This window comes from Onychostoma macrolepis, chromosome 14 (genome assembly GCF_012432095.1).
Source record: "Onychostoma macrolepis isolate SWU-2019 chromosome 14, ASM1243209v1, whole genome shotgun sequence".
NCBI classification, from domain to species: Eukaryota; Metazoa; Chordata; class Actinopteri; order Cypriniformes; family Cyprinidae; genus Onychostoma; species Onychostoma macrolepis.
The window spans coordinates 26,212,091-26,284,179 of NC_081168.1; the positions used below are offsets into that span (position 1 = coordinate 26,212,091).

Genomic DNA, 72,089 nt, shown 5'->3' on the forward strand with positions numbered 1-72,089 from the left:
GTGTTCAGTTTTTCTGTTTAGAAGATAACTGAGCCTATAAATCTCCATTGTAAATGCTTTAAATAGTCCTCACTTTAGATGAGGTCACAAAAATAGATGACTGACAACTACTAAATGTTTTATAAGTACCTGACCTAATCATGAATTACAGCAGGAATATGTGTTAATAAAGCATTTATTAACACACTGTGCAACTATTATGTGTCTAAATAATATGATTTATAAATGTACATTTAAGTAGTTTATTAATCATTTACTTACACTTTCTAAATGATCTTATGAACCACTGACAACTGCTAAATAACTGGTTTGTAAATAACATAATACTTAATTTAGAAATGATAAATGGATCATTAATAAAGTATGAAAATACAATTATTAAACATTATAGATATGCTCAAGAACAAAACATTTATAGTTGTATTTATAAACTGCTTACTAATGCCTATTAATGTTGGCACAACGCTTTATAAAGGATGAATTGACAATTTACTAATGCTTAACTAATGATTCATAGTATGCAGCTATTATAAAGTGATACCAAAAAATGTTTAATATCGTTTGCTTTAGTGTGCTAAAGTTAACCAGGCTGTTAATTCATGAAGTTCATACACTGCTGAGCATGTGATTTTTACATTTTCTCCAGTCAATATGAACAAAAATCTGCCTCGTGACCATTAAGTTACACGGTTACAACCCCAATTCCAGGAAAAGTTGGGACTGTATATAAATGTTGTAAAATGCAATAAAATCAAGGATCTTTGGTTTGTCAAATGGCTTTAACCTTCATTTAATTGGCAAAGGTACAATTAAAAGATTTCTAATGTATTTGTATTCTGCAAATATAAACAAAATAATTTAATTTTGTTGGCTGCAACACACTCCACAAAAGTTGGGACAGAGGCATAATAAAAGTGAAAAGGTTATAGAATATCCAGTCATTGGCTCTCCATTTTGTGCCAAATTTAATGAGAGAAGTGTCAATCAAATCAAAAATCACATTTCTCAATGCACAGTTGCAAAGCATTTAAGTCTTTCACCAACTATCATACATAATTTTGTGAAAAGATTCAGGGAATCCAGAGAACTCTCAATACATGTAGGACAAGGCAGGAATCCTCAGTTGAATGTGTGTGACCTCTGAGCCCTCAGATGGCATTGCATGAGAAACTGTCATGCTGCGGTGTTAAAAATACCCACATGCTCGGGAGTACTATGGAAAACTGTTGTCACTTAACACAGTTTGCAGCTTCATCAAGAAATGCAACTTGAATCTCTGTTACACAAGGAGAAATGTATACATCAATTCTAGGCAGAGACACCAGCGAGTTAACTGGGCCAGATCTCATCTCAGATAGTCAAAAAGACAGTAGAAAAGTGTGCTCTGGTCAGATGAGTCCACATTTCAGCTTGTTTTGAGGGAAAATGGACATCAAATTGTCAGTCCCAAAGAAAGGGACCATCCAGACTTAAATCAGTGACAGGTGCAAAATAAAACGTCATGGTATGGGGGTGCATCAGTGTAAACATCAAGGGGGACTTGAATATGTATAAAGCAGAGGTGTATGTTACGGGTTCGTGGATATACACTGAATAAAATTAATATAAATGAAAGCCAGGAGAACGAAACTGCATCAACTCACTTTTCCCACTTTATTAACTTAAGAACGGACAAACACAGGGGGGAAACTGAGGACTTATAAAGGGCAGAGAACAAAAGAGCAAACAAGATAATGAAACTCAGGTGGGGACAATGAATAATAATTAACCAATGAGGAACGGAACCAAACCAAACAAGGACAGACGGGAACTCAGACAGGCAGACACGTGACAGTACCTCCCCCTCCCGGAAGGCGCATCCCGCGCCATAACAGTACCAACTGGGAGGGGGTGTGGGCGCCCTGGACGCCGGTGCAGGACAGGGATACTGAGGAGGCATCCAGGGCGGAACAGGAGACCCTTAGAGACCATGGCGGATCTGGGGATTCCGGCGGCCATGGCGGGTCAGGAGGCTTGGAAGGCCATGGCGGATCCAGGATCTCGGGAGGCCATGGCGGAGCAGTGAGCTTGGGAGGCCATGGCGGAGCAGGGAACTCGGGAGGCCAGGGTGGAGCAGAGAGCTTGGGCGACCATGGTGGATCCGGGAGAACCACTGGGGGGCGCTCTTGAAGCGCGGACTCTTGGATGCACTCGGGCAGCGCGGAGCTAGGGAGGCGCCTTCGTGGCGCAGACACAGTGGGGCGCTCTTGAAGCGCGGACTCTTGGATGCGCTCTGGCAGCGCGGAGACAGGGAGGCGCCTTCGTGGCGCAGGCACAGGGGGGCGCTCTTGAAGCGCGGACTCTTGGATACGCTCTGGCAGCGCGGAGCTAGGGAGGCGCCTTCGTGGCGCAGGCACAGGGGGGCGCTCTTGAAGCACGGAGCTAGACGGAACCAGCGGAGGCACAGACGAGCTGGACGGGACCAGCGGAGGTACAGGAGAGCTGGACGGGACCAGCGGAGGCACTGGAGAGCTGGACAGGACCAGCGGAGGCACTGGAGAGCTGGACAGGACCAGCGGAGGCACTGGAGAGCTGACCATACTCTCAGTCGGCGGCAGGTTTGCCATATTCCGTTTTGGCGGCGGGCCTGCAGCACTCTCTGTCGGCGGGAGTTCGTGGGGCGCGGACGGTGGCTGAGGAGGAGGAGTCGGGGATTATGGCTGACGAGGGGGAGCCGCGGCTGACGGGTTGGTTCCGGCTCGGGCCCGGACGCTTCCCAGACACCGAAGAATAGGCTCTCTCCAACACAATCCCGTGGTGTCTGGGAGGTCCACGGGACGGTGGGAAGTGGCCCCGAGCCGGAGCATCTCTACGATGGTGGCATCATTTAACGTTGTAGCCGCGGCAAGCTCGCAGAACTCCCAGGTGAACTTATAAAAGGGGAGATCCAGGAAGGCTAGGGCGGCGACAGCTTCCACGAACTCCATGTTTGTGGTGGGTCCGTTCTTCTGTTACGGGTTCGTGGTTGTAGACTGAATAAAATGAATATAAATGAAAGCCAGGAGAACGAAACTGCATCAACTCACTTTTACCACTTTATTAACTTAAGAACGGACAAACACAGGGGGAAAACTGAGGACTTATAAAGGGCAGAGAACAAAAGAGCAAACAAGATAATGAAATTCAGGTGGGGACAATGAATAATAATTAACCAATGAGGAACGGAACCAAACCAAACAAGGACAGACGGGAACTCAGACAGGCAGACACATGACAGTGTAAAATACTTGAGTAATTTTGCCTGATTACTTTACTTAAGTATTATTTTGGGGGATTTGTACTTTATTCAAGTACAATTTAAACGGACTACTTGTACTTTTACTTGATTACATTTCTGAAGAAAAAACAATACTTTTTACAATTTTATTTCATCTCGAAAAGTACATTACATTTTTATTTTATCTTATGTATCTCTAATTTCTAGCAATTATCGCCGATTTGATTGCACAGATACTATTTAAACTAAACTGAGCTAGACAATGACATCTCTGAATTCAATAATGAAATGCCTTTAACTGAAAATTTAGTGTTTAATCTTATCATTATACATTACTGACACTCTATCCTCCAATTTGATACTGTTAAGTGCTTTGACACAATCTGTATTGTAAAAGCGCTATATAAATAAAGGTGACTTATGCACATTAAATATGGTAAACGGAAGCTCAAACGTGCGTGCCTGATGTGAGAACCAATGATCATTGTTTCATGCATCAAGCACACATATTTCTACTTCATTTATGACTTTCATCAGGTAAACGTCTGGCTTCAAAAGTTCACCATCAAATCCGAGGAAGCATATTGAGGTAGCAAAGTTGCATTTTCCCAAAAATTTTTATTCATTCTTTGTTCTGTTTTGATAGAGCCATTAGCTGAGTAATATATTAGCTGAATGCACAAGATTAAGTGCAAATAAAATCAGTGATGAGAATTTAAATACCATTAATATTTTTGTGGAAATATTTTCTTAATTAATTAAAAATCTCCAAAAGTGTTTAAATGAGCATTGTTTGTTAAATTAATTGTAAATCATGTTTAGTGATGTTCTCACCAGGTAGTGGATAAGTTGTATTTATAATGTCATTATATGACACATTGAGTAGGAATCAGGACTGTCAATGTTTTTTTTTTGTTGTTTTTTTAAATCTTAATAATTACATTTTATTAAGATTTTATTTTATTTAGATTTGCTCATTAATTAATCTAAATAGTAACAAATAATTATGTATCAATATTTTCTGAGAAAAAAAACAAACAAAAAAAAAACAACAACTCTAAAAGCCCCAAATAAATAATTAAAAGATTAACAACACACAAAAAAGTGGCCTTTCAAAACGTTAATGTTGTATGTTTTAATTCTATGACTCTCCTCATTAATTCAACACATTCTACTATTCTGTGTGGAATATGTTTCTAGCCTCTGCATCACATCTTGCTCTTTAAAGGGATAGTTCAACCAAAAATGAAAATTCTCTCATTATTTACTGACCCTCATGTCATCCCAGATGTTTATGACTTTCTTTCTTAAGATGAACACAAGCAAAGATTTTTAGTCCAGATAATGCAAAACAGAACCACTTCAGAACCCACACAAAGTGAACACGACGGTCAAATTTAAAATATTAGTAGGCCTATTTGTATCCTTCTTACATAAGCCTATCATTTCACTTAAGAAGACACTGATTCATTAAAAGGGGTTGCATGCGTTACTGTCATATTCACTTTGTGTAGTTTTTGAAGTGTCATTTTTGGATGTCCCATACACATGATTTTTTTTTCTCTAAAACTCTTAGTTTGTATTCATCTGATAAATGAAAGTCACATGGGATGGCATGAGGGTGGAAAGAATGGAGTTTCCTTTTAATCCCTTTCCCTGTATTTTTTTCCCGGTGTTTTGCTGTGCTGCATTTTAATTGTTGTTGTTGCACTAGATATACGTGTTTGACCTGCACCATTGCATTTTGTTTCGTTTTCTCCCTTTAACCAAACTTCTGAATGTCTGTCAGAAAAGAAAGTACTTCTACTTTTTAAATACTTGAGTACAATTTAAAGTTGTACTTTTTTACTTTTACTCAAGTTTGTTTTTGGCCAGATACTTGTTCTTTTTAATTGAGTAAAATTTTCACTGAGTATTTGTATTTTCACTTGAGTAAAAGTTTTGAGTACTTTTTACACCTCTGGTATGAAGGCACCATTGACGTGGAGGCATTGGGATTGTACAGAGACATATACTGCCATCAAGATGATGTCTTTCATGGGAAGTCCATGGTCCAGGTCTCATTATGCATGTGCTACAACAGCGTGGTTTCATAGACACTTGTGGATGTCCAGCAGATCTGTCTCCTATTGAAAATGTATGGAATCAGACAACAAATTATTGGCTGTTGAGCAGCTGAAGTCTTGTATCAAGTGAGACTGGGCAAACATTTTGCTTGCAAAACTTAAAAAAAATAGTATCCTTAATTCCCAGATGATTAAAATATGTAATTGAAAGGAAAGTTGATGTGCCAAAGTGTTAAACAAGCCTCGGTCCCAACGTTTTGGAGTGTGTTGCAGCCATCAAAATCAAAATTTGCTTATATTTACAAAATAAATTTAAGATGGCCAGGTAAAACAGTGAACATCTTTTCTTTGTACTTTAGGCAATTAAATAAAGTCTAAAGAGAACAAACAAATAACATATTCTTGATTTTATGACATTTCACACAATGTCCCAACTTTTCTGGAACTGGGTTTGTAAATATGCTTTAAAATAAAGGAGTGCAAGGTTTTTCAACCCAATCTCATCCAGAAATGTAACTATTTTACAAGGTGGTGATTTCGTATGCGTTCATTCAATGTGCATTGTGCGATTTTTAGAAAAAAGTAAGCAAGAAGGTCCACTCATAACCCCACCTCTAAACATGATCATCACATGGGTGTAAGCAAAAATTTACAAATGAGGTACGAATGAGGTATGACTACATAAGAATTAGCCACCAATTCACCAAAATGTAGAATACTTCTGAGATTCTGTTGGGGTTTCATAAATACTTGAAGAATTTAAAGAGAAATAATACTTTTCTGCATCTGCCCAAACGCACAGAAACATATGTTTTTTACACATGTATTCCATTCAAATGCCTACATATTATCAATGAGACCAGGCTGCACAAGTTTTATTCTTCTTCTGTTTGGAGTATGAATGAGCAGCTCAAACATTCTGCTTGATAACACATCTTGTGTTCCACAAAAGAAAGTAATTTGTCATGATGGGTAAATAATGACAGAATTGTATTTCTTGTGTGTGTGAGCTATACCTATACATCACTAGTTTTTCACAGAGCACATTTCACAGCATCGCAATTCAATGGCCACATGAAGGTAGCATTCATAAAAGGCAATCCAGCAGTAAGTGGAGGCCCTGGCTCATCTTGTGTTGTTGTATCGATAATAATGTAACCTCTTGAAAAGGTACCCATCCTGGGCCTTAGCACATATTGATTTTCATCTCTGAGACCTTGTATCCTGCAAACTCTTGTGGTGAAACTAACGTAGTCCTGCAAGGAAACAGTATGAGGTTTGTTTTGCTTGTTTTCGGGACCCGAGAGAGTGTGAAACCAATTCATTATACCGCAAGACAACAAGCTGGTCAGTGAAACGTTTATTTGCAGAGTTATTGATGCACTGCGCATCTCTTTAGATGAGCAAACTTCTGCAAAACGTCCACATGATCTGTGATATCTTAATTACAAATCTTAAATTCTTCAAATATGGAGCACATTAATGCGAAGGTTCAAAGATTAGACTCCTTACTGATTTAAACGGTACAAATGAAATGTCATTGGCGATGCAGATAAGAGCAGTAAAGCAGGGAAGGAGGTAGAAATAAAATTCTTGTTTGGATATTTTGTCATACTTAAGCCAAATCCCAATATAACAGTACAACAGAGAATTTATATCACACTATAGTGCTACAATGAAAAATGCTATTAAATTAAGGAGAATTTACACAATTTAGGTGGTATGTAGACATAGTTTCAAGGTGAGGACAATATATGTTCTCTGCTTTACTACCTTAGGGCTTTTTGTTATACACTGCAGTGTTTTTTATTTTTTTATTTATTTTATTTTTTTTGCTGTTACCTTTGGTGTCTGTTGAGGGAGGGTTGTGATGTGAGCTGGGATCTTCACACAGCAGCCTGGGATGCTGTGGTTTGCTTTAATTGACCACAGTGGCACTGGGCTATAGTCCCGACTGGAGCTACTACTTATACCTCAATACCTTCCCCGCTCTCTCCACGCTGCCCTAACAGCTCAGGGACTGGATTATTTCATTTGGATTACAGCAGAAAACACTTCACAATGAATAGGAGAAGCCTTAGTGCTGATTTGTTTGGGACTGTTGACACGACCTCTTTTATAAGTTTTACTCAAAGGCTTCTATTGATTTGTGGAGCTAAAGTAAACTCAAAGCAAAAGAAAACTCCAGTCACAGAAAACCTGACTGTTGAAGAAGAAAGAAGATGAAAAAAAAAAAAAAAGGAGGGTGGGGACATTTTTTTAATTGGTTACTGATTAGATTTTGAGATGTGGGCAGTGGGCATCTCAAAAAAAAAAAAATGCAGTTGATTGCAAGGTTTAAGTGGATTAAATGATTGGAAACGTCCGTGAGAAGTCTGTTGTGTCCCATGGAAGATCGAGTTATGACATTTTAATTTCATGCTGACTTTAAACTGTGTGCAAAGTCAAAAAAAAGAGTAAAAATAACAATTATAATAATAACTAATTTATTCATTATAGTTGGACTATTTTGATTATTTTATGAAAGTTATCATTTTCTCATCCATACTGTATGATGCATGCATTGCATATTCTTTCTATTGTGGAATATATATATATACAGTATATATATATATATATATATATATATATATATATATATATATATATATATATATATATATATATATATTATTATATATTTTTTAATATATATTGGCACATTGACACCAGCAATTTTACTGAGGACTTACTTACTTGTGCCATTTAAATTGTCTGATTACTTTGTCCACTGAGGACAGTCCATCTTACAGGCCACTGATATAATCTAGCAGACAGAATACATTTTCCTTTCAGATGAGGCAACACTTCTTCCATTTCTCAGGTAACGAAGGGGATAAAGGACAGCATCATTTATAGACTGTGAGAATTCACACAGAAATTGTCAGCTGAGAGATTTCAAGCCAGGAAGAGAGAGAGTCTCGTTTCCAACACCGCCCAAGAGTGAATCAATCCATCAAGCTGACAAGGTCTGCATTTCAGATTGTTCTTGGTACACAAGGGATCCAGAGAGATAGTTGAATACAATTACAAAAAGCCGTTAAAGGAACAGACTTTATTGCTGTGACGAAAAAAAAAGACAATTTGTAAGACCATCGGTCTGAAATTACATGCCAAAATCTTTACATGACGAGCAACTGGATGTGCATGATGTATTAAAGAGATGCATGCACTTGTCGGTGAGTAAATCATGACAACATTTTTGGGTGATCTATCCCTTTAAATAATGTTAAAATTACAGATTCTACCAATTACAGATACTTTAATCACAACCAATCTTCAACTAAAAGGCCATTAAGTTTGAAATAGTAGTATTATCACTCCTGACAGTCACTAGTCCAGTGGGAGAGGATGTGGTGCTTTTTCCAGCAAGGAGATTGTTGGGTAGCTATGAAATCCAAATATCATTGCATAGCTGTAACTGAAAACCCCCTGCCATTGGTAAACAAACACTAAAGCCATCTCTGAGTCCCAGTGAAACACGTATGTTGGAATCCAAGACCATACTAATTCACAGCCTTTGAGAGCGTCTCGGGAGTTTTTGGTGGGATAAAGAACAAATTATGTGAATCTAGTTTGAAAATTGAGCTTCTTTTGTGAACAGATAAAAATACTTTTCACACTCGATGAAAACTTAAACACTGTTATATAAAAGTGATCATTTCTCAAAAGACTGCTCACTAAAATTGTAAAACACATTTCAAAGTTGCGAAGAAGTTTTTGATATCAGTATGTAGTATAACATCCTTTGTAAATCTTAATTGTAATTGTACATCTTAAAACAGTAACACTTTATTTTTAAGGACCAATTATCACTATTAACTAGCAGTTATGCATATTACGAGCATATTTCCTGTTTAGTTGTACTTATTATTAAAGAACATTTTAATGCCTTATTCTGCATTTTAGATCACTTAATCCTACCCAACACCTAAATTTAACAACTGTCTTACTAGCTATTAATAAGCAGAAAAATTAGGTGTTTCTTGAGGCAAAAGTTGTAGTTAATGCTTAGTTAATAGTAAGAATGTTAGTCAGCATTTCAAAAGCATAGTCATGAAAGCGTGCTGTCTTGAACTACACTTGCGGCCTTTTATTTTAACTGCAAGTAGAGTTACAAGTACAGTTTTTAAAATACCTTAAACTGCAGTGTTATTATTACATTTAGTTCATAGATTTTAAATATACTGAAATGCAAGTTCATTATTATCAATGTATAATTACAAGCAAATTTCAATATGTGACATGCAAGTTTTAATAGAAATAACATTAAAGTATATTTTACTTTACCATAAATTCCGGTTCAGTACATTTGACAGTACATTTTAATTATATCTCAAAGACAGAAGTCATTTTGTACATTTGATTGCACTGAAAATGTACTCAAGGCCTACGTAAGAGGGTCATAAAAACACAATAAATATTAACTGTATTTAATATAAATTTTAAGTATTTTATTTCCGTAATTTTTAAAAGCACGATAAAGTGTTTGAACATAGTAGTGCTAATTTTTTCCCATTCAGATACAAGGCCACTTAGTTAGGTCTGGTTCACAGCTGCCTTTCCAATTCATCCAAATGTGTCCATTGGGGTTCAGGTCTGGATTTTCTGCAGGTCAAGTTCTTCCACACAGACAAACCAATTTGTTGATGACAATGCATGTTAATTGTCACTGAGCTCTCTGGTGCCTCAATTCTAGTGAAATGTTTGTCTAAGGTCAAACACACACAATAAGACTGAAGATCGTTGCATTAGCATTCAGTTTCTTGGTGACGGACATGTGCTTCAAGTTCAATGCGATCTGGGGCTTCTTGTTTCAGACTTTAAATATGAAAAGACAACGATCTTCAATCTTGTAATATGTGCTCGGTTAGAAATCGGAAGGGTGAATGCTTGAGCTTCTAGTAACGGTATAGCTGAAATAAGGGCCGTAACCACCATAGACATCGAGGGGGACAAGTCCCCCGCAATATTTGAAATTATTGCACTGATCTGCTGTCTTCCATTACGCAGCGCTCTTGTTAGGATGACAAAAAAGCTTTAAAAGTAACATTTTCAGTCTGCTCTGCCTCAGCGTGCTAACAGTGCTCGTCAATGTCAAAATAATTGAACTGGCCAATCAAATCAACGTAGGTGGGGTTTAGCGTTCACAGACGCTGAGAGCACCACGAAGATTGAAAACATTGAAAGAGAGGTAAGATGGAATCTGCAAATCATTTAATGTTAGTCATCTGTTTTACGATAGAAATGTTAAACGGCCGACAGCTATATTCAGTGAAGCAAACTACTCGACTTTTTTTCCTCAAATATGCCCATTTTGAGAGAGAGAGAGAGAGAGAGAGAGAGAGAGAGAGATCGATCAAATGTGCGTGTGTTATCTGCATCTGTTTGTCTGTCCCTACAAACAATGAAACTGTGAATTTAGTTCTACTTATAGGAAACTATTTTACCGGTAATTATTATAAAAGTTGCAGGGTAGTGTTGACAAGGTTCTGTGTGCGAGTAATGTGTGTGCGTGCATCAGTTAAAGCATATATATTTATAACCCCCATGCTCAGGACATGGTTACGGCCTTGACTGAAATAGCCAAATCCATTAATTAGAATGGGATATCCACATGATTCTGGCCATGTAGTGTATTTTTTTTTCTCGTTGACTTTATAAAATATACAAAAGCAATTTTTTTTTTAGATACATGCATTCTGTCATTGTTGTGAATTAGTGCAGGCTTCTATCAGTCATGAGTAGTGCTTAGAACAGAGGGTGAATGGCCACCTAAGTACCCAGCGGTTGAATTTTCCAATGCTATTTTATCTAGCTGACTAATCCAATATTCACTCTGAAGTAAAGGTACTGAGTTTCTATGGAAAGGAAAGCAATCTGATTATATGGTAAGTGACTCCCCTATGTCTGAAGGGGTCTGTCACTTTCCAAGAAACATGGAGCCATTTCGGCTCTTTTGAACCCACTAGTGTTTGCCACTGTCTTGGGAGAATCCCTCAGAGAGCCAGGCATCATACAAACTATGAACTAGTGCGGTTATTGAGTCTGCAGCCCTCTGATTCAATGCTCTGGGAGGCAAATGATATTCTGCTTTTTGCCATTTCATTACCTTTTCAATATATTTCAAAAAAGGAAGTATGTCTGCTATATGAATGCCAACTTCATTGCATCAATTTTCACTGCAAACGCAACAAAACAATGCTCGATATTTAATTCCCGTGGAGGATTCTTCATATAGAACCGCAGAAAGTGAAGTAAGGGCTAAATGTGATGCATTTAAGCTGGCTCCTCCGGTGTTGTGCAGCAATATCTTGTCTTGTGGTGCCAGAGGGCACCGGGGACTTACTGCAGGGTGAACTTGAGGTTCTTTGAGCTTTAATGGAACAAGTCAGGAGGATCCAGCACCTAGCGTGATGACCTCTGATGATGTGCATTAGACCGTGCTGTTGTCATAAGCTGATCTTCAGAGATCCCACAGTGCTCATCACGCTGACCTCTCCTGTCCCCACACGCTGGAGGGGGTTGTCAGTCTGTCTGAGCGAGCACAAATGTACTGATGAATAGTTTCACTGATAACTGTGAAAAGTAAAGGTGAAACTTATTAGAACTTTATTACTGCTATATGGTATAGTAACTACTAATGACTTCTAGATCCTGAACTGCTTAAATGATAACACTTTAATTTGATAGTCCGATACTAGACATTCTGCTGAGTATATGAAACTTTGCAACTACATGTCAAATACCAGTCATTACAGTAGACTGTATGCTTAATATTTGCTAACACTTCATTTTGATGGTTGCCCAACAAATATTCTGCTGACTACAAGTAACTATGCAAGTACGTTAGCTTATTCTACTAACCCTAACCAAAGTCTCTTTAAGACAAGTCATGTCACTCGGTGGCCATCTTTGAAACGCCTCTCATGCATCCAAGTGCAGCTCTCTTTGAATGGGGAAACATCAAATTCTCCAAAACTGTTCACTAAGCTTACAATTAAATTTCATATTTGAAATCACCAAAGAAATCTGACGACAACTGTATCATAAATGTTGTTTCTTTTGCTCAAATAGCGTTATAAAAAGCTTATTTTTCAGGCTAGATCAGCCAGTGCGCATGCACAGTCCTAAGTGCACGTCTCAAAACGCTGACTGTTTCTATAGCAACCGGGACTTCTAACGGCAGCTGCAGTAATGCGTTGACTTTACCGATTAGTGATTGGCTCTTTCATTCAGAAGGCGGGGCTTCCTGCGATTGAGCGGCCATATTGAGCGTTGCATTTTTCCCCATTCAAAACTATACCAGTGACATGTCTTGGGTATTCTATAGTCTTTGCCCTGACCTAACACTCTTTAATTTAAAAAAAGTGATTAAATTAAAGACTTTCAGAATTTATTTATTTTTCTTTCTTTTTTTGTAGATAATGTCAACTATGGCTGTGCTATTTACTTCAAGCTAGTGCTCTTATATGACATAAGTTACCACACATTCAGGAAAATGTGCAAAAAAATATGTATCTTTAGGAGTACAACAGTACCCCCACAGAGATGCATTTGTATCTTCTTTACCCTAAATGGTTCATAAAAGTACCATACGAGTACATATTATACCTTAAAGGTACACTGTTAGACATTTCTGTAATTTCCACAGTTATTTACTGTATATCACCCAGTGTAATACTGCAAATTCCCTTTGCAGTAAATAACTGTAATACCCTTTGCATCATGGGAATTTTCTGTGACATCAGATCCCACATACAGAGACTTGCTGTATTTTTTAAAATTGCTGTATACATACTACTGTAACCATCTCTTTGGTGCCATTATACTGAGGTCGTTTTATTTTCCTAATTTCTTACATTTGGATTGACACAATTTGCCCTGCACCGTGTCTACAACGCCGCAACAGCTTGGGACTGACTACTGGATGTGTTACATCGCTTCTAATGGAATTGGAAAATCCATTTGTGATTCGTGTCAGAAATAGCGCGAGCGCTTGGAGTACATCTGCACGTCAGAAATTATACCGGGGCATCCGTTTACTGTCCGCATTCACTGTAGATAGTATATATAATGGGTTCTATATGGCCTTTTTCATCGAATCGCGCCTCGCCGCGCCACTCGCGTCCGATGAAGACACGGATCCATCAGGGCGGCGCCGCGGGATTTTCCCGGAGATGAACCCGCCAGAGTGGGAGAGCTCCGGAGAACATCTGCACTGTGTGTCGATGCACTTTACGAGAGAATAAGACGAGCAAGCAAGGTAAAAATATATGTACATTTGTCTGTGTGTTTGTGTCAGATTTTTGCACACCAGTTTAACCCACAGTAACATTTACTCATCAACATGGCGGTTACAGAACTTTACTATGGTAAACTGCGCTGTCGTTTTAAACGACTTTTGTCAGCTTGTTGAATTAAGTTACCGAATTAAACTTGTTTTTAACGAGTAACGCTTATCTTATATTAACATTAGGTTAACTAATGTGAAATTTAGTTCAGGTGTTAGTAGTTAATGTTGGCCAGTAGCCTGAGAAAAGGCTTCTGTCAAAGTGGATGGTGATCAAAGATGGTGGCCATGTTTTGGAGCAGCACCTGGGTTTTGCAGATAGCTATGTATTCTTTGGCTGCTTGTCTTTTTTCCCCCATTATGTTTCTGTTGCCTAAAGATTCTTTGTGAGGATGAATCCAGAGGACACAACATAATGCACTGCAAAACGTCCTAAGACAGGAGAAATGGTGAAGATGCACTGTTCCAGCATTGGAAGACTGTATTTTTAAGTGTTATACATGCATTGTTTTAAATAAAGAATTTGATATTTTGTAATTATTGTGTCTGTTTTAATTGAATGCCAGTAGTACCTATGTAGAGTAAAAATAAAATGAATTCTATATAAAAATTATAAAATCTAATGAAATCTATATTAAAATGAATGAATTACAGTAGTATACTGATAAATCAAATACAGTTTGCTACTGTAAATCTTAATTACAGTAACTAGTTACTGTAAAAACCCTTTGCAATGTCTTAACAGTGTACATATTGCTCTTAAGGTGCTAATATGCAATCTAAAGAAGGAACACACACACAATAAATAAATAAATAAATAAATAAATTTAAATAAAACTTTTTTTTTTTTAATAAAAATTGTTCAACGTTGTTATTGCTATACAGGAAGAATGAATAAAATAACATAAAATAAAGTAAAATAAGATAAGATAAAATAAAATAAACATCTAGATTTCTGCACATGGAATGCACATTAGTTTTAGTGTTCTTTGACACTTGAACCTTTCTTTCTTTTCTTTTTTATGCATTTAAGCATTTATTTTAGTCAACATTCTGTTTGTGTTTATACTGGTTTGAATCCTGCTTGGAGTGGGTTAAATTGGACAAGTAACATATTGATATATCCTTATTCCTTATGCTTTTTGCGGTGCCCTTTAAACTGAACATTTGTGCTGTCTTTGATTGAAGTCCACTTTGCATGGCACTTAAGGTTGAATGGTACACACTTTTTGTCTTAAAAAACTCAATATGTTCAATTATAACATCAATACCAAACATTTGTTCTTGGTAATATTTAGCAATAATATGCAACCTAAGAAAGTCAGTGACCTTCTTTCCTTCTAACAATGGATTTCTGTTCGTAAAGATTGAACATGTTGATTAATGATGTTGTCTGCCAGAAGTCATAACCGGGCATTGCCTTCAAGGACATGTTTGCTGCTTTGATCAAAGAAGTACTAAGTAGCAGGTAGAAACTTTTAAACACACTCATGCTGGACCAACAGACACAACAAACAGTTTCATTTATCTCTCTCTCTCTCCCTCTCTCCAGTGGTTGCAGTGGGAAGATTCACTTTAGCAGACACCCTTTTGTTCACAATGTTGTGTACAGATGGACTAGTTGATGGAATTATAACAATGTATACTTGTTTATGAACAGGTTTTGAAAACCAAAATGAGATGAAATCACCGGCTTTATGCAGAGAAGCCAGAAAGCTTTCTGTATTGTTGGCAGCAACATTATTTTCTGCTTTTTATTATCACTTATGTTGTTTTGATGTGGCAGCCAGGAGGCAGACCTTTGATGAATACCCTTTGTTTTGATATGAGAAGATAGACTCCCATGAGAGAGACATGAGAACTCGGGAACACAAAGCTGTTTGTGTGAGTAAGAGACAAAGAGATGCACACACTGTTGTTTTGTTGCCTTCAGCTGTCAGTATGGACACTCATAGATGTAAGAGCAGAGAGACCACAAAGAGAGAAAATGCATCTGCAGTTTGTTTCATGAGGGGGTTTTGTCAAAGCGTAGTTGCAGTCATATAGTTTTTGACTTAGATTTGTGGGGCCTGAAGACAGCAGAGTCAAGGGAAATCAGGGAACCTGAAGGAATAGTTCACCTAAAATGAAAACTCTGCTATCATTTACTCGGACTCATGCCGTTTCAAATCCATATGCTTTTTTTTTTCTCATTGAAACAAAAAGAGAATTGTCACATTGTTTTCTGTATGACAGTTCTTAGTGACCACATATGTCAAAAAAGAAAACTAAAAATAAGAAAACTAACAATGATTGGCATTCCTATTATGTTATATATAATGTATTACATACAAATTTATAAAACTGTATTGTATTCACTCTGCTTGTCTTGGTTTGTTCCAGACAGACTGTGAGTCTGTGTATAAGTAGTGGAGAGTTTTCAGATATTCTTTTTTTCACATTTACCAATGTTCAGCAAATTTTCCACAGGGAAAAACCAAGTCATTTCAATAGGAATCATGTAATGCGATAGCAATGAAGTAGAGTTATAGAGCAGTTTTATTTTCAATAATACAAAATGCTAAAATAAACCGAAGCAAAGGATGACTAAACCTGACTAAGAACCATAATACAAGGCTCACCAACAAGGTTTACACAGAACAAAACTCAACGAGAGACAAGGGAAACACAAGGGCTATAAATACACAAACTAATTGTTGGCAAGTGGAAACAATTTGACTAACAAGGGGAAAATACAACAGGAACTAAACATAACTACAAACTAAAATACAAAACAACAGACTTGCTGACTCATTTCAGAAATACAACAAGTCACTATCAATATTAATGAGTCGTTGAATTATTTACTCCACTGCTTTGTTCAAAAACACAGAATCATTCAGGAAAAAAACACCACTAGTGTCTGTTGCAATGGTTCTGTTGTGGCTTTGTGTGGAACAAATATGGATGAAGTAACTGGCAATAAAGTGTATGCTACTTAAAAATGAACTTCGTATTTATTGAACTATGTTTAAAAAACAATATCACACAAGCAAACTGCCTTACTCCAGTAACTTCTCAGAAACTGTCAAAGTTATCATTGCTCCTTCTAACATGACATTTTCAAGTTAAGTGATTCTCACCTGAGAGACAAAGGGCCACCCCCCTAATGGCCCATCACTGTGAATGTGACTTTGAGGCAGGTAAGACAGAATGTGAGAAGACTGAAAAAAATGTTTTTTATTTTTTTTTAATGAGAGCTTGGACACATTTTCAAACTAGCAAGGCAGATTGGCAGATGTAAATGAATGTGATATTTCTCTTAGGACTCAATAAGCAAGGCATGCATTTTTTTGAATTTGCTAACTATAATCATACATTGAAACCAATGTCACATTATTGTGCATGCATATAATGAACATTTTTACAAAATTCTCAGCAGCCATTCATGGAGGAAACAGCATGTTCAGAGGTCGTTAAAGTGAAATGCAATTTATTGGTCACTTCTGTGACGGCGCATCTCATTGCAGTGAAACAATCTGTCTCACGCTTGATCCCTGTATAATAGATGAAGTGAAATACTGGCCATGGTATATGTGTGTGCGCTTTGTGTTTGCCAATAAAGGACACTCGATTCTACTCTAAACTCTCTTATCATTCCACACACCCAACCCGCTTTTATCTAGCAAGGGATTTTTCAAAGTTTCCACTGAAAAGGGCAAACTTGGTAATGAGACAGCAAGCATTTTAATATTTATGAAGGAATGAAGGCATATAGCCTTATTGGTGATGCCAATATAACTGAACTTTCATTTTGAGCTCTTTTGCCCTCAATAGTCTTTGCAACTTTACTGGCTTCGTATTGTACAGTTACAGATAAAATGCTTGTTTAGCATAACAAAACTTTTTGCACTGCATAGCAACTAGCTCTATTTTAACACTGGCACAAACTATCTATTAAGCACTTTTTTAATGAAATCACACCTCAGATGAGATTACACACATCAAAGACTTAAAAGAGATGTAGAGACATGTAAACCCATTGGACCTGCAGAAACAATGCATTTATAATGTGTTATTCTGATAATCACTAAAAGTGTAAAGCAAGAATTGAAAGGATTACTACTAACCTCATGTAGCATTCATTAGCTGTGTTCTAAAACCTAGTGAGCTGCATCACTGCCTACAGGCAACTGTTCTCTAAGACAACATTCTAACCATCATGGAATCTCATAAGAGACTGATTTGGAACACTCTACAACTCCACGCCTAAGTAAGAAACTCGGCTTGTGTTACAGTTATGGACTTCTAGTTGTGTTTTTCCCTGTTCCTGATCTCCTGTCTTTTGTTCCTTTGACCTTAGCTGCCTGATCATGTCATTCAGTTCACCTGTTGTCCATTAATCATCTCATTTGCTCCTTTGTTTTGCCTGTGTATATATTCCCTCAGTCTCTGTCTGGGGCCTGTACCATGAAGCCGGTTTAGTTGGCTAGCCAGGTAAGTTTCAGTTTAGTTTGCGCCAACTCTGGGTTTTAGGTACCATGAAAGTGGTTTGGCTTTTAGCAGTGTTCATCGCCATAGTAACTTACACTCCACAACTAACCTGCCCTGGGGCAGGTTATGTTCTGGTTTAGAGATCTCAAACCGAAATTTGACCAATCAGCTTCAAGCAAAGTGACACATCTCTGACGCAATAAAGCCACTCCTCCAGTTTCTCTTACTCCAAATTAAAGGACGCTGCATAGTAAAACATTTTTAAAGATAAAATCATCATATTTTTAGAGATGATTCTTTTTTATTATTTATATAATTATTATACCCTTAATCCATTACACAAGCCAGCTTAGTTTAATAGTAATTATTAAGCTTTTATTTTAAATTAATATAAACATATAGATAATATGCAATATAAATACATTTTAGAATCAATAGCTGTAAACATGACTACATATGAGTTTAGATTTTTAAGTGTTGTTATATCTATAAATATTATAAACTTTAAGACTTTTACTTGCAATTATATGGTAAGATAAGTTTTTCTCTTTCATGGATGGATCGTTTCATCTTGCTGTGTAAATGTTTAAATTCTTCATATTGTTCAATCTTTTAATCTTTGGTAGTGAATCTCACTGGCTCTCTCACGAGAAGTGAATCACAGTTTCAAGGCATGTGATTGGCTGCTCATTACTGATGTCACACTTTCATGTGCACGCACTCCATTAACTCAGGATCAAGCCTGAGTTGACAGAGAAAGTTGATGATAAGCTTCATGGTACCAACAAAGCCGGATTGGACTGGTTTGGTTTTGTCAACTCAAAACTAATCCTGTAACCCTGAGTTTGTTCAGCCACCATCATGGTACAGGCCCCTGGTCTTCGTGGATTGGTTTACATTTAGTGTGTGTGGTTGCTTAATCTCCTGGTGATTCTCATGTTCTATGTGTTTGAATTTGGAATTAAAGGACTATTATTGTTACTCTGTCGTTGTGCGTGTCTCATCAGCCACATTCCATAACAGTTTGCAATTGACTAAATTTGAGATTGGTGTTAGCATATACAGTATGCATAACACAATACTAAGTTATGACCTCAAAACACTTTTACCATGCTGCATGACATCATAATTATGTGTGTCACATAATTAGCTCCATATTTGTAGATTGTCTGACATAGTAAATTTGCTCAGTAGCGCACCTGATACAACCTTACAATTATGAAGTTGAGTGCTCGGGTATGAGTCGCATGTAACATAACGATTAAACATTACATTTAAAGAGCTCAAAGACCTGTAGATGCAAGATAAAGTGGGATGGTTGCTTCAGGGTGTATCTCATGTTTGGCATTTTAACACTACTTAGGGTGGCCATATGTGGCACTTATACAGGACACGTCCTGGCCAGGATTTGTATATTGCCTAAAACATCCAAAGTAATTTGACCAATAACTTGCAGGTATTGTACATAATCGACCAATCGTGGCACGTTGAGCATGAGAAGGTGAGAACGATCAAAGCGATGCAAATACGTGCACATGTTTGTTCGTTCGTTCGACTTGAAGCTGTGTACCGATCATTGTATGACACCAAAGTACAGCGAGAGCAATTTGAAAGCACAAGGAGCCATCTGCTCTGCTCTCTATAGCTCTCGTGAAATAATGTCATACAACGATCAATCTGCACAGTGCAAACAGCCAAAACCTGGATATTTTAGGCAATATAGAAACCCTGGCAAGGGTGTGTCCCGTAAAAATGGCCCGTATGGTCACTCTAACGCTACTGGTTAGGTTTAATGTAGGGTTTGAGTTTATATTTCCAAATACAGTAGAACATCTTTTAGCTCAAAATAAATAATTGAATAAACAAACGGTCATAATACATACAAGAAACTATGTAATAGCATTGCCAAAATTCAGTTTCAGATGTGCTTTAATGTAGTTTAATGTGCTTAAAGCGGTACTCACCTGTAGGGGTGTGTGATATATATCGTCTGCGATAATATCGTAATTGTTGTTTTAACGATGTGCAATTTCACATTATCGAGTATTTTGCAAAAACAAAACAAAACACCTCTACAGAGAGCACACATTCATTACGTGAAGTCTAGACTAGAGTGCGTTCTTTCACTGCATGTTTCAGTCTAATAAAATGTATTAAGAATGATCACAAAATTCAAGATATGAGGGCAGAAAATGTGTATATACAGTGCACAGCATAAATGAGTACACCCCCTCTGAATAAATATAAAATATGTATTTTCTTAATGATTACTAATATAATTAATGGAAAGATGGCAAAATTGAACTGTATTAAACATATTTAATAAAATACTATAAAAATATATGCAATTTTTTTCTGTAAGATAAGTAAATTAGCCAATTTTGTTTAAATGAAGGATTGCAGAAATGAGTACACCCTAGATTTAATTCAGCAAATGTATAATATTCTAGTACTTAATATGTCCTCCAGAACTTTAAATACACTGCTCTGACCCTTCTTGGCACTGAGTGTACAAGTTCATGACAAATTTTCACATTTGTCCTGTTTAACTCTGGAGGACTGCCTCCTTGAATGCTCTGGTCTTTAATGAGGAGTTTTGCTCAGCTTGTTTCTGCAGAATCCCCCACAGCTGCACAAGAGTGTTAAGACTGAGTGAAATACATGTCCACTGAAGGATTTTCACCTTGGGAGAATGAATATCTTTATTGTCATGCTGAAAAAATGCCCAATAATGCAGGGAATGAGGGGAGTGTAGCCTCTTCTGTTTCAAGTTTTTGTATTCCATCATACAGTGGTGTGAGAATTCATGACAGCGTTGATAAAGCACAACTCCCTCACACCTTCAGCACTCACTCATCCCTATATAAGAGCTTTACTACCACTGAACGTCACTGTGGGTACCAAGCACTTCTCACTGTACTCCTCCACTAGCAACACCAGAACATTTTGGATGCTTTTGGATCCTAAATTATTGACTTGGTCTCTTGAGAGCAGAGTCCAGGAGTCTCTATTTTGTAAATATGGGCCTTGGAAGAGGTTAAATGAGTTTATTTTGCTTTGGCTAATTCTAGTGGTGACAACAACCATACATGTCACTTCTGCAGGCTGCGTCATACTCTGTGAGATAAAGTGTCACTCTTTTCATAGCTTTTGCCGGCTCTGAGACACTTGCATGTTATTTCTCCTGCTCTTTTTCTAGCAAAAATCCACTCATCACTAAATGAAAACCTAAAGTGATGACCTGATTATTTCAGGAGCCTTGTCACAAAGCCATTGTTTTTGAATGTCGGTGCTACTTATGCTATATTTTCACACTTAAAACAATAATTTGGTATTCCTCTTGTACCATTGTCCTCTTTTATGCTAAGAAATAAGTCACCTGGCAGTTCTCTCCCGAGTGGTTCCACTGCTGCCAACATTAAGTCTGAGTATGATTCAGTGGGCTATATAACACTTTTAATTGTCAGGAAATTACTTGTCTTTAAAAGTTTTGGTTCAATAAACTTACCTGTTGTAAGTTTATTGTTTATTTATCATTTCATATAGTTAGAATCACACGACGAGTGCCTGATTGATGATTTATGTTTAAAATAGCAACACATTATGCATTTGTAACTGCAGGTTAAAGCACTCCATGTCCTAAACAGTGTGTAAATACGTCTGAATGCCACTTCAGATGCAACTTCGGCAAAGATTAATTTTGTTGATATTGGTTTCATTTGTTTGGTAACAGCCTAAATGTCTTATTATTCTAATTGACTGATCAAATGTAACAATTTGAAAAAATGGCTTTATTAAAGGTAAAATTGCCCATAAAAGGTAAAAATCATTTTAAACTTATATGAAAAGATTAATTTATATCACTGATGTGAACTGACCATGCAGAATATGAAGAATATCAAAAACTACAGCTGTCCACGTTAGTCAGATATCAGCACAATAACGCACGAAAAAATCCCAAAATATTTTGAGATATCATTTTTTTTTTTCAATATCGCACACCCCTACTCACCTGACAGTTAACTTTGAAAGGGTTCATATCTTTTTAGTAGAAATTAAAGTGTTAATATATTTTTTTTGTAAAAATGAGGCCACATGCACGTTTTTCCAATGAGCCTGGGTTGAAAATACTCAGCACATCACACATACTTAATTTTAGAATGACACTTAACTTTTTTGTGATTACTTTGTAAGTAAATGAAATGTGTGTGTATGTGTGTGTGTATATGTGGGTTGGTATTTGTGGTTTACGGGGACACAAATTTGTTTAATGACATGGGTATGATAGAGGTATTACAATTTGAAGGTGGTTTATGAGGACACTGCCTATGTCCCCGTAATTCAAAAGGCTTAAAAAAAACATATTAAATGGTGTTTTTTTTTTTTTTTTTTTTGTTTGTTTTAATCTAAAAATGCACAAAGTTTTCTGTAAGGGGTAGGTTTAGATGTAGGGTTGGTGTAGGGCATTATCACATACAGTTTGTACAGTATAAAAACCATTATGCCTATGGAGAGTCCCCGTAAACCACAAATACCAACGTGTGTGTGTCCTTGTTTATGCTACATTGTGTGGACCGAATGTACAACCCAGTCTCATGGCAGTTTGTGACATAGTCATGAAATTTTAATCTATTGATTCGTGATCACGGACATGAATTTCCCCTTTTTTTTCGTGTCACTCAGCACAATTTTCAATCTAATGCATTTCAAAAGGGAGCAACTTTCGTGCCTGCACCACATTTTTCTTTCTTGCACTGTCCGGTGATTTATTTTTAATCAGCCACCATATAATATTTACATTTATTATTTTATTTTATTTTTTTTTTACACGATTTACAATATTTTTTTAATCAGACGTGACTGTCTGCGTTCACGGAGCAAGATTATTTCAGCGATAAAACCTTAAATTTCACTCAGTTTGTTCATATAACAACATCACATGGCTTGGAATGCAACACGAGATGTTTGTAATACTTTTATACTGTTTGTGGTCAATGTTTGCAATATATATATATATATTTATGTACAAAGTGGCGGCTGGTGGCAAATTTTCTAGGTGGGGCACCACATCCAAAACTTTTAGCATACATCCCGATATGATTTATCCCAGTATAACAAAAAGAAAAGGACTAAGACATGAAACATTTTAAATAAATTTAAAATTTTAATTTCACCAAATTCAAGATCTATATTTTCTGCAAGCTTTTTTCAAGAAAAATGAAAACATTTTGTTTTTAATTTTAATAATAATTCAAAATTGATGTATACAGTGCAACAGCAAAATATGTGAGTAAAATAAATGTTGCATTTGTTTAGACCATTTTCTATGCATATATAAATAACTACAAGTCAAGCTGCAGTACCATGCAGGACCACACAGAGACGCCAACAGACCACTATCCCAGTCGCCTTAAAGTTATATAAATATACACGGATCTGTATTCAGAATTATTAAACAGAGCAAAACACAAATTAAAAAAGATAAATAAAAACATTATGAATTTGTTGATCTGAAGGCAGCTCAACATGACTGACCAGTGAACAGTTCCTCTGTCAGAGTGAATGTTGATGCCAATACACCACTGTACATAGTGAAAGTGAAAGTGATGTGACATACAGCCAAGTATGGTGACCCATACTCAGAATTCATGCTCTGCATTTAACCCATCCAAAGTGCACACACACAGCAGTGAACACACACCCAGAGCAGTAGGCAGCCATTTATGCTGCACACTATGGAGTATTTGCACACTAATAATAACGGACTCACGCGCGTCTAATAATGTAAGTTAGGATTCATGTATGTCACTGACTGTAATCGTCCTTACCTCCATTACAGTCGTCATCCATCAAAACTTCATTGGTAAGATACTGGTTTGCTTTATTCAGCCCATACAGACTAGTCCTGACTTCACATTTCTTCTTATTAGCGGTATGATTGTTCCGACCAATCGCTGCACAAGTTAAGGTTACGCATAATGACGAAAGCACGTTAGTGCTAGCCCTCCTGGAACCCATAGAGATTGCATTGCAGTGCCTGCAGTTTGAAAAAAAAAAAAAAAAAAAAAATATATATATATATCTTTATATGGAAGTCTATATGAACACTCGGGGCGATTCTCAGTCTGACAGAAATCGCCCAAAAAGGGGCGGTACTACACAGAACGTGACTTGATGCTGATTGGACTATATTTACAGAGGCAGAACAAACAGTAAAGAAGAGTGAAAGCTAGCATAACACTGTGATTAAATGTGAATAAAAAAAAATCGCTCTTTGGTGGTGCATCGCCCGATTGCCCACCCCAGGAACCGCCCCTGCAGTGTTTTATATCGTTGAGAAGTGGTAAGGAGCGGTGTTAGGTGGTCCAAAATAATAAATATAAAATCCTTTCTAGTTTTACAAATGCAAAGATTTGTAAACGAAAATATTTTACTCAAGTAAAAGTACCATTACATTAATGAAATTTTACTTAAGTACAAGTACAAGTAAAAGTACCAGTCTAAAAATCTACTCAAGTAAAAGTAAAAAGTAACTCATTTAAAATTTACTCAGAGTAAAAATTACTTAGTTACTTTTTAACAGTGGGAGGGACACAAAAATGGAATAGGCCAAGGGTGTCAAACTCAGTTCCTGGAGGGCCACAGCCCTACACAGTATAGATAACTCTAATTAAACACATCTGATCCAGGTAATCTAATCATTTAGGTTTATTTGAAAACTACATGGTATGTGTGTTGGAGCAGGGTTGGAACTAAACTCTGCAGGGCTGCAGCTCTCCAGGAACTGAGTTTGACACCCCTGGGATAGGCCTATCAATCTCAAACTAGTTGTGTTTAATTAAAGGAATCAGTTAATTAGAATAATAAGACATTTGGGATGTTACCAGGCAAATTAAATCAATATCAACAAAATTCATCTTTGCAATGCAGAGGAAACACAGAAGCTTCATCCGAAGTGACATTTAGATGTATTTGCACACTGTTTAATGCAGGACACGAATGCATTTAAACTGCAGTTATAAATGCAGAAATAGTGTTTTGATATATAAGACATAAAATGTTGAATACTCATTTGAAATTATTAAAAAAAATAATAATAAATAGCAAAAGATACTTTAAATGTGAAATTAAAACCGCCAGTAGGTGTCACCAAGTCACTGTTAATAAGAGAGTCATTGAGACTGAACCTAATCATTTAAACAGTTGATTCATTCAGGAACGAAACACCATTATGTTGCTCAGAGACGCAAAACAGTTCTGTGGCTGTGTTTGGGATTATTTTTGTTGTCGAAATAGAGCAAAAACAGGCAATATGGAGTCTAAAACGTAAGTCTCTTAATTCACTTCTTGTTTATTGAACTGTTGTAAAAAAAAAAAAAATAAATCTATATCTAATCATGCTGATTTTTGGAGAAAAACGGCACTCTTTGTGTGATACTGATTTACTATATGAAATGATATAAATATACATTTCCTGTCCCTATATCTTAAATCTTGTGATCATTTTAAATGCATTTTAATCACGCAGTGAAAGAACGCAGTTTTAATGCATGCGCGCACTATCTACTAGACTTTATGGCACTCTGTAGGAGTGTTTTGTTTGGTTTTTGGCTAAATACTGATAATGTCAAATCGCACATCGTTAACACAACAAATACGATATTATCGCACATCCTGCACTACTTTTTTTGGCTAATTTGTGCAAAACCTTTTGCTAAACTGCCAAAGCTTTATTTTAACCACCAATGCAATGATGCAAGTATTTACCTTACCTCTACATGCTTGCGAAGGGTTGATGTCGAGATTTTATAAGCTGCTAGTTTGGTCTCCATAGGCAAGCACAGCTTACACTGTTTATGCTACACATAGAGCATACACATGGCCAGGGGTTCACTTCATTTCCTTCGAGTTCAACTTCAGCAGAATACGACTGGGTTTGGTTTTCAGCTGGGTCTGCACCATTAACGCCTGTCTTGTCTGTCTGCATCTTTCTTCTGATTTTAGCGACAATTTGTTCTCCTGCCCATTATTTACTGCAGTAGTTTCCAGGGAGCAATTTATTTTATTATTTTTTTACTCAGTAATTAATGTGTTTTAAAATTTAGTGAAGTACAATACTTCAAACAAAATATGCTTAAGTAAAAGTAAAATTACAGATTTTAAAAATCACTTTAAAAAGTAGAAGTACACAAAAAAGCTTCTCAATTACAGTAACGCCAGTAAATGTAATTCCTTACTTTCCACCTCTGGATTTAAACACTGAAGGGGTACCCTGCACTGAGATAATCCCTATTGAAATACATTACACTGAAAGTTGTGCTAAACAACACATACACACACACAAAAAAAGGGAAATTTGTGTCCATGAACAATAAATAAATGGCTTAAATTCCATGACTATGTTTCGAAACGCTGTGAGACTGGGTTGGAATGTCCCCACAGTAGTAAAACCTGACATTTTTGACATTGTGGGGACTTGCCCCACAATTTAAAAAATAAATAAATAAATAAATTGGTAACACTTTATTTTGATAGTCCACTTTAGACATTCTAGTAACACTAAGTAACTTTGCAACCACATGTCAACTAGCAGTCATTAGAGTATTGTCTGCTTAATATCTTCTAATACTTTATTTTGATGGGTCCACAACATACAACATACTGACTATCAGAAACTTTGCAAGTATATGTCAACTTATTCTACTACCCCTAAACCTACCCTAACAGTCTACTCTGAGAGTTAGTAGACAAGTAGTTGCAAATGAATGAGAATGAGTTGACATGTAGTTACAAAGTTAGGGTTAGGGTTAGATTAAGTCATGACAAGGGTATGACATAGGTATTACAAGGAGAAGGTGACTTTTCAGGACATTACCCCATATCCACACTTTTCAAAACGCTTATAAATCACACAGAATTGAGTGTATTGAAAATCTGAAATAGCACAAAGTTTCCTGTAAGGGGTAGGGTCAGGTGTAGGGCAATAGCACATACAGTTTTTACAGTATAAAAACCATTACGCCTATGGGATGTCCCCACTTTTCACAAAAACAAACATGTGTGTGTGTTCAAAATTTGTTGCAAACAGTGAGACATTTTCAGTTTATTTGTTTACTGAATTTGTTGCAAAACATTCAGAGAACACCTTCCTTGTGAACCATAAGGACATTAGAAAATAACTAAAATGATATCTTAGGAGATCTTAAATTAATTTCCTTACACACAATGTATTTAAATGCTGCCTCCAAGCCGCTTACTGGTTTTTGGAACAGAACAATTATGTAATTTAATCAGAATATGCATAATTTGCAAATGATACACAACTTATTTCCTTCCTGTTGTAGAGTTATGCATGATTATGATTCACTATAATAATTAAAGCTTTCCTACAGTAATCTGTTTGGAAGAATGGGCTAATTTGATGAATGTCTCCTGTCAAAATGTATCAGAAATGATGTTTATACACTGCACTGACTCATTTCATTAACATATTTGTGTAAGGCCATGTCCAGCTGTGCTACACACATGAGATCTAACAGAAATATTCAACGAATATTCACGCTTTAAAATTCATTACGCTGGCAGTTCCGCTAACTTGTGCTGGATGGGAATCTGGTGTCCTCGGTTTGGGGGCATTGCAGTTTGACGGTTTGTGGAGGATGCAAAACTGTTTAAGCAGAGCTGTGGTTTCTAATCACGTTTTAGGGCTAGTATAAAAACAAACAAACAAAAAAAAATCTTGGCATAAAGCTGAAGGCCATACTTAGACACACTAAAACTTTGTGCTTGTTTGAGACCTGCTTTGATATGAAAGCATATGAAAAAAAAAAAAAAAAGAAAGTTGGTGTGAAATGTACTGAATGAAAAATAATGAAGTTTAAAGAGAGCTTTAACATGCAGCATCCAGCATGTATTTTCGCATGCTTTTTGTTCTCGAGTTGAAGCCTTTTTCTACTGCTTGCTTTATTTTCCCTGCTCTCGCCTCACTTCAGATAATTGGAAATTTTTAAAAAATGTAATATTAGGCCCATTTTGTTGTACTGAATAAGCTTTCATAAGTTAGAAAATTGGAAGAATTAATTATTAAAGTTAAGAATATCTTTCTCATGCATTCCCTCAAACCTTTCTTTCTTCCCTGCATACCTCAATTGATTTTTTTTTTGTCTTCCGAGAGGTTTCTTGCCGATGCATCCTTATCGCTTTCGTCATGTCAGACCTTTCATACTTTATATTCCAACACTCATTTCTTCTTTAATTCCACCTTTCGCTTAGCCACCCATTAATTGAGCTATTCTTTACAGCTCAGCTTTGGGCTTTGTTCACCCAATAAATTGTCCTTGTATTCATATCTACTTCATTTCCGATTATGCAGTTTTTTATTAGTGGTGCTTGTGAAGGCAAGCATCCCTGTTTCTATACCTTATGCAATTTGAACAAACCCCTAAGTATTAAATTTTAACTCGCCTTGCACTGTTTGTGCTGCAGATATAATAATATAGTACATCAAACCTGCAGTTTATTGAGGAGGGGAGTGCTATACCTTTTTAAGTGATCAGACTTAGAATTTTAGCCTGGGCGGACAAACAAAATGGACAGAAAATCCAATAAACGTATGAATTAGGAAGGAAGCAACTTAGCTACACCCAAGCAACTGCAAAACAGCACTAAAAACATCCTGTAAAATTTACATAAAAATGGTGCTTGTATATTTCACAACCTATTAATGTATGTATATTTCATTACGTGATATGTTAATGACATGTATAATGATATGTACACCAGTATAATGTATACCAAGCTACCTAAACTGACAAAATCTGCCTTAACCACCAACATAATAATACAAGTGTTACATTAGTAAGCCACAATGAATCATAGTTCATAATGAGCTAATTTATTTAGTTAGTATTTTCAGTTATTAAATATTGCATAATACAAAGTTAAACAATTTTTTTTCAGCATATGCTAATGTATGTGATAATGCAACTTAGTTAACCAATTAACAGGTTTTAATGTAGCATTTTTGCATTCTTCTGTAACTTTTTTTTTTCCGTTCTTCATCAAACACCAGCAACATACAGCATAATCCTTGCTGTGAGTACAAGCACTTTTTTCCCCCAAGAAAGGTAAAAACAGTTATCAGTAGGCCTATATTAGTCTATATATTCTTTCCTATAGCCTATGTACAGGTGCATCTCAATAAATTAGAATGTCGTGGAAAAGTTCATTTATTTCAGTAATTCAACTCAAATTGTGAAACTCGCGTATTAAATAAATTAAATGCACACAGACTGAAGTAGTTTAAGTCTTTGGTTCTTTTTAATTGTGATAATTTTGGCTCACATTTAACAAAAAACCACCAATTCACTATCTCAACAAATTAGAATACTTCACAAGACCAATAAAAAAAAAATTTTTAGTGAATTGTTGGCCTTCTGAAAAGTATGTTCATTTACTGTATGTGTACTCAATACTTGGTAGGGGCTCCTTTTGCTTTAATTACTGCCTCAATTCGGCATGGCATGGAGGTGATCAGTTTGTGGCACCGCTGAGGTGGTATGGAAGCCCAGGTTTCTTTGACAGTGGCCTTCAGCTCATCTGCATGTTTTGGTCTCTTGTTTCTCATTTTCCTCTTGACAATACCCCATAGATTCTCTATGGGGTTCAGGTCTGGTGAGTTTGCTGGCCAATCAAGCACACCAAGGTCAACTTTTGGTGCTTTTGGCAGTGTGGGCAGGTGCCAAATCCTGCTGGAAAATGAAATCAGCATCTTCAAAAAAGCTGGTCAGCAGAAGGAAGCATGAAGTGCTCCAAAATGTCTTGGTAAACAGGTGCAGTGACTTTGGTTTTCAAAAAACACAATGGACCAACACCAGCAGATGACATTGCACCCCAAATCATCACGGACTGTGGAAACTTAACACTGGACTTCAATCAACGTGGGCTATGAGCTTCTCCACCCTTCCTCCAAACTCTAGGACCTTGGTTTCCAAATGAAATACAAAACTTGCTCTCATCTGAAAAGAGGACTTTGAACCACTGGGCAACAGTCCAGTTCTTCTTCTCCTTAGCCCAGGTAAGACGCCTCTGACTTTGTCTGTGGTTCAGGAGTGGCTTAACAAGAGGAATACGACAACTGTAGCTCTTGATGCCTTGACCCCAGCCTCAGTCCATTCCTTGTGAAGTTCACCCAAATTCTTGAATCGATTTTGCTTGACAATCCTCATAAGGCTGCAGTTCTCTCGGTTGGTTGTGCATCTTTTTCTTCCACACTTTCTCCTTCCACTCAACTTTCTGTTAACATGCTTGGATACAGCACTCTTTGAACAGCCAGCTTCTTTGGCAATGAATGTTTGTGGCTTACCCTCCTTGTGAAGGGTGTCAATGATTGTCTTCTGGACAACTGTCAGATCATCAGTCTTTCCCATGATTGTGTAGCCTAGTGAACCAAACTGAGAGACCATTTTGAAGGCTCAGGAAACCTTTGCAGGTGTTTTGAGTTGATTAGCTGATTGGCATGTCACCATATTCTAATTTGTTGAGATAGTGAATTGGTGGGTTTTTGTTAAATGTGAGCCAAAATCATCACAATTAAAAGAACCAAAGAACCAAAGTAGTCAAAAACTGCTTCAGTCTGTGTGCATTGAATTTATTTAATACACGAGTTTCACAATTTGAGTTGAATTACTGAAATAAATGAACTTTTCCAATACATTCTAATTTATTGAGATGCACCTGTATGTATGTATGTATCTTGAGGAGATGGAGAGCCGATGAGCCAGGGAGGATCTGGGGGACCAAGGCGGAGCAGATGGCGCCGGTGACTGAGGCGGAGATGGGGATCCAGATGGCCGCGGTGGAGCCGGAGCGACAGAGGACTGAGGAGGAGCCAAAGGGATGGAGAGCCTGATGGAGCTGGAGGGACGAGGCGCAGCCGGAGGAGTGGAGTCCCGATGCGCAGTATGGTCGATGACAGACCAAGGTGGAGCCGGAGGGACGAGGGAGCCCGGCGGAGCCAGTTGACAGATGGTGCCTGATAGAGGCTGGAGGTGGAGTCAAGGGATACTCCAGCCACGGCAACGTGGAGGATGGCAGTCCCGCGGAGCTCGCACCGCATAGATGGTGGGCTAAAGGCAAGCAGAGGGGCTGCCAGACGACAGCGGAGGAGGAGGCGGGAGCAGGTGGGAGGGCAGGCATTTGTGAGCCTCCGGGCTTTCAGGCCTGAACTCAGGCACGGGAGCCTTCTCTGGCTTAACTCTGGAACGGGAGCCCTCACTGGGCTTAACTCTGGAATGAGAACCCTCTCCTCTTCGGTGTGGCACAGACGCCGCACCATACTCAGCTCACCCTCAGCCGCGGTGCAGGGGGCGCGGAGGTAACTGTTTTGATCAGGTCTTCTGTCACGTTTCTCAGGCACTGGAAGTGAGGAGAAGAGAAGATGTAGGGATAACTTAAACCAAACAGGCTTTATTAATCCAATCACTGGAAACACAGGAGACAACTGTAGGAGACACAGAACACACCGAATGCCGTTTGAAACCCGACAAGGAAATATAGAAAGGACTACACATTATATACAAAACTAAATGAGGGACAGACAGGTGTGGGGAATCAACTAATAATGAGACAACGAGGACAGGAACAGGAACGACCAAAAAAGGGCACATAAGGGAGAAATTGGGTCACGGGGAGCAAAACACAAAGACAGTCCATTCCTGACAATGTCAGGGAGGGTGATTATTTTTAAGTGACACTACAGCACCTGCTACCGAAACCACAATGTCAGTTACTTATAATTTGACAACAAACTTTGCTTTTTAAACTTTCTAGTTACTTCATCAGGGATGGATACAGTGTTTTCATTGTGTTGACAAAGCAGGCTGTTAGTTTGATGTGTGGGTAATGAATGTCTTAATGCAAGCATAATTAAACCTCGTGTCTGCAAACTGTTATTTGCGAAGTTGACCGGTCTTGTCTTATTTGATTAATCTCTCCAGAGGAATAAAAAAAAAAAAAAAAGAACGGCAGGATTTTGATAACCCTCAGTTCTCAAGTTTTGTCGAGATATATTTATATTCTACATCACTTTTAATTTATTACAGTACAAACACACCTGGCCTTCAACAGTCCTCATAAATATCCAGAACATAACTCATATTTTCATGAGGCCTCTCCAGAAAGATATTTTATTAATGGTGTTTTTTTTTTTGCTTATTATCAGCAAATGTTAAAGAGTTTGAACGGCATCTTTTATACAGCACTCTCAAAGGTTTGTTTGACCCACTGTGAAGCAAAGGGAAAGTTGACGGCATGACAAATGAGGGGTTGATGACACAGCAGGATGTGCCAGTGGTGGTAACAGTAACCCTGCTATTACACTACTGGGCAGTGGCAATCAGAGCACTGCTTCCTCTAATGACAGCAGAACAGCAGATACTTGCCATGACTTTTGCCCCTTATGTGTAAGATCAAACCTTATTCACATCCCATGGCAGGAATTTATTTTAAAGAGCTATGACCCAGCAGTAAATTCCACACATTAAGACATGACATACAAATGATTTCTTCTTTTCCTCTCAACTGCATATATATATATATATATATATATATATATATATATATATATATATATATATATATTAGGGGTGTGCAGCAAAGCCAGTATTTGTATCTGTAACATTCACAAAATTATTTGTGTCTGTATGTATTCGGATAAAACCGGAAGTAGGCAGGGCTTGAACCGGAACTTCGTACAGTTATACTTGATAAGACCGTTATGTCTATGGTTTTATGCATTGAATTAATAAAGCATTAAAAAAAAATGTCTAACAGCCTTTCTTTTTTTTCCCATAGTTATCACTGAACGAATATGCCATGTTTAACTAAAATATATTTTTTATTGATTATAACGTTTATTTAAATATCTTCTTACAGTCGGAGCTGATACCCTTGTATAGGTAGTGCTTCGAGATGTAGTGCGCTTATGCTTAGTGATGGGAATAACGGCGTTATAAATAAACGGCGTTACTAACGGCGTTATTTTTTTCAGTAACGAGTAATCAAACGAATTACTGTTTCCTCCGTTACAACGCCGTTACCGTTACTGTCAATAAAATGTGGCGTTACTATATTATATTATTAGAAATTAATTTTTCAGTTCATCTGAATGGATGCGCAGTGTAGCTGTATTTGACATACCATAAACTCTAGTGTGAAGGCGCACGGCTCGCCGTCGCTTTCTCTCACATACACGCACGCAAAGAAAGATACAGAGCACGAGAGTCTTTCATAACATGCAGGATTGACGCGCTACATGTAAACAATATTCTTTGTTGTATTTTCCTGTCAAAATAACAGAGTGCCTTGGGAATTCTTCAGCGTTTAAGAACTGCCGGGTTCTGCTGTAGTGGGCGGAACTAATGCGCAAAAGACAATCTCATTGGCTGGCACTCACCTATTATCGTCCCTGTTTTGATTTCAGCAAAACAATTGATGACATGAACAACGTGATTAATATTCATGAACCCAGCAGCTCATTAATCCTTAGTGCTTTTTATATTGATGACAAATATGCATTCATACTTGGTTATTCTAATTACTAAAGTTCTATCATCATATAATATTAAATTATCATAATATTATATTATAATGCTTGACTGACTGATACTAAGTGACAGTAGCTAAATAATGTAGATTACAATGTTTTATAATAATAATTTATTCTTTTTAGTGTCCATTTCATTAATTTAACATATTTAATATTGGGGGCATCCAAAGTTATTTGACATTTGAACATTTTTTTAAAAGAATAGTTACTTTCCCTGGTAATTAGTTACTTTGATAATGATGTTACTAACTCAGTTACTATTTGTGAGAAGTAACTAGTAACTAGTAACTATAACTAATTACTTTTTTAAAGTAACGTGCCCGACACTGCTTATGCTTCAGGGAACGCGAGTTGGAGTCCCATTTTGGGGACCTTTCGTGATCCGATAAATAAATATTTAAATATCTTCTAATTAAAACAGTAAGGGTTCCTATGCAGTTTAGAAATATGGAAATTGATTTAAGTAATTTCCAGGAAATGCATGGAAGGCCACTGCAACACTGCTATTTTATTTACGCTTATTTCATTCGTAGAGTTTACACTCATTTACTTCACACACTTGTTACTGCATTGTAATTTTAGATCATGTAAAACAACATGATTTCCTTTGGCTCACCGGTTCCTGTGCAGTTTAAAAAAGTATTTCACTTAAAGTAATTTGCAGATCTGGAAAAGTATGGGGGAAAAAAGAGAACAGTAGTCTAGCTATAGCCTATATGGAAAAATATTTGTGTTTCGACTATGTGCCCTATTCATGTGTTCTAAAATATCAAATTAATTTCTAAAAATAAATTGATCATACAAGTAGAGAGCTTTCATGACAAACGTTTAGTAATCATCTGAACACGACTGAATTAATTCAAGGCGCTAAACAAATATGCGTGTGCCACGCAAACCAGCAAAAGATAAAGAAGCAAACATGTAGGCCTAGTAGACAATGTATCTGTATCTAAGCTGATTATTAGTTAACTTAAATTAGAAGTTTTTTTTTTTTTTTTTAAGTCTAATAAATGTCAAAATTGATATCACTCAATTATACTCTAATTTTGAATGGATATAGTCAATGCTTAAATATGGCAACTTCATAGAGAAATCAGTATTGGTATCAGTGATACTGGCCTTCAGTCATAAAAAAAAAGATGCCATTAAACAAATATTTATAATTACACTGTGTTTATGTTGTTTGTGTCAGTCCTCTGTCTTGTGTGTCATATGTTCCTGCCTCTTGTTTCCTTATTTGGTCATGTTCCTGTCCTTGTTAAGTGTGATTATTAGTTAAGTCTTGTCCATCTGTGTTTTAGTAATTATCAGTAATTGTCATGTGTATTTAGTTCCTGCCTGTTTAGTTAGTTTTCATCTGGTCTACTTGTTATTCCCCGGTGTTCCTATCTGTGTCAACCTTGCCTTGTCTTGCCCTGCCCTGATGTCGTCATTAAAGACTATTATTTTGAAGTTACTCCTCGTCTGTGTGTTCCTTGTTCCTCCCTGCTGTGTGCACCGTGACAGTTTGCACATTAATTTGAAGATTGAATGTGGAATTATTGCAATATAAAAGTATATTTAAATTTTTTTATGTTAGGTGAGATTAATCGCGATTAATTTCAGAAAAATGTATGATTAATTTTTTTTTTTTTTTTTTTTTTTATCGATTGACAGCGCTAATATATAATTGTTCCATTTTCAGATTCAGGATATCAAATAAAGCAGACACACAACATTTGCATTCTGCTGATTGATGACTGGCATCCCAAATAATAATGGCAACCTTTAGTGAAACATTTGATATGAGAGATCTGTCAGTTGCCACAGACAGAGGAAAAGGTCAGGGTGAGGGTATGAAGATAAGCGTTCAATGTTCTCTCCTCTGCGAGTTTGAATTTTGTTTGGCTTTGTGCAGTAAGTTGTGTGGCATAACACTTTAAATGACAAACACTGTGTTTATGAGAACTGCTTTAGGCTACAGTACAGGTCAATATATATATATATATATATATATATATATATATATATACACACACACTGTATAAATATAGTATTGATCGCATATTATATTATATATTATGCGGATGCGGTGCGGATGGGATCTCGGATTTCAATAATAGATCCTCAATAATATTCTCAATAATACTTATTTTCCACCATAATTTGCAAATAAATTCTTTAAAAATCCTACAATGTGATTTTCTGGATTTTTTTTTTCTCATTTTGTCTCTCATAGTTGAGGTATACCTATGATGAAAATTACAGGCCTCTCTCATCTTTTTAAGTGGGAGAACTTGCACAATTGGTGGCTGACTAAATACTTTTTTGCCCCACTGTATGTACATGTATATGTATGTGCGACTGTGGTGGTGAATAAAAAAATGTTTATTTGTACTCTATATAACCTAAGGAATCAAAAATCATTGACCTTAAAATTGATTCACAAATTGGGTAGCCACAATCATGCTCACTTTCAGTATATTTCCTATTATTCCTTTTATGTATTTCCTTTTCAGCATTTGTATATGTAATTGTTAAAATAATGAATGAATTGTTTTATGCATGTTTACATATTTTAACTGACTGATACACAGCATCCTGAATGCAGATCATTCAAATCCCTTGATGCTTTTTCTCCCCTCTTTTTCAGGGTATGGTTACACAATGTATGATGAAACCCAGAGTAAACTTAAGTTCACAGTGAAAAAATGAAAATCTTTTAAATACCCATCAGGTTATGAAGCTGAAGTTGTCTTTTGAGAACAGTCTGCTCTACAGACGTTTGCCTGGAGATCATCTCATGCGTCTGAACTATCTTTCCCCTCAACTCTTTCCTAATGAGTGTTCGGCAGCCAAAGCTGAGCCAATAAGTGCATTCAAATGAATGTGACCCACATTCCACTGGAAAACCACTAATGACTCAAAAGGCAATCATTTATAAGACTGTTTTATTATTTATAATTATGTGTTACTGAAGAGGAAGTTCTGGAATATAAGACGTAAGCAGATGCTGCTCTCTGAATCTAGTCCAGGCCAAAATCATCATCATCATCATCATCATCATCATCACTGGTCTCAGTCATTTCTACTCTTTTAAAGCTGAATAATTTATATATGTATGTATGTATGCATTTATTTATTTATTTATGGATAAAATACTTTCTATTATGGCTGCTTAATATCAGACACACACACACACACACATATTATATATATATATATATATATATATATATATATATATACTGTAATTGAAAATAGGGAATGAATTTCCTGCAATTTCACTTGTCCAACAGCTTATCAGAATTCTCAGCCCTAGTCTGACTGGAGCCTGTCTCTTTTTTCTCTCTCTCTCTACCCCATTACACAGCTGCTGTTGCATCCATTAAAATAGTTCAGTTTCGGTTTTAATGGCAAAGTGGTGATATTTCTTTTAGTTTATTTATTAACCCTTTAACGCGTACGATCACACCGGTGTGATCAGTCTTGGCTGGTCCCAGGAGCGTACGATCACACCGGTGTGATTGGAACTTTCAGTGAGTCACGTCATCAACTGCTGAAATTCAAATCTGCTTTCTGGCGGAGCCAGATCAGGCAGCGGCGCTTGTAATATTATCACTTATTCGGTGTTTTCAACCATATAATGCTTATTTTAGATTTCAGACATTTAAATACACATAAGTACTAGCAAAGCCATACATTTATAGTTTGTAAAATATGCACTGATGTCTATGGAAGCAGCAATAATGATCCTTACAAATATAATCTGACGACATGTTTTTATTGATATCATATACAGATTGTGTAGATACTTTAAAGTTTACTCTGCTCTTCTCCCAGTTTACTGGAGACTTACTTTAACGTGTTTCGGGAGGAGAGGATTAATTTACGTGTTGTAAATCCCACAGCTGGATTCAGCGCGAGCAAACATGGCGGCGCCCATCACCCGGTATAGATCAACTAACACGATCATTCTAAACGTGTTTAAACAACCAAACACATTTACTTGCATATATTTCAGAATCGGAATATCAGATATTTAATAATATAGCGAGTATGTTTGTGAATATTAATAATAAAAAAAGTAAAAACGAAATAAAAGCAATCTATGTGTCATACAGCGCTATTACGGCTGCGGTGTGTCACATGACAAGCATGACGCATCGCCATGGAAACAATAAGGCTATAAGTTCTAAAATAACGGTCGCCTAAAAAAACTCACGCCGGGGGCTCAGATAGAATATTTTAAACTCACGTGTGAAAGGGTTAAGTTAATTTAGAAATATGTTCGGAACATATCATGTTTGTTAAATTCAAATGGAACAACCATGCAGCCAGCGGCAGCCAGTTGAGCGTATCTTTGATCAATTTAGCCTTCTCAAATCAACATGACGACTTGCCTAAATAAAATCTATAGACATAAAACACTTCATGCATTTCACAGTATTAATTTAAACATTTAACAAAGATAAATGTGCGCAGTTAGACGCATATTAAATCGTTTGTGAGAGAGTGGAAGCCGAATCGCGCTTTGCAGAGCATGGGAGGTGCCAGCGCGATAACTTGAATTTTTTTTTTTTAATAACAGTGGAAGCTTAAAAATACGCCGTCATTTTTGCTCATTAAGGTACTACCCTAATTCCGGAAATGTCGGGGAAATGAAAACTAAAATAATTTTTAATATTTCAATATTTTATTCACAATGGAACATAGATAACATAAATGTTTAAACTGAGAAATTTTACAATTTTATGCACAAAATGAACCCATTTGAAATTTGATGCCTGCTACAGGTCTCAAAATAGTTGGGATGGGGGCATGTTTACCATGGTGTAGCATCTCCTCTTCTTTTCAAAAGTTTGAAGACGTCTGGGCATCGAGGTTATGAGTTTCTGGAGTTTGGGTTTTGGAATTTGGTCCCATATTGGTAATGTATTTTCTGTTCAATGATGCGTCAAATGTTCTCTATTGGTGAAAGATCTGGACTGCAGGCAGGCCAATTCGGCACCCAGACTTTTCTACTACGAAGCCATGCTGTTGTAACAGCTGCAATGTGGTTTTGCATTGTCCTGCTGAAATACACAAGGTCTTCCCTGAAATAGACATCATCTGGAGGGGAGCATATGTTGCTCTAAAACCTTTATATACCTTTCAGCATTCATAGTGCCTTCCAAAACATGTAAGCTGCCCATACCGTATGTACTTATGCATCCCCATACCATCAGAGATGCTGGCTTTTGAACTGAACACCGATAACACGCTGGAAGGTCTCCCTCCTCTTTAGCCCGGAGGACACGGCATCCGTGATTTCCAACAAGAATGTCAAATTTGGACTCGTCTGACCATAGAACACTTTTCCACTTTGAAACATTCCATTTTAAATGAGTCTTGGCCCACAGGACACAACGGCGCTTCTGGACCATGTTCACATATGGCTTCTTTTTTGCATGATAGAGTTTTAGTTGGCATCTGCAGATGGCACGGTGGATTGTGTTTGCCGACAGTGGTTTCTGGAAATATTCCTGGGCCCATTTAGTAATGTCAATGACAGAATCATGTTGATGAGAGATGCAGTGTCGTCTGAGGGCCCGAAGACCACGGGCATCTAACAAAGGTCTTTGGCCTTGTTCTTTACGCACAGAGATTTCTCAAGATTCCTCTCTGAATCTTTTGATGATGTTATACACTGTAGATGGTGAGATTTGCAAAGCCTTTGCAATTTGATGTTGAGGAACGTTGTTTTTAAAGTATTCCACAATATTTTTACACACTTTTTCACAGATTGGAGAACCTCTGCCCATCTTTACTTCTGAGAGACTCTGCCTCTCTAAGACATCCTTTTTATAGCAAATCATGCTACAGACCTGATGGCAATTAACTTAATTAGTTGCTAGATATTCTCCCAGCTGAATCTTTTCAAAATGTCTTGCTTTTTCAGCCCTTTATTGCCCCCATGCCAACTTTTTTGAGACCTGTAGCAGGCATCAAATTTGAAATGAGCTCATTTAGTGGATACAAGTGTAAAATGTATCTATTTAAACATTTGCTGTGTTCTCTATGTTTTATTGTGAATAAAATATTGGCTCATGTGATTTGAAAGTCTTTTAGTTTTCATTTTATTCAAATAAAAATATCATTCGGAATGGCAAAGGTTCTTTTATTTGTGTGCACTCACAATATCAACAAAACATTGTGCTTTTGTAAAATAAGGAAAACAATGCTTTCTGATTGTCTTGAGCAGGAGCGCGTCACAATGATGAACTGAAACTCAGTGAATAATTGGCTTACCGACATGATAAATATATATATATAATGCTTTAAATTACTATTTTAAATTCAAATTGAAAACAAAAACTCCTTCATTAGGCTATGTAATCCGTAAAGATGCATTTCTCTAAAGGCACGTCCAATGAAGATATGGCGAATCAGGTTCGTCAAATTCATCTTTGCAAAACACTAGTTTATTAACAAATAATTCAAATATCCCCTCGCTATTTTTTTTACTTTTTTGTTTGTTTTTTATTTATTTTGTTTGTTTCTTAGTTTTTTGGGCCGCTGTACCAAATTTTTGTTTGCATTCAGTAGCTACAAATAGCCTACGACCCCATTTTAGTGCCACATTGAAAACTAACTAAGTGATGTTTTATAAACAAATTTCGGGAGAAGCATGCGCGGATAATTAACGCGGCCAGCTAATCATTAGTGATTACACTATTATCCAATCAGCACACAAGCAATCTCCTATATATAACCAAGTACGTCCTACCTCCATTATCTCGACTTTCAGAATTGGTGAATCTGATTGCCGCAACCATGTCAGAGATAGAACTTTTCCCCGAGGATAACACCTTCGACAACACAGCTCTGCCTGCTTCTCCAACCGACGTTCAGCACACCGGCGCTACAACTGAGCCCGCGGCTGCATCACGAGGCCGCCGGTCTTCTCGCACAGCTGCCGCTCATACCTCCAGACTTATGGGTTCGCCTTCACCTTCGCCTGCTAGGCGTCAGTAACCATCCCCAGGATCCTGCAGCCACCGGCTCCCGATCCTCCGAGCGTCAGCCCGTAGGTCCTCCAGTTGACGCGCTTCCACAAGCCGCCACGGCAGCGCGAGCCCGCCTCAGCCAGCACCCCATCCTCAATCCTTGCGTTTCCCCACGCCTAATCCTCTTCCCTACCCATGGCCCCCAGCCCCACCATCCAGCTCTAGCGCGAGGCTGCCTCAGCAAATGCTACAGGCCCCGACACCCGCTATTCCCCCTCTCCTTCCCAATGTTTGGCCCACCTCCCGGGCCGGCCAAAGCGTGAGGCCGCCTCCGCTTATGGCACAGACGCCGGCGCCCGTTATTCCCTCCCTTTTTTCTACAATTCCAAGCTCGAGCCTGCAGCAGCAGGATGGCCAAAGTCGATGTTACCTCTGCCTTTAAGGTGATGCACTTTGATTGGCACTTGTTCGGCATCCGCTGGCGTAAAAAACTCTACTTTTCCGTCCGCTTCACGTTCGGCTGCAGAAGCAGCCCTAAAATTTTTGACAAGTTGTCAGAAGCAATCTGCTGGATCCTCTCCAACAATTACACCGTACCCTACCTAGTCCATCTCTTAGACGATTTTTTAATCATCTCGCCCCCCGACTCCATCCCAGCCACGCACCTTTTGACAACGCAAAAAGTCTTCGCAGAGTTTGGGATTCCCCTCGCTCAAGACAAAACCTCTGGCCCAAGCACTTCCATCGAATTTTTAGGTATCAACCTAGATTCACAAAAATTCCAAGCTTCTCTACCCAAAGAGAAAATCGACAGAACGATTCTGGTAGCTTCCACTCTCTTAACCAACCCAAGCTGCTCCAAACGTGAGCTTCCCTCCCTCCAGGACATCTACACCAGGCGGTGCATAAGAAAAACCAGGAGGATCATCAAGGACTCCAGCCATCCATCCCACAGACTGCTCTCTCTGCTGCCCTCAGGGAGACGTCTCCGCAGCATCCGATCCCGCACTAGCCGACTGAGGGACAGCTTCTTCCCTCATGCTATCAGGCTAATGAACAATCAGAACTAATACACCCTACAGCACACTCCCACTCACACAACATGCCACGCACTGCACTTTAACACTGTTCTACCGGACTACACACACACACTGCAATAATACAACCTATCTACTATCACTGGATACCATACAATGCACATCCATGACATTACATATGTAAATCTGTTGCACCTTTGCACAACTATCTATTGCACTACTAATCTGATGTAAATGTACAATCTCTGGCACTTTCACATATTACTATGTATAGATGTGTACATAATGTAGAATGTGCACTAGTAACTATGTCTTTATAGTACACTGTGTATTGAGTATATGTATGTGCATTTTGCACATTGTCTTCTGTACAGTCTGTAAATATGTACTGTCAATATGTAAATTGTTTTTGTTTGTTTTGTTTTTCTCTTTCACTGTCTGGAGCACGCTCTTAAGAATTTCACTCACCAAGGCACTTGTGCTGTGGTGATGTGACAATAAAGTGATTTGATTTTGATTTTGACGTGAGCTGCTATCCGCTCTCGGCCATTTAAATTTTGCAATGCGCATCATTCCACAAGGCCGCCCTTTTATATCCCACCTCCTCGCACTCGCGTCCTCCACTCACGGTCTAGAGGACCGAATATCCATAACCGACTCGTGCCATAATGAGCTCGGTTTGTGGATATCCTTCCTTAGACAGTGGAACGGTTTATCTATCTTTTACAGCGACTTGATTTCTTCTCCAGTTGACATCCAATTATTCACCGACGCCGCCACCTCCGTTGGTTTTGGAGGATTTTACCAGAACCGCTGGTTCGCTTCTATGTGGCCCCCCCAGTTCCTACAGTTACCTCAGATGCTAGCATCCTCAGCGCTTTTCGAGCTATATCCCATAGTCGTGGCAGTCTTTCTGTGGGGGAAAGAGTGGTCCATCATCAGCGTCATTATTCACTGCGACAATGAGGCTACCGTGGACTGCATTAACAAAGGCTGCTCTCATTCACTCGCCCTAATGCCTCTGCTAAGACGCCTAATTTGGATCTCGGCTTGTGACCAGTTCATCATAACTGCAAAACACATTCCCGGGTCCAAAAACCAAATAGATGACTCTCTTTCTCGTTTTGCCTTTCAGAAATTCAGGCAGTTGGCACCAGAGGCGGAACCACTCCCAACCCCAGTACCTCCCTATTCAGAGCTGATGTTCCCCTAAATCATCCTCTGAGACCTCTCTTCAAAGCTTCCCTCGATTCCATACTTCAAGCAGTTTCCCCCAGAACCCTACAATCCTATTTAACAGCATGGAAATGCTTCAAAGCATTCCATTCTGCCTACAACCTGCCATTCCCCGATTTTTCGTTGCTCTCCATCACCTCATTCATATCCCACCTCAACATTAACAAAAACCTCAAAGTCGGTTCCATAAAAGGCTACCTAAGCGGAATCCAATTTTTTCACAAGCTCATATTTGGTTCTCCCTCACCTCAAATAGCCAATTCACAGACCACTCTTCTCATCCAAGGCGTTCAAAGAGCCCATCCCACCCGCCCAGACACCAGGCAACCCATAACCCTAGAAATCTTAACCAAATGCATTTCCACCCTCCGCAGAGGTTACCATTCCACCCACACCGCGTACATGCTAGACGCCATGTTCATTCTAGCATTTTTCGGCTTCCTTAGATGCTCTGAGCTCACAGTCCCTTCCAGCTTAAATCCGAACATCCACCCCACTATTTCCGATCTAGTGGTTCTGGATAACGAGTCCATGTCTTGTTTTATAAAGCAAAGTAAGACAGATCAGACAAAGAAGGGACACTTTATCTACATTTTCAACCTCCAATCATCTATATTCCCCTACCAAGCCTTCATGGCCTTCCTTCAGCTAAGGAAATCACAGTCTAAATCCCCTTCCGACCCTCTTTTTACAGATGACTCTAACCGCCCCGCCACTCGTTTCTGGTTCCAAAAACATCTCAAATCCGTACTGCTCGTTTCCGGAATCCCAGCGAATAATTTTTCCAGCCATTCTTTCAGAATAGGCGCAGCCACCACAGCAGCCCAAAAAGGCCTTTCCCAACAGCAGATCCAAACACTAGGTCGCTGGTCGTCAGAAGCTTTTAAGAGCTACATCTGATCAGACTACTCCCACATCTTTGAAGCCCATCAAAACCTCATCAGCCGCCCCCAGTAACCCCAGTCTACCCCCCTTTCATCTCCACCTTACATCACCACCAGCAGCACCTCGCTCCTGCAGGAGCTTTTCAGTCTGCCCCTGAATGCCCCTTTTCAGTGGTCCCCAGCCACAGCAAGGACCACTCCCGCAGAAGATTGCATCCGTATTTCCCTACCGTTACAGCAGAGCCCGCTACCGCAGAAGCCGCATTCTGTTCCAGATGCCGCAGCAGAGCCCGCTTCCGCAGAAGCTGCATTCTGTTCCAGATGCCGCAGCAGAGCATGCTTCCGCAGAAGCCTCATTCTCTTTCAGATGCCGCAGCAGAGGCCGCTTCCGCAGAAGCCGCATTCTCTTCCAGATGCCGCAGCAGAGCACGCTTCCGCGGAAGTCGCATTCTCTTTCAGATGCCGCAGCAGAGCCCGCTTCCGCAGAAGCCGCATTCTGTTCCAGATGCCACAGCAGGGCCCGCTTCCGCAGAATCCGCATTCTCTTTCAGATGCCGCAGCAGAGGCCGCTTCCGCAGAAGCCACATTCTTTTTCAGACGCTGCTGCTGCACTTGAGGCCGGTTCGAGCGCCGAACACGGACCCCTCGCCCCAGACAGGAGCCTTGCCGAGCTCGGAGCCCTTTCCCTGGACGGCAAGCCAAATATGCTCGTGAAATAATACACGTCATAATGTTTTAAGAATAAAGTAAAAATTACGATAATAAAATAATATTTCATTGCGTGAAGTTAATGTGAAAATTCCACCTATAGGCTACTCTGCCAAAAGAAAAAAAAAAAAAAAAAAAAAGTCTGTGGCATCCATTATTCTTCACATTTAACATAAAAAAACAGCAATAAAATGTAGACTTATTGACGTTTTTTGAAACTCTGATTGATCGATTTCATGAGACATTTGTTTGTATTAAATTGTTCTGATTATTTTTAATGTATTCATTAAAATATTCATGTTTATTTCATGCTGCAAATATTAAAGCGGAAAATATCATTGATTCATATGCAGCTTGAACCGAGGCGTATCTTGTATCTACTACAAATTAAAGAGCGTAAAAAAACATTTATTGTTTATATTTTACCATAAAATTGACACAAGGCTGAGACTTTGTAGTAACAAAGCATAAAGCTGCAATTATTGGGTGGCTTGCGTGCTACAAATAGTAGCACTTGAAAATGTTAAATATCATTTCCAAGAATTTAGCCTATAGCCTACCTTAAAACAGCTTGTGAATAGTCACGATTCACGTAATGTTATTTACTTAAGAAAAATCAACAATAGGGCCCAAGTTAAGTTATCTGAGTTGGAGCCCATAACGTTTGGGGGGACTTGTACAAATTTTTTTGCATATGGGCCTGGGGCTGACTTGCTACGCCACTGATTTAATGTGTTAAACTGTATGTGCAACAGCAACATGTCTTCCATGTTTAAAGCAGCTTGTCTGTCAGTCTCTGTACAGTCTCTGTTCTTGCTCTCCAGCAGCATAGCAGATCCATTACGCCAAGTTCAAATATATCATATTCATTACTATGCCAAACTATCCTGACAGTTGTCTAGACTGAAATACATATATATATTTTTTTCTTCCCATTATATACATTATCAGTACCTAAAGCCCCTTTCAGGGCATTTCTACCACACCCATATCCGCCACGTTTGTAACTATTTTGTATTACTATTTTTAGTTTTGAACAAAATGCTCCTCCTATAAGCAATGAACTGTGGGCAACATCAGTGTGCATGGCTCCACACTTCGTAAATCTACTGGAACTAGTAAGCCATCTGGGAACGTTTGGCATAGCCAAAATGATCCGCTTATTCTAACATCACATAATATTTAGTAGTATGCACATAGGATGCAAGGTGTGTTACTATACAGTGAGTACAAGTGAGCCATTCATATGCTCAACCAATGGCATGAGTTTGGGGTGGGGCTATATGTATGTATATTTATGTATCTGTATCTCTATATGCCTGACCAAATAAAATAGCCAGTTTGAAAGCTGTTGTTAATTTTGCTATTGGCACAGAAATTACACACTTTGGAAGATAGTCATTACACAATTCATTATGTAAATATTACATAAATGACACAGTTTGAAGGTATTTAGACAATTTTTATAGATATCACAGAAACATAAAAATTCTATTCATCTGCTTTTATATTTATTAGTCTGTGTACTTAGTTTCATGCTTTGTTTATACAAAGAATGTGCTACTTTCTGCATTGAACTTTCTGCATTGAACAGTTTTGCCACTGAGATTATTTCAGTTGCAAATGCACTAAACTCGGGCCCACTTCATATCAGGTGGCCTTAACTACTATGTACTTACATTTAAATTAATAATTTGATACAATGCACTTATTGTGTACATACAGTACATGTTTTTACACTGTACTTAAAACCCCACATGCAATAACCTAGAACATTATCTAACACTTGATGGCTGCTCTGTCAATTCTTCTTCATCAGTCAGGAACCTAGGTGTGCTGTTTGATAGCAATCTTTCATTTGAAAGCCATGTTTCTAGCATCTGTAAAACTGCGTTTTTTCATCTCAAAAACATATCTAAATTGCGACCTATGCTCTCAACGTCAAATGCAGAAATGTTAGTTCATGCGTTTATGACCTCAAGGTTAGACTATTGTAATGCTTTATTGGGTGGTTGTTCTGCACACTTGATCAACAAACTACAGTTGGTCCAAAATGCAGCAGCTAGAGTCCTTACTAGAGCCAGGAAATATGACCATATTAGCCAGGTTCTGTCAACACTGCACTGGCTCCCTATCAAACATCGGATAGATTTTAAAATCTTGTTAATTACTTATAAAGCCCTGAATGGTTTAGCTCCTCAGTACTTGAGCGAGCTCTTATCACATTATAGTCCTCCACGTCCACTGCGTTCTCAAAACTCTGGCTGTTTGATAATACCTAGAATATCAAAATCGACTGCGGGCGGCAGATCCTTTTCCTATTTAGCACCCAAACTCTGGAACAATCTACCTAACACTGTTCGGGAGGCAGACACACTCTGTCAGTTTAAATCTAGATTAAAGACCCATCTCTTTAGCCTGGCTTACACATAACACACTAATACGCTTCTATTTTTCAAATCCGTTAAAGGATTGTTAGGCTGCATTAATTAGATCAACTGGAACCGGGAACACTCCCCATAACACATAATGTACTCGTTACATCGTAAGTAGAATGACATCTACGCTAATATTTGTCTGTTTCTTTCCTATTCTGTTTCTTAGTCCGTATCCGATCAGATGATGGATCAGCACCAAGAGATGATGTCTACAGCCCTGATCGTCGGCGGAGACCAGGACACCCAGATGAGCCCCAGAGACATATCCCCAGTGATGACCTCGATTACAATACAACAAAACATAAAAAATAACAAAATAACAAAAAATATAATAAAATACCTAACTACATAATACTATTATTGTTAGAAATTGCAACAAAATAAAAAACAGAATTATAAACTTTTGAACTGCGGGGTTTCGTCTGGTCAGAGGAGAACTGGCCCCCCGACTGAGCCTGGTTTCTCCCAAGGTTTTTTTTCTCCATTCTGTCACAGAGGGAGTTTTGGTTCCTTGCCGCTGTCGCCTCTGGCTTGCTCAGTTGGGGACACTTAATTTCTAGCGATTATCGACGATTTGATTGCACAGATTCTATTTAAACTAAACTGAGCTAGACAATGACATCTCTGAATTCAATAATGAAATGCCTTTAACTGAAAATTGAGTGTTTAATCTTATCATTATATATTACTGACACTCTATCCTCCAATTTGATACTGTTAAGTGCTTTGACAAAATCTGTATTGTTAAAAGCACTATATAAATAAAGGTGACTTGACTTGACTTATATTTTTTAAAATACCTATATGTAGTTACATCTGTAATTAATTTCTGTAATCACATTCATAATTACACTGTTGACCCATCCCTTACACCTTAACCCACCCTTAAACCAACCCATACCACCAAACCTGTCCCTAACTTTATCTCACCATATCCCACCCCAATAGCAGCAAGTGTTTTGCAATACAATGACCACAATAAGTACATTGTACTTATTTTTTGATGTAAGTACATAGTAGTTAAGGCCACCTAACATAAAATGTGACCCTAAACTCAAGAAAAAAATAAAATAAAAAAAAAAAAAATTAGTGTAGGATTTACTTTGAAATCATTTTCAGTTAGTAATTACTAGTAAATTTAAGAAATAATTACAAATGCACTTAAATCAGAAAAAAAGTACAATGTACTTATTGTGCTCATATTGTATTCAAAACACTTTTGCTGCTATTGAGGTGGGATACAGGTAAGGTTAGAGATAGGTTTGGTGGTATGGGTAGGTTTAAGAGTTAAAGTGTAAGGCATGGATCAACAGTGTGTTTATAAATATAATTACAGAAATTAATTACAGATGTAACTACCTGAAGGCTTTATCTATCTATCTATCTCTCTCTCTCTCTCTCTCTATATATATATATATATATATATATATATATTTGTGCTGTCAAATGATTAATCCAAAATAAAAGTTTTTGTTTATATAATATATGTGTGTGTATTCTGTATATTTATTATGTATATATAAATACACACAACATGTTTTTATTACATCAACACTTATATTAGTATACTAGTGTGTATCATTAAACAGAATATTCCTTGAATCATACATCAACAGGAGAAAATACATTTAACATTTATCAAAGCAATGAAATATAAACAGATTGAATCGTGTTCCCTTATCAAATTGACCCCTGTACACCGCTGACCCCTTACCCAACCTTAAACCACGAAACCTGTCCCTAACCTTACCCGTATCACACCTCAACAGCAGCAAACGTGTTGTACATTAACAAAAGCTTTTAATCATTGAATAACATCTGTTACAAAGTCATTTAGATTTTCGAGATGTGCATGATCATATGAATAAGAAGTTTAATAACATTTATAAGCATTTTAATTTACATGAAATGTTAATTATTAGGTAACATTTAATACAGTTATTAGTAAACATTAACAAGCACGTTATTTCACGATTCTTGATATGTGAATATATATTAACTAAGCATTACATAATGTTTGTTAATGATTTATTAATTAAAGTTATTATAAAGTGTTACCCGGTGAATGAAAAACAGTGATTAACATACCTTACAATTGTGGCTTCCACAATATCGAGGTCCGGGTTAAACGTTGACAAAATAAGACGACAACTGTCGTTAAAAGTGATCTTGCACTGAGGACATGACATGACTTTTGAGGTGTCAGTGTGCAATCAGACGCTCGAGCAGGCGTTTATGAATAGTTTGGCTTGCCATAACGAGGAGCTTCAGTAGAACACCAATGAACTGCGGTCAGATGAGATATTGTAAGGCCATATGTCAGTAAAAACGAATCTTCCACTTCTGTCAGCCGTTAAACTGTGCTCTTAGCATGTGCTCTTCAAGTGCACCATGCATATGTGCCGGCACGCGCTGTATTAGGCTATATTAAAGCGCTGCATCATACTCAAAGCCAAATCAAACTACGAGTATGCAATGTTGTAGATATGTCGTCAGTTAGGGGCTCGAGCCCCTGCCCCTTTGAGGTTCGACGCTAAAGTGCCCTTGCGGTCCGGTGCCCCCGGTCTGCGATTTCTGCCGACGGTAGCGGTGTGCGATATGAAGATTTTTGATCGTGGACGATAAAAATATCTCCACGATCTGCTTTTAAAGAAATATCGTTGTATTGTGCAACAGCGCACATTCTATCAGCTGCAGTTCTGGTGCCGCCGTATCAATACACTGTACAACGCAATATACATTCACATCAGTGTTAACTCAGCGATAGAGTTACTCTCACGGGACACTGCACTTATTCACAATCACAAAAGTACATTATCTGCATCTGCTTTAAAGCCTACTGGTTAGGCGTTTCATTCGTGTGCTGTTCTGAGGAGCGCTTTTTTTTCTGAGCAAATACATCCAAAGCGCGCGCACTAAAAAGCCCATCAAACAGTGCCTGATTACTGAACTAAGTTATGTTTTGTGCTAATACTGTCAAAACACACAAGGTTTATGTATAGACTTAGTTGGTTATGTCTAAACTGAAAGTAAACAGCTGAGAGAAAAGTATACGTGCCTGTATATTAGATGCGTGCAGGTCTTAAAGGGACAGTAGCCTACTAAACATGCTGCCGACTGTAATTAAAGGGATAGTTCACCCTAAAATTGTATTTCTGTCATTATTTATTCACTCACATGTTGCCCCAAACCTGTATTTATTTTGTTCTTGTGCTGAACACAAAAGAAGATATTTTGAAGAATCTGGGTAACCAAAGAGTTGCTGGTCCACATTGACTTTAAAAAGTAGGAAAAAAAAAAATACATACTATGGAAGTCACTGTGGACCAGCAACTGTTTGGTTTTCCACCTTCTTCAAAATAGCGTTTATGTTTAGCAGAAGAAGGAAACTCAGTCAGGTTTAAAATATCTTATGAGTGAGTAAATGAAGGTATATATAAAAAAAACAAAAACAAAAAAAAAAAACACTAGCCTATTTTAATTTTTGGGTGAATTATTCCTTTAATGTTAATGTGATGTGTCATTAGTAACCCTTTGAAATAATCAATAATATATTTTTTTTTTTTTGGAAAAGTGTGTGAAAAATTGTTTTATGGTCAGTCACAATTGTGATCTGTGGGATAATGTGTGTACTGAATTAACATATTACTGAAGTCATACATTTTTATATATATATATATATATCTTAGCCAAGCTATTTTAAAATTATTTTAAAATTATGCATAAAAAACCTTATACAACATTGATAGGAACACTGAGATAAAATACAACCATCAACGTATTTCAAAACTGTTACTTTTTTGTAAAATATAACATCAAATTTTTATATGAGTGCTACCAGTATTACAACGTCAATATTGTACATTTTTTGTAACATTTGAATTTTTAATTTAGTGCAATATTTTGTCATTGCATCATTTTAGTGCAATTTTCGCTAACAACTGCAACTGGATTTATATTGTAAACCTAAGTTCACTGTTATCATACCAGTCACTATTGTGACCATCAACATGTTTACTCATTCTATGACCACACTCAACAAAATTGAATATATGTGAATTCATATATTAAAACTAGACACCTTAAAGATAACGTGTACCAAAAATCTTTGTCATATCTTTGTTAACATACTTTACTAGCCTTTTGTTTTGGAGCTTTGATGTAGTTATCATCTTCTCAAGGTGCAAACAGGAAATAAACAGATCTGGTCATATGACAATCTGCACTAATCATGTGAAACTGCACATATTTAATTGAGATGCTTTATTTTTTCATATTTGCAGGAAGTGCACTAAAACATCAGTCAGTAAGGTTTTTAGAGCTTTATAAATGAAAACCTTTTTTACAGTCACTATTGTGACCAGTGGGATTAAATGGGTTAATAAAACACCAAACACAAAGAGAAAAATCACTCACTACACTTGACTGAAAAACTTTAATACAGTTGCTTTAATAGGAATCAATCTACATAGTGTTTTATTTTTATATTTGTTCATTCAGTTTCTTGAATGCTCCTGCTAAATACACCTATTGTAGCCTACCTGAAAATAAACCACTGTTTATTTTATTTGTATACTATGTGTATTTGTAATGTGTATCTTTGCTCTCATTTTTTAATAACAAAGATAAAATAATGACAATGATTTTTATCTTCACCCACTTTGGCCTAAATATCCTCCATACTTTTTTTTATATTTTGTTACCTTGAAAGGCTTTGTCTTTATAATAGGGAAATTAGTTTGGCTGTAATGCTCAAACAACTTGCAAAATAGAAAAACCAACATGACAAAGAATCGTGATAAAATTGTGAATCGTGATATTTCTAAAAAAAAAAAAAGTAATATTTTTGCCATATCGCCCACCCCTAGCCGAGGGGGACCAAACCCATACACTCTCAGAAATAAAGGTACAAAAGCTATCACTGGGGCAGTACCTTTATAATTATGTTTGTACCTAAAAGGTCCATTTTGGCACCTTAAAGGTACATATTAGTACTTAAAGTGTACATATTTGAACCTAATAGGTACAAAATTGTTCCTTTTGAAAAGGTACCGCCCCAGTGACAGCTTTTGTACCTTTATTTCTGAGAGTGTACAATCACCCCCATCACCCCACCCCCCACCACCCCTGGTCCGCGAATTGTGCCCTCGTAACGCCATTTCGCCCCTGCCTCTCTGGAGGTCTGTGCACGCCACTGGTTGGATGTGTACTTGAATGCCGTAGCATGTAGCATGATCAATCATAAAATCAGTAGCCTAACAGTTCGCAATTAAATCCATATCCTACCTTTTCTTGTAACCCGATAAAATCAATCCATGGTGATGAACGTCGTCGATGTTTAATACACACGCATTTCTGAGCATGCCTACTTGCTGGCGTTCACATAAATCCACAAGTCGTTCTTTTAGGTTAGACTATTTCATTCAAGTCAATATAAAAGCAATTATGCTATGTCTAGCATTCTTTTACGTTACCGAGCGTAGCAAATAAATTGGTTGCAAAACAGTATCCACTCACATGTTTAACTTTTAGTCTGCATGTTATGGTCAAAAAAAAAAAAAAAAATAATACAGTCACATTACTATATGCAATAGCCTATATGAGATAGCCCATGACCACTAGATGTTATACAGATGTTACTATAACTATTTTGTAAATGGTGATCAGCAAACAAATATTGATAATGTGGAAGTTACTGTCTTTTGCCTTGGTGTGAATTCTCACTTTTTGCAGACAGTGCAAAGGCAGAGAACATTAACTTCAAAATAGGGGTAAAAATCAAGTTTGAGCTCACAATTTTTTAATGTAGATCATTTTCATTATTAAAACATCTAATTGCCAAATTTCCAGTGACCTACCTATAATTAATTTGGCTGGACAAGTAAAAAACTTTAAAATCATTTTTTTCAGTTTCACACTCTAGCGAGTTAAGGTATACTGTATATATAATAGCATGTATACACAAGTGCATTGTATCAAATGATTCATTTAAATGCACGTAGTAGATAAGACCGCCTATATAAAGTGGGACCTAATATGTTCTTGTAAAATGTGTTCCAAATAATATTTGTTTTATTTACAGCTTTTTTATTATTATTATTATTATTATTTTTTTTTTACAATATCTAAACATATTAATGAACTTTTTTCCCAATTATATATTTACTTTCTTACTTTTACTGTCACGGACTTGTGGTTTTAGCAAACATAAAATAAAAGACTTGGAGAATGAAATAAACACACTTTTCCATTTATTTGACGTTAAGACGAGACAAAGACAAGGGGAAAACTGAGGACTTATAAATGTAAGAGAACAAAAGAGCAAACAACATAATCCAAATCAGGTGGGGACAATGAACGATAATTAACTAACAAGAACAGGAACTAAACCAACTCAGACGGGTCGACACGTGACAGTACCTCCCCATCCCGGAAGGCGCGTCCTGCGACGTAACACTACCACTGGGGAGGGGGGTTGGGCGCCCTGGAATCCGGTGCAGGACAGCGATACTGGGGAGGCATCCAGGGTGGAACAGGAGACTCTTGTAGGCCATGGCGGATCAGGGGACTCCGGCGGCCATGGCGGGTCAGGGGACTTGGGAGGCCATGGCGGAGCAGGGAGCTTAGGTGACCATGGCGGATCCGGGAGCTTGAGAGGCCATGGCGGAGCAGGGAGCTTGGGCGCCCAAGACGGAGCAGGATTCTCAGGGTATAGCCCCCAAATTTTAATGGTGAAATTGGGCATGAGATTCCTCTGGAAGGGCTCTTGGGGACGCTCAGGCAGCACGGAGCTGGACAGAACCAGCGGAGATTCTTGGGGACGCTCAGGCAGCACGGAGCTGGACAGAACCAGCGGAGATTCTCGGGGGCGCTCTGAGGCGCAGAGCTGGACGGAACCAGCGGAGACTCTTGAGGGCGCTCTGGGCGCGGACACTTGGGGGCGTTCTGGAAGCGCGGAGAGAGGGAGGCGCCTTTGTGGCGCAGGCACTGGGAGGCGCTCTGGAAGCGCGGAGCTGGACAGAACCAGCGGAGACACAGGAGAGATGGACGGGACCAGCGGAGACACAGGAGAGCTGGACGGGACCAGCAGAGGCACAGGAGGGCTCTTGCGAGGAGCTGGCACTGGCGGGCACTTGCGAGGAGCAGGCACTGGCGGGCACTTGCGGGAGCAGGCACTGGCGGGCACTTGCGAGGAGCAGGCACTGGCGGGCACTTGCGAGGAGCAGGCACTGGCGGGCACTTGCTAGGAGCAGGCACTGGCGGGCACTTGCTAGGAGCAGGCACTGGCGGGCACTTGCGAGGAGCAGGCACTGGCGGGTTTGCCATAACTCTCCGTCGGCGGGCTTGCCATACTCTCCGTCGGCGGGCTTGCCATACTCTCCGTCGGCGGGCTTGCCATACTCTCCGTCGGCGGGCTTGCCATACTCTCCGTCGGCGGGCTTGCCATACTCTCCGTCGGCGGGCTTGCGGTGGCCGCGAATGGCGGCGGGTTTGGGAGTGCCGGGATGACGACTGACGAGGGGGAGCCGCGGCTGACGGGTTGGTTCCGGCTCGGATGCTTCCCACAGCCTCTCTCCGACACAATCCCGTGGTGTCTGGGAGGTCTACGGGACTGTGGAGATTGGCTCCGAGCCGGAACAGTTCTATAATGGTGGCCTCATCCCACGTCGTTGCCGCGGCGAGCTTGCAGAATTCCCCGGCGTAGTCATAAAAAGGAAGATTCCGGAGGGCTAGGGCGGCTAAACATTCCGCAAACTCCATATTTTGGTCAGTCTCGTCTTCTGTCACAGGCTTGTGGTTTTAGCAAACATAAAATAAAAGACTTGGAGAATGAAATAAACAAACACACTTTTCCATTTATTTGACGTTAAGACGAGACAAAGACAAGGGAAAACTGAGGACTTATAAATGTAAGAGAACAAAAGAGCAAACAACATAATCCAAATCAGGTGGGGACAATGAGCGATAATTAACTAACAAGAACAGGAACTAAACCAACTCAGACGGGTCGACACGTGACAGTACCTCCCCATCCCGGAAGGCGCGTCCTGCGACGTAACACTACCACTGGGGAGGGGGGTTGGGCGCCCTGGAATCCGGTGCAGGACAGCGATACTGGGGAGGCATCCAGGGTGGAACAGGAGACTCTTGTAGGCCATGGCGGATCAGGGGACTCCGGCGGCCATGGCGGGTCAGGGGACTTGGGAGGCCATGGCGGAGCAGGGAGCTTAGGTGACCATGGCGGATCCGGGAGCTTGAGAGGCCATGGCGGAGCAGGGAGCTTGGGCGCCCAAGACGGAGCAGGATTCTCAGGGGTATAGCCCCCCCCCCCAAATTTTAATGGTGAAATTGGGCATGAGATTCCTCTGGAAGGGCTCTTGGGGACGCTCAGGCAGCACGGAGCTGGACAGAACCAGCGGAGATTCTTGGGGACGCTCAGGCAGCACGGAGCTGGACAGAACCAGCGGAGATTCTCGGGGGCGCTCTGGAGGCGCAGAGCTGGACGGAACCAGCGGAGACTCTTGAGGGCGCTCTGGAAGCGCGGACACTTGGGGGCGTTCTGGAAGCGCGGAGAGAGGGAGGCGCCTTTGTGGCGCAGGCACTGGGAGGCGCTCTGGAAGCGCGGAGCTGGACAGAACCAGCGGAGACACAGGAGAGATGGACGGGACCAGCGGAGACACAGGAGAGCTGGACGGGACCAGCAGAGGCACAGGAGGGCTCTTGCGAGGAGCTGGCACTGGCGGGCACTTGCGAGGAGCAGGCACTGGCGGGCACTTGCTAGGAGCAGGCACTGGCGGGCACTTGCTAGGAGCAGGCACTGGCGGGCACTTGCTAGGAGCAGGCACTGGCGGGCACTTGCTAGGAGCAGGCACTGGCGGGCACTTGCGAGGAGCAGGCACTGGCGGGTTTGCCATAACTTCTGTCGGCGGGCTTGTCATACTCTCCGTCGGCGGGCTTGCCATACTCTCCGTCGGCGGGCTTGCCATACTCTCCGTCGGCGGGCTTGCCATACTCTCCGTCAGCGGGCTTGCCATACTCTTCGTCGGCGGGCTTGCGGTGGCCGCGAATGGCGGCGGGTTTGGGAGTGCCGGGGATGACGACTGACGAGGGGGAGCCGCGGCTGACGGGTTGGTTCCGGCTCGGATGCTTCCCACAGCCTCTCTCCGACACAATCCCGTGGTGTCTGGGAGGTCTACGGGACTGTGGAGATTGGCTCCGAGCCGGAACAGTTCTATAATGGTGGCCTCATCCCACGTCGTTGCCGCGGCGAGCTTGCAGAATTCCCCGGCGTAGTCATAAAAAGGAAGATTCCGGAGGGCTAGGGCGGCTAAACATTCCGCAAACTCCATATTTTGGTCAGTCTCGTCTTCTGTCACAGGCTTGTGGTTTTAGCAAACATAAAATAAAAGACTTGGAGAATGAAATAAACATAAACACACTTTTCCATTTATTTGACGTTAAGACGAGACAAAGACAAGGGGAAAACTGAGGACTTATAAATGGAAGAGAACAAAAGAGCAAAAAACATAATCCAAATCAGGTGGGGACAATGAACAATAATTAACTAACAAGAACAGGAACTAAACCAAATAAGGAAAAACAGGAACTCAGACGGGTCGACACGTGACATTTACTTACTTACTGACTTAGCCATCAAATTTGTAATAATTCTCAATGGCCCACTCCCAATAAACGTTTTATAATTCATGGAGGTTATTAAAAATACTCAATAAAGTAACACTTACAGTTGCTGCAGCTGCTGCGGAAACACAGTCAGTGTAAAAACTCAAAACAAGTGTTCATTTCACATTATGTTTTATATCACAACACTATGTTATCTCTTTGCATCCTACCTTAAATATAGTAGATAAAGCTGATTTCATCCTAGTTCAACACCTCTGGTGAATTACTTCTAAGATAAGTGTAGTTTCTTTCTTTTCTCCAATGAGTTTTAATGTTAATTTTTGCACAGAGCTCTGTTTTGCAGCACTGTCAGCAGTACATCATATTTTCCCAATGTCAGCACTCATCTAACGGTGCAGCTAAAGAATTATGCCTGTGCCAGCGAAGCCACAAAGCATGTCATCAGTGTTTGATAAGTCTAAATCCTGTACTGATGCCGTAGCATCCAGTTTTAAGAGGTCAAATGGAAAAAGGAATAAAGGGGGAAAAAAATGAATTTGAAGATGAATAGGGCAGAGCTAAATCGATGACTGAAGCGAGAATCAGATTTGTGCCTTGTCGAGTGTGCATACAACAGCAGCCATGAAAAATGGAAAGCAAAGTATGTAGTATTTCATAGTTAATTTCGAACAGTGAAACAGGACAGTCAGTAGAAGAAGGAGAAATATACAGCTCTATACAGCCATATTTTGCATCTATTCTTAAAATAATTACATTTAATAGTTTTTGTGGAACAGCTAATGCTATAAATTACCAATGAATATAAACATAATTAAACTCTCATGCAACATCTTGTATTCTGAACTACATTTTAGGGTGAGTCTCAAAAAGAAATGATATATTTCTCCCCAAAATCAAAATAATATTATATTTAGCATCAAGTAAATAAATCTGTGAGGCCTATTTCAGTCTGTGGCACAGAGACGGCAATTCTGCGGTGGCTTTATACAGAACTTTAAGAGATATTTGGCTTATTACACTGCCAATTATAACTAATGAGAAATTATAAAATGGTTATAGGGAGTTGGCAATTGAGAATTATTATAAACCTGATCACCATGAAATCTAATTTGACAATTCGAAGTGACAAGGAGGACCATATTACCACTGAAAAGGTAATTAATTTACACAAACCCCAAACTGTAGCCCTGTAGGTTCAGTCAGATTTTCTGAATAAAGGGGCTTTTGTATACAAAAAGTATAATGTGCACCAGTGCGTATGAAACAGACGGTTTTGATGATACGGTGATGATGATCCTTCTTTTGGACACTCATTCACTTTATGTATGTATGTATGTATTTATTTATTTATTTATTTTATTTATTTAAGTGGACATACATATTAATAACAATTTAACCTTAATAAAAACAGTTTTCCATTTAAATAATAAATATTTATAATTTCAGATTTCAGAAATGAGAATTATAATGCAAATTATAATTTACACTTTGATTTTCGGGGGGGAAAAAAAAAGAGAGAGAGAGAGATTCATGAAGATGCTTGAGCATATATTCCTTCTGTCCATGTATTCCAAATATAAATAGGAATTCAAAGTATCCAATTTTGAGATAAAAATTAATTAATTAATTAATTAATTAATAATAATAATAATAATATAGGAAGCAGTTTCTGAGATAGAAGTGACTCATCAGTATGACTGTCATTAATTAATGTAGCCATCTGCAACATGCTCTATAGACCCGGCCTGCTCATTTAATCTTCATATGAAATCTCAAATGCTGAATTCAGCTTATAAACCTTAAAATGCCTCATTTTTATATGCGTTCTCTAAACATAGTGAAATATTCACATTCATGTAAAGTGTGTTTCCTCTCTCCACAGAAATTTACAAGCCCATTCACAGAATGTAGTTTTATTAAGAGTTCAGTTGCCATCGGGTATTGAGTAGTGAGAGATCTAGACTCACTGCTTTCTCCTCCATCTCCACACTCTTATTTCCTGCCACTGAGGAGAGTGTGTGACAGGGGCATTTGTTTAGCCGGAAGAAACACAGCGGATTGACCTGCGCTCTTGACCGGCTACCTGTTCTCCAGCCTGGAGGGTGATGAAATGTCACCCGTAAAAAGGTGTCTCAGGTGGTTTTACAAGGGTAGTTATACTGACGGCAGAGGCATCATGCCCATTCAAAGTGAGGGGGCACGTGCCCCCCTCAGATTTTTGAGCCAAGTGGATTTTGAATGCAGCTTCCAAACGACAAAACATAGCCAAATAATATTTTCTATCACACCAGTGTGATTAAATCGTTCAGCGCGTCATATCATCAGCTGCTAAATTTAATTCTGTGTTCTGTGAGCCAGATACAGATGCGTTTGCACAGCACTGCGCATTATAACCAATCACACACGATGCTGTTGAGCTTATGAATGCAATGACCAATCAGAGGTGTTCAGATGAGTCATCACTAAAATGCTGGTGTTTTCTTCACTTGCTCGCTGACGGAATACCTCTTTCTGGCGAATTCTCTCGTTAGAAACAACAAAGTGCAAATATGTGTACAAATCTGTTGTCACGAATCTGGTCTGTGAACTTCCATTCATTCACCACCAGAGGTCACTCACTCACCACATTGACTTTCACACCACACAACACAATGGACTACGTTTCCCATCAGCCATCTCACCAATTACACGCTCACCTGATCACACGCACACAGCTGATTCCCATTTCACCCCCTACTTAAGCCATGGACTTTCTCTGCATCACTGCCGAGTATTGTATGCATTATCGCTGCCCTACAGAGCCCCATTAGTTTTCCTAGTCTTGCCTTGCCTTGCCTTGCCTTGTTTGGATTGTTTCCCCTGCCTGGATTATTGCTAACGTTTTGGATTACCTCTCTTGTCAAGCCCCTTTGGATACTGTTCGCCGATCGTCGAACCACGCTTGTCTGTGTTTACTCTCTGTCTCGCCCATGTTATACCTGTTTGTCAATGTTTGACCCTGCCTGTACGACCACGTCTCTGCTCAATAAAAGCTCGCACATGGATCCACACGTCTCACGTCTCGTCAGCCCCGATACATCTGTAAGATATTCATTCCATAGTGTAAACAGCTTCAGTGATTTTAAAGGCAGTTTTTGAGAGTGCTTGAACTCTAAACTGTCAGTGAAAATGTTATTTGATCATGTAAATGTTCTTTGCTCTCTTTCTGTACAATGAAAGTGTTATGATAAGTTGTAAGCCTAACTTACAATGTTTTTATTCACATTAACTTTCAATGTTAAATTCACATTAAATATAAAGTCAGTCATATTAAAAAATATGTTATGGCATGACACCCATATTTGTTATAAGTGAACAGACAGGTTTTTATGCATACTTAATAAACTACATTATTTTGACCATCGCCCACTATAGATCACCTAACATAATTTATAAAAGTGAGAAATTAGATATTTTGTGATGTAGTTAATGCGTTTGGGAATGTTTTGAATAAAAAGGAAAAAAAAAAAAAAATATATATATATATATAAGTGCTATTGTGGATGCTGTGTCACATTACTACAATGTAATCACATGTATGTACACAATAAGTGCATTGTACCAAATTATTAATTTAAATGTAAGTACATTGTAGTTAAGGCCACCTAATGAAAAGTGGGACTCTAACTTCAACAAAGATTTATAAATACTGTAACACTTTTGTTGCTCTTTGTTAGTTAATTTTAGTAAATACATTAGCTAATGTAACGGTAACACTTTATTTTGATGGTCACTTTTGAACATTCTGTTGACAATAAGTAACTTTGCACCTATATGTCAACTAACTCTCGTTAGAGTATTAGTAGACTGTCTGCTTAATATCTGCTAACTCTTTTTTGTGATGGTCTCAAAACAGACATTCTACTGACTATAAGTAACTTTGCAAGTACGTCAACTTGTTGTAAGCCCCTACCAATCTACTAATACTCTATGAACACTCTAATGAGAGTTAGTAGATATGTACGTGCAATGTTACTTCCGGTCAACAGAATGTGTTAAAGGGACCATAATGGGACCTTATTTGTAAAATTTTATATTGGTCATACTTATATTTTTTATATTGGTTTTATGCTCACACAAGGTTGGTTTTTATATCGGTCACACAAGGTCTAATTCCCGATATTTTGCCACGATAAACTCCTAATTTGCTGCTTATTAATAGTTAGTAAGGTAGTTGTTAAGTTTAGGTATTGTCAGGTGCGGGTGAAGGGATGAGAGCGAGGACTCAATTTCAGGAAGAAAGGGCTTTTATTAACAATAAATATAAACAAAAACAAACAAAAACTACCCCGTAGGGGAAAACAGACTGGCAAGGCAGGACAAGGCTGGACAAGGCTAGTCAGGGCAGGGCAGGGCACCAGGCACGCACAAGGAGATTATAAAGGGAGCAAATGAGAAGGGTGACGAGATAACACAGGTGGGGCAAATAACCAATAATCAGGTAACAAGATGGGTGGGGTCAAGACAATTGACATGAGAGCACATGGCACATAGAACCAAACAAGCCATGTGCTCATACAAAACAAAAACACAAGCACATGGCCAGCAAAACAAAATCACTAGCCATGTGCAAAACAGGACAAGAACACGCAGCTAGTGAGAAGACTCATAAGCCGCATGTTCACATAAACATGAAACACATGAAAGCACGCAGCTAGTGAAAAAACCCAAGCTGCGTGCAACAAAACAAAGACAACGAAAAAGACACAACACACACGGACAGAGAAGCGCACGGGCCGAGCGAACTCGAGACCACATGCTCCCACAGCAAGACCAACCTGGAGCGTGTGTGTCCGAACCTCGACAAGAAAACCAGAACCGAGCTTGAACAAGAAAGAAGTGCCGGGTTCCGAACACCACGCTCCAACATGAAACAGAGCACACAGATGAGAGAGAGCGCAGCTCGAGCACACTCGAAGCCACGCGCTCACCAGAAAACAAGACAAGAAGGGAGTGTCAGAGCTCTGTCACAAAACCACAAATAAACTAGACCGAAGTGACAGAACCCTGACAGGTATTGGGAAAGATTAGGGGATGTATGTGATATGGTTGTCACGAATCCGGTCTATGAACTTCCGTTCACTCACCACCAGAGGTCACTCGCTCACCACATTGACTCTCACGCCATACATCACACTGGACTGCATTTCCCATCATCCATTGCTCTGATTACACTGATTGCACACACAGCTGATTGCACTGATCACACACCCTACATAAACCATGGACTTCCTCTCTTTCACTGCCGAGTATTGTATGCATTTATCGCTGTCCTAGCTTTAGCTACCTTACAGAGCCGTTTGTAGTTTTCCTAGTCTTGCCTTGCCTTGCCTTGCCTGTTTCGGATTGTGTTTTCCCCTGCCTGGACTATTGTTTATGTTTCCGGCTACCCCTCTCTTGTCAAGCCCCTTTGGATATTGTTCGCTGTCGACTGACTCATGCCCTTTTTTGATGACTCTTTGCCCTGCCTGTGATATACCTGTTTGCCATTGTTTGACCCTTGCTTGTTTCCTAACCACGCCTTTGTGAATAAAGCTCGCACATGGATCCGCACATCTCACGTCTCGTTTGCCCCGTAACAATGGTCATGCACAATATGTGCTTTATAAGTAGGCCTACTAATAAACAGCCAATATGTAAATAATAGGCATGCTAACAAGGAACTAGTTAATAGTGAGAATTGGTCTCTATACTAAAGTGTTACCTTTTAAATGCCTACTTATTAACTAACATTGGCAAGGATTAATAAATACAAATGTGTCGCTGATTGTTAGTTATTATTAGTTAATACATTAATAATTACCTATAATGGGACCTTATTGTAAACTTTAATATTTATTAACTAACATGAACATGGATTAATGGATACTGTAACAAATGTGTTGATCATTATCAGCTAATGTTAATGCATTAACTAATGTAACTAATTGGACCTCATTGTAAAGTTTTATATTTATTAACTAACATCAAGTGTATAATACATACTGTAACAAATTTATTGCTCATTATTAGTTAATGCATTAACTAATTGGACCTCATTGTAAAGTTTTATATTTATCAAATAGCATCAAGAAAGTTCAATAAATACTATAACAAATGTGCTGCTCATTGTTAATATTTTTTAATGCATTAAATAAAGCAACTAATGGAACCTTAATGTAAAGTTGCATTTTTATTAACTAATTTTAACAACGATACTGCAACAAATTGATTGCTTGTTGGTAGTTAATGTTAATTCATTAACCAACTTACCTAATGCAAGTTTATTATAAAGAGTTACATAAGTTTTTGAGCCAATCAGCTGAGGTTTGGAATGACATGAGGGAGTAAATGATGAAAGAGTTTTCATTTTGTGGTGAACTAACTAACCCTTTAAATGTGACTAATTTACTAGTAACTTATCTGAACGGTCTAAACTTCGCCACACCACCAAAAATGCCCAAATCACATGGCCAGTGACCGTTGTCACTCAGGTCGTCTCAGATCGGCAACTGTCATTGAATAACAATGACTTCCAGTTGCTTTGATGTTGAAAATTGCTGTCAGCTCCTATTTAGTGAATATTAAAGTTCCCAAATGCATGTACTCTACAGATATTTGGAGTCATGCAAATATACACTCACACTCTCATACACACAAACCCTGCGACTCCAAATCATACCCTCAGCGTTTTGAGCTGTTGTGCTCTTTTCATTTATTCTCATTTGGTCGGCAACATTTCTTCAGCTTCCTCTGTGGCTAAAAGCAGCACTTTGAACTATTTTTCTCCTCATTTCTTTTCCTCCATGTGCTCTTTAAATGTTTCAAATGCTGACCTCGATTTTCTCTCTAAAGCCTCGGATCTGTATTCTTCTTCCAGGATGGACTGATGGTATTAATGGCTTTAGGATATGTGATTTTGACCTCATTCTGGGCTTACAGGGTTATCTCTGTCAGTCTTTTTTTTTTTTTAAAGAAAGAAAATGATGTAGTGTAGCCTATAACACGTCTTCTGTAATCAACAGTGATTTGCATCGGGTATAATTCATTTAACACAGTTAAACGATCTGTACCCTTGAGCTGAGTATTTCTCGTTGGGTTGCCAGGGGTTAATTACTTTACCAATGAGGAGCACGAGGGACATATTGAATTACTTCCTTCATTATCTGTTATATTAAGATTGGGATCAAGTTTGAATTAAAACGGGAAAGAACTGGAATGATATTATCACGGGGAGTCAAATTGATTTTGGTTTCATCATCGGCACAGAGCTATTCCACTAAATAAATGCTCAGAATATATTCGCTGTTATATTATAAAATATATATATATATATATATATATATATTTTTTTTTTATTGGTTTGATTGATTGATTAATTGTGTTCAATCTCACTGGTACTTTTGTATACTGTTTGGTTTCTGACAGCTCTTTTGGCTTAATGTGTCTTTTGGCATAATTGTTATATTTGTTTTGTTTATATTTATAGCCTCCAAACACAAACTACAGTATTAAAATACATTTAAAATAACACTGGTATGAATTAAGGCAAGAAGGGTGGATATTATAATGAAGATAAACATATTCATGTGTGTTTTGTATGTATATTCTACTATATAAATTATTATATTTATATAATTTATTTATACATATAAATGTAATTATTTTATTTTATTTTATTTTAACAGTGACAAATTTACTTGTACTAACAAAACCTGGTATTTTACAGTTTAAAGTGGGAACATGTTGTTTCCATTGTGGCAGCCCATATACTTTGACAACATGCTCACTATAGGTCACTGTGTCACAAAAGGCCAGCAGTGTTTAATGAACTGTATTTTTTTCTGCATATTTCTGCAGAAATATTGGAAATATTTAGTAGCTTTTTTGGAGCCAAGACATTTTAGAAACTGTCTTTTAAAAATAAATTCACTTTATAAAATGCTTATGAGTTTACAATTTCAAACGAACCAGAACTACAAATGACTGTGACTCAGTAAGGACGTGTAAAAGTAAAAAAAAAAATAATAATAATAAAAGAAGTTCACAGTGTTAATAACTGTGAAATCTTGAGGGGTTTGAACTTGTGCTTGCCCAATGGCTTTTTAATGGAGTCTCTAGGATGCTGTGTTTTGAATATTATTAAAATGACTTTCAGTTTGGATGCTGAAACAGGATCTGCCTCCAGTGAGACCTTCTGGATAGAGCCGCTGTGCTCCACTTTGAATTGTTGTAACAATTTAAGATCTCACCACATACATCAGATTCATATGTGTGTTCACATAAAGCAGGAGGTGTCCACCGGCAAGACCTGCTTTATTAGAAAGGACACCTGTTTTAGACCGTGGCAGTAATGGTCAGCCCTCATGGCAAGACTGAGCAGCTTTCTAGTGTGGATTGTCTTATTAATTTTAAAGCAGAGTCACTGAAGCGGTGTACGTTTGCCCCGGGGAGGGCTCTGCACTCTGTGCTTCAGTGATAATGACAGGGCCAGTCAAACCCATTTAATGAAAAGTACCAAAGACTTCCTCATCCATCACATAAGTAGCAGAGAGCATAACCAGCTTAGAGCTGATGGCTATGAGTCAAACGTGAAAATGCATCAAGGGTCAGAACATAGTTTTGTCAGGGTTTTGCAACGTTGCAGATGTTTTGTTTGAAACAAACATCCGATGCATTATTTTTAATGCTCAGCTGGGAAAATTAAGCCCATTTAAGAATATTAAGTTATTCACAACGTTGACAGAAATGAACTTTTCCATGAAGGGGTGACATTTGCCCTCTTAAATTGATTTCCATGGATATTTTTTTAATTCACAAGAACATTTTATCTGTCCTTGTTAGAGGTATGCATGTTAAATGTTAAATGCAGGTTGTATGTTAAATTCTTACAATTAAGCAATTAATTCAGTTAGAATAATAATACACGATAAGGCTGTTACTAATCAAATGAAATATTTATCTAAAAAATACATTTTTGCTCTGCAAAATTTGCAACCTGGATTCCGGAAATGTTGGGACATTTTTTAAATTTGAATAAAATGAAAACTAAAATAATTTCAAATCACATGAGCCAATATTTTATTTCCAATAGAACATAGATAACATAAAAAATGTTTAAACTGAGAAATTTTAATTTCAAATGTGATGCCTGCTGCAGGTCTTAAAATAGATGGGACGGGGGCATATTTACCATGGTGTAGCATCTCCTCTTCTTTTCAAAACAGCTTGAAGACGTCTGGACATCGAGTTATGAGTTTCTGGAGTTTTGGTGTTGGAATTTGCTCCCATTCTTGCCTGATATAGGTTTCCAGCTGCTGAAGAGTTTGTGGTTGTCTTTGATGTATTTTTCGTTTAATGATGTGCCAAATGTTCTCTATAGGTGAAAGATCTGGACTGCAGGCAGTCCACGAAGCTACGAAGCCATGCTGTTATAATAGCTGCAGTACTTGGTTTTGCATTGTCCTCCTGAAATACACTCTAAAAATGCTCTAAAACCTTTATATACCTTTCAGCATTCATAGTGTCTTCCAAAACATGCAAGCTGCCCATACCGTATGCACTTATGCACCCTCATACCATCAGATATGCTGGCTTTTGAACTGAACGCTGATAACATGCTGGAAGGTCTCCCTCCTCTTTAGCCCGGAGGACACGGCGTCCGTGATTTCCAACAGGAATGTCAAATTTGGACTCGTCTGACCATAGAACACTGTTCCACTTTGAAACAGTCCATTTTAAATGAGCCTTGGCCCACATTACACAACGGTGCTTCTGGACCATGTTCACATATGGCTTCCTTTCTGCATGATAGAGCTTTAGTTGGCATCTGCAGATGGCACAGAGGATTGTGTTTACCAACAGTGGTTTCTGGAAATATTCCTGGGCCCATTTAGTAATGTCAATTACAGAATCATGCTGATGAGTGATGCAGTGTCGCGCAAAGACCACGGGCATCCAACAAATGTCTTCGGCCTTGTCCCTTACGCACAGAGATTTCTCCAGTTTCTCTGAATCTTTTGATGATGTTATGCACTGTAGATGATGCGATTTGCAAAGCCTTTGCAATCTGACATTGGGGAATGTTGTTTTTAAAGTATTCCACAATCTTTTTACGCACTCTTTCACAGATTGGAGAGCCTCTGCCCATCTTTATTTCTGAGAGACTCTGCCTCTCTAAGACATCCCTTGTATAGCTAATCATGTTACAGACCTGATGCCAATCACTTAATTAGTTAACTCACTTAACTTTTTCAGCTCCTTGTTGCCCCGTGCCAACTATTTTGAGACCTGTAGCAGGCATCAAATTTGAAATCAACTCATTTAGTGGATAAAAGTGTAAGATTTCTGGATAAAAGTGTAAGATACTGTTTAAACATCTGTTATGTTCTCTATGTTCTATTGTGAATAAAACATTGGCTCACGTGATTTAAAAGTCTTTTAGTTTTCATTTAATTCAAATTTAAAAAAAAACGTCCCAACATTTCTGGAATTCGGGTTGTAGATGTATTTACGCAGGCTGTTAAATGCAGCTACAAGGTGGCCTATACCCAGCAATTACAATTGAAATTATGTTGTTTTTGTTTTTTTGATAATACTTTATGAAACTGAAACCACCAGGAGATAGTGGCAATAAACTTTCCTTATCAGTGACTCACTGAGTACTGTAATTTATTCAACTGATTTATTCAAAATGGGTGATTCATTCAGGAACAGAGCAAGTGATGCAAACTTTCTGAATGGGTCATTGAATCATTCACTTACCTTTTTCTTTAATAAATGGAGATTCATTTAGTAACAGTTCTGCTGTAGATTTGTTGAAACTATTGTTGTCAAAATTGAGAGAAAACAATATTGTGGCCACATGTTCACTAAAGCATTTTTCCCCAAGGCTAACATTTTTATTTATTTTTTTCAATGGGATTTGCCATGATTTTTAAAATGCCAGAAGCGTGATGAGGTTCTGAGCATTTATTTCATGTTGAGCACTGTGTGCTCTGGATTTTATTATTATTTTTTCTCAGTGCCAAGAGTTGAAGAATGTTAAACTTTGGGTAAATTGCAGTGCTCATCACTGTCACTTTTTAGTCAGCTAACCAATACCACACCGACAAACCGTCACACCCTCCTTGTACTACTACTGAATACAAATGGATAAGTTAATATCGCTTGTCTCCGAAGTATTCATGACTGACTACCACATTCCCAGACTACCACAACATTTTTATGAAAAATAAAGCTTCAAGAAACATTTCATTCATGATGTGACTGCCATATTACTTTAGCGGATATTCTGTATAATAGCAACCAAAGCGTCAACTGAAACGTCTGAAACACACTGAAGAATGTGAAACCTTTGAAGAATGTTTCCACTGTTTTTGTTCATAAAGTGAAACAACATTAGACTGCATTCATTTATATATAATAAGTTAATGGAGTCTAGTGGTGTTTCACTGTATGAACAAGGTTTGAATGACAAGGATGAAAATTACTACAGTGCACATTAATATACACAGCGTTTCGAAATTATAGCCTCAAGGCGTAAACATTATGCATTTTTGTATGAAACCCAGAACCCTGAACATTCCTTTTACCTTATTAACTTCCTTTTAACCTTTTAACTATCTCTCTTCTTCTCTTTTTCTCTCTCTCTGTATATATATACAGTATATATATATATATATATATATATATACACATACATATACATATGCATATAACATTTAACATTTAACATTTAACATAACAACTATTACCCACATAGCAACTTTTCTCTGGCCCAGCTCCGGCCCACAGAGCCAGCTTTTGCTTGGCCCACATACCGCAATAAGTTACGTTCCTAGTGTGGATCAGGTCTGGATTCTAGACAAGGGCCACACATGGGCCATAACTGGCCCAAGTCTCAGCCAAGTTAATTACTGAATTGGGCCAGATCAAAATGTAACATTGGAACCAAAACACAACCTTAAGTAAACCATAACAACACCAGTCTTTAACCAAAAAGCCCAAAACTGACCCACACCTGAGCCTGATCCACAGGTGAACTAAACCTGGCAGCCAAAATATGGGCCATAAAAGGGCCATGACAGATCCATATCTCAGCCACCTGTATGACCATAGCTGGCCCTATTCTGGTCCTATACGCTGGACCAGATGGGTTCCACATGTCAGCCTCAACAAAACCATAACCAAGCCACTTGATACACACCCCTCCCAGATGAATAGTCACAACAATGACAGTATTCTGAACAAATATTTAATCATGTTTAATCAGCAAACCAAGCTGAATGAATCTCACACCTAACATACAGCATTATGGTCAGTTCACACTTCCACAAAAACTATAAAAACATGCTTATATGTTTTGCTTGTTCACCCTGTTGGAGTATGGCAGTGTGAATTGGCTTTTAGGTGTTTTGGAAAACAAAACAAAAGACAGGGGGGAAAATATATATATATATTAGGGGTGTAATGGTACGCGTATCGTGTATCAAACGGTTCATGGGCAGTTCCAAAAGGAAGTGATCATCCCTATCCCCTTGGAGTGGGGACTTTGGAGTGAGCAGGGCACGTGTGTGTCATTATGTAGTCGTTTGGAATGCACTTGGTGAAGGAAGCGTAATTTCTAGGGCTGGGAATCGATTCCAAAAATAATCAATTCCGAGGCGTTGGGAATCGAGAGTCGATTCCAAAGGTTGGAATCGACTCCATCAAGAGGAATCGACTCCTTATTCAGAGCCTTTTTCAGTTCAACAAAGCTTATCTATGGGTGCCTCTCAAACGGAAGGCTGCATCCTACGAAGGCTGCACACATTTAAATTAGCAGCCTTCTGTTTGAGAAGCACCATTCGCCTCCCTCATGCTCGACAAAATCCATAATTATGAGAGTTGTGAGCTAAAAGATCATTCTTTTTTATATATAAAATATCTATTTGATTTTTATATTTTTATTGCCCTACGCCTCATGATCGTTAAAAGTGATTAGATGTCTGATTTTTTATTTTTATTTCTATCAGTGAATGATAATTCTAAAAGAAAATGACACGAGCATGGATCAGTGGCCGAGAGCGCATCTGATTGACAGATAAACCTGTTATTTTATAGTTATGTTAATGTTCTGGTTATTTTGTTTCAGTGTACAGTTTGTTAATTTTGTGTAAAGGATACAGTCAAAGTAAACTTCGTCATTCAGCTGAACTGTGCACATTTATTTTAGACACTTCATGTCTTGTTCAATTCATGCAATAAACAGGGACATGCTGAGCAGTGAGCTATGACTAATTTCACAAGCAAGGCAGACAAAATTACAATTTAAAAATCAATCAGAGCTATAGAAATGTATCGTCATTTTTTTTACAAATAATACAAATATTATGAGAAGGATACTTTCTACTACCTTTATATGCTGCAGCATGGCGAGATTAGATTCCTTCAATCTAAAAAAAAAAAACTGAGGAACAACAGAGGAATCGATTCTTGGAATCGATTCCAGAACCAGAACCAGGAATCGGAATCGGAATAGGATTCGATTCCAAAAATTTCGGAATCGAACAGCCCTAGTAATTTCCTCATTATCTTCAGCTGGGATGTTCCCATGACAACATCTGCTGACGCACACCGTGCTGCGTTGTCAAGGGAACATCCCAGCTGAAGATAATGAGGAAATTATGCTCCCTTCACCAAGTGCATTTCAAAGGACTACATAATGACACGCACATGCCCTGCTTACTCCAAAGTCCTCACTCTAAGGGGATAGGGATGATCACTTCCATTTGGAACTGCCCGTGAACCGTTCGATACACGATACGCGTACCGTTACACCCCTAATATATATATTAATGTTTACGCAATTAACATACAATTATTTTTCAATATTCAGTATATTATTCAATATAATATTACATTTTGCAATATTCAAGTGTTCAGGTTCCTGAATAATATCTGCATACACCTAAGTCTGAAGAGTACACATAATATCTAGTAGACAGCAATCCTTGTGCGTGAGAAGTCTGGTGTGGAGGCTGGATCTGGAACTGACTGACTTCTGTCCAGGTTATCTGTCTTCATGAACTGCCCTGATATACAATTCAAACAAATAATGTAGTGTGAGGCTCTTACATTCACAATGCTCATTTTGGCCTCGGTGTTGAAGTGTGCAGACAATTCTGCCGGACTGAAATTTAGTCTTTGGTGAACAATCTTCAAGAGTGCAAATAAGATTTTAAGTTTTAAGTATCTTTCAGGCTCGCGTGAGGTTTCCACAAGCAACAAAGTCTACTTGAACAAACACTTCACTACATTTAAAGTTTATGAATGAATGAATGAATCAGGAATTTATATAGCGCTTTATTGTGTATTGCAATACACCCATACATTTAAAGTTTAGAAAATAATATACATACAGACCGTTACAGTTTGAAGTGAGGTACGTTCACAGTACTCTGGTTCTGTCTTACCGTTATTCATTTTAATTTCAAAGATTTTTTTTATTATCATCTGTGTCTTTTCGAATTATGATGGACCCCTCTTTAGGTTGCAGAGTTAAACAAGATGGCCTTGTAGGACATAAAGGAAATGTTTGCTATTTATTTGATTTTTTTTTTTTTTTATATTTGATCAACTTTTGAATGTTTGAGGTTTTACTTACTAGTCAGATGGTTCATAGCGCCTTGGAGATGATCTTCGACAGGAGATCCACCCCAGCCCTGCAGCACGGCCATCAGCATGGAAGAATATAGGAACAATATGCCACATAGCCAACAATATGTAGTATACAATGTCAGTTTTTTTTTTTTTTTTTTTTTAGAAATAAACAAACTACAGCAGAGGTGAAATGCAGAAAAGAGAAATAATAATATGCAAAAAAAAAAAAAAAAAAAAATGGTAACACTTTATTTTAGGGTCTCTTAACTAGTTGTTTATTAGCATATTATCATTTAATAAGATTTCTCAGATCACCTGTGTTTCCTGTATCTCTGTCAGCAGCTCCCATTAAAAAATTTCTTGTAGCTTCCCCTGTTTTAGGTTTTTTTTTCCTGATGCTCCTGAAATCACAGTACAATTTATCAATATTTGTTTGCAATGAAAGTTCACAACGTGTTTGAAATAGTTTCAGCCCATTAGTTCATGTAAGTGACGTCACCGATTGACCACACAGTGCAGACTTTTAGGTTAAATTAATTAGCTTATAGTGACTTCCATTTATCTGTTGACAAAGTACCAGCAAGACATTTACAAACTATCAAAACCGCTCATCTACACATAAAATGTGATTAAAAGTTCAAACTTTCATTAATAAGAGTTCAAATCTATAGTTAGTTTACCTCTAATCTAGGTCTTTTTGAAGACACTAAACATTCCTGTAAAGTAAAGATTCAACAGAAACGTGTCAATTACAATTAAAAAAAGTGTCAGGAAAGTA

The 72,089-nt window shown here is 38.3% G+C and overlaps 2 protein-coding genes across 2 annotated transcripts; one reads left to right on the forward strand and one right to left on the reverse strand.

The window, feature by feature from the left end:
- Positions 1–29,486: 29,486 nt before the first annotated feature.
- Positions 29,487–49,624, reverse strand: LOC131553509 (uncharacterized). The gene is made up of 2 exons (XM_058798225.1): positions 49,094–49,624; positions 29,487–31,543 (listed from the first exon to the last, which is right to left on the reverse strand). Exon 2 carries the CDS (start codon positions 31,461–31,463, stop codon positions 30,849–30,851), a length of 615 nt encoding a protein of 204 aa, XP_058654208.1. The 5' UTR covers positions 31,464–31,543; positions 49,094–49,624; the 3' UTR covers positions 29,487–30,848.
- LOC131553508 (uncharacterized) lies at positions 41,113–42,952 on the forward strand. The gene is given in 2 exon segments (XM_058798224.1): positions 41,113–41,566; positions 42,243–42,952. Coding segments are annotated over 2 exon segments (1,164 nt in total).
- Positions 49,625–72,089: the final 22,465 nt, after the last annotated feature.

Excerpts from the sequence above, each read along its gene's own strand:
- LOC131553509 (XM_058798225.1), bottom strand. The coding sequence starts at position 31,463 with ATGGTGCGGCGTCTGTGCCACACCGAAGAGGAGAGGGTTCTCATTCCA.